Here is a 72,089-nt window from a genome sequence, read left to right as displayed (position 1 = left end):
CCATGAGCAGTAGATTTTCCCTTGGGACAATCCTTTTTGCCATGACCGCTTCCTAAACATTGAAAACATAATTTCTCTTTCTTAGCTTTATCAAAGTCCTCAGGAGAGAGAGGACCTCTGGACCCCTTGGGTTTTTTAGATGCTTCTGAATTGGCTACTATAAATTTCCTTTTATTGTGCCCATACTGTGTGCCTGTATTACCATGTGTATTAGCAGGCACGTGATTATGATGTGATTTCTTTTCATTTGGATCATTGTGAATATGTGCTTTCACTATGGCTTCCTCAAGTGTTTTAGGGTCTTGGGTCTTGACGTGCTTCTTAAGCTCTAGTGTCAGACCACGTGTAAACCCCCGTACTTGCTGAAAGGTAACTAAGCCTTCCAACTTGAGGATAACATCCCGATAGTGAGATATATATTCAAGTAATGATGGGTATTGGCGCATGGAACACGTCCCAAGCCGTCCAATTCCGATCTGCCTCATTTATAGGCAAGAATTCTTTGCAAAACATAGTTTCAAAAGCTGCCCAACTCTATGGTATGATATTCTTCTCCTTGAGAGACATCCACCATTTGTAGGCCTTGCAGAGGCCATATATGTTCACTATAATGATAGGTTGATCTACCCACATAACTCTCACACCTAAAGACTCTCCAAGAGGGGTGATTAAGGACTAGTTTGGGCTCCAACTCCTTGTCCACAATAGAGACTGAACTCGTTGTGCAAAATAATTTGGCTGATGCCCAAAAGTGTGGAAAGCAGTGTCGAACGTGCTTACAAATGTATGCCCAAATGTCAAAGGACGTGTGAAGTTCTAGTGCCAATGAAAGAATTTGTGATTTGTATGATTTATATGCCTATGTGGATCAAGGTAGAGGTTCAATGCTTTAAAGAAGGTTTTTCATGTGAAATGTCTCTTAAGACAGGTAAAGCAAGTAGAGAAGTGAAGGCCATGTGGTTAGTGATAAAAAAGAAAGTGGATGTGTGGCTCAATTTTCTTGCATGAGGACAATCAAAAAGTCCTATTTGGTAATTTTTTTACAAAACTCATTTTTTTCAAAATATAGCCCTCACATCTTAGATAATCGTCGTTTCAAACGTTTTTGCATCTCATGCACGTAAGCTAATTCAGCACGTTTGGTTGTACATTTGTCTCATTGGAATGAACATTCAAGTTTCCACAATTAAAAATAAGAAACAAAGTGTCATAAATTTCATGTGACCTTACATTACTATCTTTGGTAAATGATAACAAAGTCTCAATAGAATGTTCCACAAATACATCATCTTAGGAAGCCAAGATAGATCTTCTTTGCAGATGGTATAACCTATAACATTTGCTTTCATGACTGTAACCAGCAAAAGTGCACTTGACAACCTTATCATCCAAATTTTTGTGTTGCTTTCATGGTACCAAGGCATAAGCTAAGCAACCAAAGATGCACGTGTGATTAAAAGATGGCTTCTTATTATGCCATGCTTCATATGGAGTCTTGAACTACAAGACTTTGGTGGGACACTTGTTAAGTACAAAAATAGCACGCATTATAGCCTCAAGCCAAAATGAATGTGGTGAAGCTTGAATCTTGACCTATTTTTGCTTTTAGCAACACCATTTTTCTGCTGCGTATACAACATTGTACATTGGTGTTTCATCCCATGACTAGCCAAAAATGCATTAAACTCATGAGACATATACCCAACCCCCCCCCCCCCCCCCCCCCCCCCCCCCCCCCCCCCCCCGAAATTTGAAAAAAGGGTGCCCATAGTACATTAAGAGACATTTTCAACCATAGCCAAAAATTTCTTAAAGCGCATGGACAGGTTGGATTTAGCTGTAAACGGATACACCCATGGATGCCTGGGGTAATCATCAATGAGAGTTGCAAAGTACAAGTAATTATCTAAGGGTGGAGTTTGCATATATTAGGAAATTTTAGAGGTCTTTTGAAGGGCACGGCCGTAATGCAAAAACCCTTTTTTAGGGGTTTTTTGGCCTTTTCTCCCTCTTCGGGTGTCAGAAAAGGGCAAATAGACAATCGTTTTTTTGGGTTTTTGGACGTACTGGATGCATTGGCAGTGTCAAAATCTTCAAATTCTAACACTAGATAATAGCTTTGTGATTTTTTGCATTTGAGTGATGACGAAAGCCATATTGAATGAGCGGCGCCTATCGTGGAAAAGGTATACGTATTTAATGAAAGGTGACCGTTTTCAAGGATAGTCAAAAAGTAAGGCTCACTTTTCAGAGTATCTAGTTGTCCTTTTAGACGTACTTAATAAGTCCAAGTGCATTTTAAGATGTGCGAGCATGGAAAAGTTGGTTTCTTGCAACTCTGGCTATGGCTGAAAATGTCTCTAAATGTACTATGAACACACTCCATTATACACCTCAACAAGATGATGTTGCAGAAAGGAAAAATAGGGTGCTTACAGCGAAGATGGCATGATGTATGGTCAAGAGACACGCTTTGCCACATTCGTTTTGGGTTGAGGCTATCATGTGTGCTACTTGTGTACTTAAGATGTTAATATAACATTTCATTTCATTTCTCTCTCTCTCTCTCTCTCTCTCTCTCTCTCTCTCTCTCTCTCTCTAGGTGTCCTACAAAATCTTTTCATTCTATGACTCCTTATGAAGCATGGCATGATAAAAAGCCATCTATTGATCACATGCGCGTTTTTTGGTTGTTTAGCTTAGGCTTTGGTGCCACAAACGTAGTGCAAAAAATTGCATGATAATGCTATTAAATGCATTTTTGTTGGTTACAATACTGAAAGCAAAGGTTACAGGTTATACCATCCACAAACAAAATGTATCTTGGTTGCACGAGATGTGTTTGTGAAAGATTTTGTTTAGCATTTGTTGTCATGTACTAGAGATAGTAATGTAAGTTCACATGACATTTATAATAGCTTGTTGCTTCTTTTTAATGGTGGAAACTTGAATGTAAACTCTAATGAGGCAAATGTACAGCCTATGGGGGTTTCAAAAAATGCTATGGGTCAGCCTATTACTGATGTTAATGTGCTTGATGTGGAAAGGGCTGAGAATGAAGAGGCTAGAGGTATGCCAAAATGACTAGTGCATACTTTGCATGACAGTAAATTGGATGCACCTTTTTCTAGTCGTACTCATTCAAGTTCTTGCCATGTATCTTATGCATCATATTGTTATGCTTTGGTTGTTTCTAGTTTATGTGATGTGGAGGAACCTCTATCTTTTAATGAAGCACAAAATTCAAAAAATTGGATGGTTGCATGCAATTAGAATATGATGCACTTATAGAAAATGACACATGGACTTTATGTAATTTGCCTCCTGGAAAATTGGTACGAGGTGGGTTTACAAGTTGAAATGTAAGCCCGATGGTGAGATTGATCGTTATAAGGCTCAACTTGTTTCAAAAGGCTATGCACAGCAGAAAGACATAGACTATGAAGAGACTTTTGCTCCCACTTTTCATATGACTACTGTCCATTTTCTATGTGCATTGGCAACTCATTTTGAATGGGATTTACATCAATCAGACAATGTTATTTCTTTCTTGAATGGTGATATATTTGAGGAAGTTTATGTAACGCAGCCTTGCAGTTTTGTCATCAAGGACAAGAAGATAAAGTGTGCAAATGTAAAAAAGATTTGTATGGCTTGAAGCAATCTCTTCGTTCTTGGTATGAGAAAGTTGATACTCATTTGGTTAGCCTAATAACAGTCCAAGAAGCACTTTGTATGTAAAGCATGAGGGTGATGTACTTCTCATCATCATTCTTTATGTTGATGATTTGCTGATCACTGGATCGAATGAGACATATATTGTTGAATTTAAGGCTGATTTGAATGCTACTTTCAAGATGAAAGATTTGGGGCTGTTGCATCATTACTTGAGCATATAGATTAAGCAATGTGATTATGGTATTGCCTTGTGTCAAACAAGCTACATAGAGATATTACTATGTGTTGACGCAGGGTGGTCAACAGCATGAGATAACTCAACAAAGCCTTATTTTCTGAGAGTTATGGAATGCTAAGGATTATGGTTATAAACATCATTTGTAATAAGTAGGTAGTCATTAGAATCATGGTGACATAATCTACGCATAGGTACTCATAGATTTCGATTTCGAGCACTTCCAAAATCCGACTCTGTCTGTATACGTGTTTTCTGTAGATGGGTTTAGAGCTAGGGTTTTTGAGTGTAGAGGCTTAGGGACAAGTGTATCCTAGTGAGGGGATGGTGTTCCTTGAGTTTCGTACGATTCTGGCATGATTTGATGGGTTTCCTTTTGTTGTGTGTATGTTGGTTTTTGGCTAAAGAGATTTACTATGTGTGCCTATCGTGTCATCTATGACCTTGAACATTATGTTGATCTAGGTTGTGTTGCATGCACTTTATGGGTGGTGTGATTCACTCCCACAACACTATGCAAGTTTGGACTTGAGGATTGTAAACCTATTTCCCATTGAAATAGGTTTAAAATTGAGTCTTCATGATGCTAGTGATCCTGCCAATGTCACTCTTTATCATATTGTTGTTGGATGCCTTATTTATGTATGCAGTACAAGGCTAGATATTCAATTTTCAGTCTCACAGGTTAGAATATTTATGCATAGCCCAGGGTCTAAGCATTCAAAGGTTGTTAAGAGGATTTTTCACTATTTGAGTTGGCACTTTACATCTTGGCTTGTTTGATCCCAAGGGGGGAATCATTGCCGCCAGATTTACATGCTTTTTTGAACTCGAATTTGACTGGTTGTTATGACACATGAGTGTCATGAGGATGTGTACAAGGCAGTCTTCACAGCTACGGTTGACTAGTATGGCTCAAATGCCTTATGGATGATTTGGGTGTTGGACAAGGAACATCATCTACATTGACAATCAGAGCACATTGGTAGTTGCGAGGAACCCAATTTTTCATGCTTACACAAAGCACATTGAGGTGCATTATCACGATGTTAGAGAGAGACTCTCAGTAGGAGAGATCAACTTGGCTTATGTTACTCCCCTTTGTGGATTGATCATGTCCTCAGGGCATGGCACTTCCCTACACACTATGTGCCATCTCTTGTTCATTGCATCACTCCCAGGGGGGTTTGTTATCATTTACATGTGGTAGTGATGGACCCCTAGGGAATTTTTTCCCTCACTAGCACATTGTATATATGCCCATCATTCTAGAGCTAATTTATCTTTCATTTGTGCACTAAGAAATATACTCTTTGTTGTGTGCCTTGAGCTTCTTCATCTTCTCCAAGCTATGTGTGTTTCCTTGTTTCCCTATTTTCAATATTGAGCATGCTACACATCAAGTCCAATAACTATTACAAGTATTCTATTGAAAATAACATGATTTTTCACTTTTGTTTTGAGAATGAAAACTATTCTCCAAGGGAGACTAGCATGAAGAAAAGGGTCTTAGATAGGGTCTTAGGCAAGGGCCAATGAGCTTGTATGGCATTGGCAAGGAGACTTCATATGGCAATATTATATAAGTATTGGTTGAGTGGAGAAGTACATGCCATTACCTTTGTCCTCTCATAGAATTTTTGGACTATTTTTTCTTATATACATCGAGCATAGAACAATCAACATGTTTCTTTTACTTCTTCTTCTTCATCTCAATCCCCATCTCCATGTTGTTGAGAGCTTGTGCTTCAAGGTGGGTGGGTGTGTGTGCGCGCGCAGGTGCACAGAGAGAGGGGGGGGGGGGGGGGGGGGGGGGGGGAGTGCTTTGGTTTGTTAGTGTGTGTACTTCAAGCAAAGTGAGTAAATTTTTGTTGCCAATGGGAGGTGAATGAACTCAAGTTGGATCTTATGCATATATTGGGTTATAGAGAGGCAAGTTTTTATGTGTTGGGGCTGGTGTTCTTCTTATCCCTCTCCTATTGGAATTAGTGTTGCATGAAAACACACACATCTTGGAGAAGACAAAAGAAGCTCAAGGCACACAACTGCGAGTGTGTTACTTAGTGTGCAATGGAAAGATAGGTAGCCCTAGAATGAATGGGCATATATACAATGGGCGGGGGGGAAAAACTGGCGGTCCTAGTGTGTTCACACACATCACTACCACATGTATATGGTAACAAATCCCCCCTCGAGTGATGTGGTGAACGAGAGCTGGCAGAGCAAAGGGAAGTGCCATGCCCTGAGGACATGATCAGTCCACAAAGGGGAGTAAGCCCAAAGCTTTGCAAAAAGCTTCGAGCTTCTCACAAGACAATGCCTTTATGAAAAGATCTGCAAGGTTGTCCTGTGTTGGCACATGAGCCAAGCTGATCTCTCATGCTGAGAGCCTCTCCCTGACATAGTGGTAATGCACCTCAATCTGCTTTGTGCGAGCATGAAAAACTTGGTTCCTCGCAACTGCCAATGTGCTCTGACTGTCAATGTAGATAGTGTTGGAAGTGTCCTAATCGACACCCAAATCAGCCATAAGACGTCTGAGCCATACACACTCAACCGTACCTATGAAGACTGCCATGTACTCAGCCTCACAACTCAAAGTGGCCACAGTAGGTTGCTTCTTGCTCAACCATGATATACATGAATTGCCAAGCATGAAATAAAAACCAATTGTGGACACTCGCCTGTCAAATCAACCAACCCAATCTAAGTCCGAAAAAGCATGTAATTTTGTTGGCAATGATCCCCCCTTGGGATAAAACAAGCCAAGATGTAAAGTGCCACTAAGGAGGCGGAAAATCCTCTTGACAGCCTACCAATGCTTAGACCCTGGGCTATGCATAAATATGCTGATATGACTGCAAATTGAATATCTGGCCTCGTGATACATACATAAATGAGGCAGCCAACAACAGTTTGGTAAAGAGTGACATCAGCAGGATCACCAGCATCATGAAGACTCAATTTTAACCTCTTTCCATGAGAGTGGCAATAGTTTTGCAATCCTCAAGTCCAAACTTACATAGCAATGTCTCTATTTAACTTTTCTAACACGATGAAATACCACGATCACACTACTTAAACTGTATGCCCAAATAATGATGCAACAGTCCCAAATCTTTTACCTGGAAAGTAGCATTCAAATCACCCTTAAATTCTGCAATATGTCTTTCATTTGGTCCAGTGATCAGCAAATCATCTACATAAAGAACCACAATGAGAAGTACATCACCCCCACGCTTTACATACAATGTGCTTTTGGTTGGACTGTTACAAAAGCCTTGTTTGACCAAATGAGTGTGAGCTTTCTCATAGCAAGCACGAGGAGATTGCTTCAATCCATACAAAGCCTTCTTACATCTGCACGCTTTGTCCTCTTGTCCTTTCTTGACAAAACCGCGAGGCTGCGTTACATAAACTTCCTCAAATATGTCACCATTCAAGAAAGCAGTAACAATGTCTGATTGATGTACATCCCAACCAAAATGAGCTGCCAATGCACATAGACAATGCACAATAGTCATACAACAAGTGGGAGCAAAAGTTTCTTCGTAATCTATGCCTTTTTGTTGTGCATAACCCTTTGCAACAAGTCGAGCCTTATGGCAATCGATCTCACCATCCAGCTTGCGTTTCAACTCGTAAACCCACTTTGTCTCAATGGCCTTTTTGCCAGGAGGCAAATCAGATAAAGTCCATGTGTAATTTTCTATAAGTGCATCATATTCTGATTGCATGGCAACCATCCAATTTTTTGAATTCTGTGCTTCATCAAAAGAGAGAGGTTCCTCAACATCATGTAAGCTAGACACAGCCAAAGCATAACAATCTGATGCATAAGATGCATGGCAAGAGCTTGAATGAGTACGACTAGACAAAGATGCATCCAATTTACTGTCACACAATGTATGCACCAGCCATTTTGGCATACCTCTAGCGTGCTCATTTTCAGTCCTTTCCTCATCAAGTACATCATGTATATCTGCATCAGTAATAGGCTGATCTATAACATTTTTGGAAACCCCCATAGGCTGTACATTTGCTTCATTGGAATTTACATTCAAACTTCCACCATTGAAAAGAGGCAACAAAGTGTCATAAATGTCTTGTGAGCTTACATTATTATCTCTAGTACATGACAACAAGGGCTGAACAGAATCTTCCACAAACACTACATCCCGTGAAACCAAAATACGCTTTGTTTGCAAATGATACAACCTGTAACCTTTGCTTTCAGCACTATAACCAACAGCCAAAAACACGCATGTGCTCAATAGAAGGCTTTCTATCATGCCATGCTTCATATGGAGTAGTAGACTACAAAGCTTTTGTAGGACACCTGTTAAGTACATAAGTGGCACACATGATGGCCTCAAGCCAAAAAGAATGCGGCAAAGCTTGACTTTTGACCATACATCATGCCATTTCCATAAGTGACCTGTTTTTCCTCTCAGCTACACCATTTTGCTCAGGCGTATAAGGCACTGTACATTGGTGTTTTATCCTACGACTAGCCAGAAATGCATTAAATTCATGAGACATATACTACCCCCCTCGATCTGAACGGAGAGTGCCCATAGTACATTTCAAGACATTTTCAGCCATAGCTAGAAATTGTTTGAAGCACATAAAAACTTTGGGCTTTGATTTAAGCGTAAATACCCATGCATGCCTAGAGTAATCATCAATGAAAGTCATGAAGTAAAGGTAATTGCCCAAGGACAGAGTTTGCATGGGCCCACAAACATCACTATGCACAAGCTGCAACCTGCATGTGGCCCTAACTGAACCATCCTTTGGAAACTTAGAACGCTGCATTTTACGCAAAATATAGCCTTCACAAACATGTTTGACAGGTGCTTCAAGAGGCAGCAAAGAAGCAACCATATCAGATTTCTACAAACGCAGTAAACTGGCACAATTCAGATGCCCAAAACGTGCATGCCACAGTTTTGCATCTAAAACATCCCTTGAATCTGCAACTGCATTTGCAAAAAAATTTCCACACTTGTCATACAAAGTGAGCTTATACAGCCCACAGCACAAAAGGCAAGATACAACAATTTCATCACCAAAACTAAGATCATGAATTGTACATCTGTCATCCACAAATTTGACTACAAGTCCAAGCCTAGCAAGTGCACATACAGACAAAAGATTCTTCTTGATCCCGGGTACATAAAGTGCATCAACAAGTGTGAAAGAACTGCCATTTGCAGCAATAAGCACATCTTTCCAACTCCCTAAACAGGATAAGAGGCATTGTTGGCACAAGTGACTGAATTCCCATGAGGGACAGACTTGAGAGAGGTGAAAAATTCACGATTTGAGGTAATGTGCTTTGTAGCACCACTATCAAAATACCACACATGTGAATCTACAGCACCTGACATCATGGAAAATAGCATTGTAAGTGCACTCTGCACTAAAAGCACATTCTGCATCAACATTAGGCATCACAGTCTCCTTTCACATAAGACTATGGCTGCATTTGTAGTGGAACCAGCATTTGCAGTGGAACCACCCTCTTTCTTCTTAGCCTCTTTGGCCTTCAACTTAGGAAACTGCTTGATCAAGTGATCATTAGCTTTACAATAATGGCAACGCATCTTCTTTTTTCCCTTATCACTAGAACTTCCAGACGAATTGTTGCCAGCAGAAGCATTAGGAATATAATTTTTGCCACTCGCAGCAGAACCATAAGAAGTGGCTGCATTGTTGTTGCTACCCTTTCTTTGAAGAAGCAATAAAATCCTGTTCAACTGCACATTGTCTAGTCCTGTTTTTTCTAGAAAGTGACTCTTGCAACAACAGAAATGTGCACAATGCATCAAACTTGAAAACTTCAGGATTTCCTTGGGTCATAAGTCTCCAAGTACTAGCAAAAGTCTGGTAAGAATCTGGTAAGAATCTGGTAAGACATCAAGAACAGTCTGCACAAGGGAACTGTCTGAAATGACCACCTGCAGAAATAAGTTGCTCATTGATATCCTTGACACCAGCAAGGAAAGTGTCTATATCATCTTCCTCATGCATAATCTTCGATTCCAGCTCTTTACGCTAAAAAGCAATTTTAGCCTCATTGCGGCTTGCATAAAGACCTGCTAGAATATCCCAAGCCTGATTTGCAGATTTCGCTGAACGAATGTGAGGAGTAATGGTGCGCTTCACAGGCAGTGCAATCAATGCATGGGCCTGCGCATCCTTTACATCCCAACGAACTTGTTCTGCTGTAGGTAGAACATCAAAACAACTCTAATAGAAGCAATCCTTGCAGCAAGACCTGCAACATCGCCTACATCCTCAGAACCAGGACGTACATCAATGCCCTACACAATATTCTAGACGCCCTTTGACACAAGAACATGTTGCATCATATAAGCCCACATAGGGTAATTGTCCCCATCCAACCTATCCTCAGCAGCAGCAAACATCTTGAACATATCTGTGTTGTTGTCAGCCATGGAAAATATCTGCACCTGATGTGAAAACTGCCCGAAATGAGGAGAAATTGAGTGAGACTAGCACGTGCTATATAGAACAACCCGCAGTAGATTGTATAGGACCTTATTTGCAGTAATTTGCCTTTGACAAAAATTCTGCACAAAATGACGAAATGCCTGCACAGACCTGGCTGTAGTGGAAACAGAGGTCCAAATGAGCCCGCATTAAACATCTGAGCAGACTAAGCTCTATGAGCTTGACCGAAATTTTCATCGACCTGCGAATGCTCGCTAAAGCTCACTAAAATCGGAGAAATTGAGCAGGCGTGTGCTGGAGTTGCTGGTGACTAAGCCTGGGAGGACGCAACCTGCTCTGATACCAATTGTTGGAATTAGGGTTGCAAGAAAACACACACAGCTTGGAGAAGACAAAGGAAGTTCAAGGCACACAACTGAGAGTGTGTTACTTAGTGTGCAATGAAAAGATAGATAGCCCTAGAATGAATGGGCGTATATACAATGCACGAGGGAAAAAACCTCCTAAAGAGGGAAAAAATGCCCCGGCAGTCCTAGTGTGTTCACACACATCACTACCACATGTATATGGTAACATCTCCAACATTGTAGTAATGAAGATGTGGAAATATTTGACAATTCATCAATGACCATATAGAAAGAAAAATTTATAGACTAATAGTAGTGGTAAGCTAACTCTGCTTTAGAGGCCACAGTAAGATATGTGCATTCATAGAACAAGATAAGATACTTGTTGAATAATGAGTGTAGGAATTGGTGGAGTAAAGGAACTCTATGTGTCGCACTTTTGTGAGGGGAGATGGAGGGAGTGGGCAGGGAGGCCCTAGCTATAGGGGAGTGCCCAAGGGGGAAGATACAACATGGTCTAGGAACTCACGGAGTTTGGTTTAGCCAATGTGGAGCAAGGCTAATGAGGGTCCCTCTCACTCCTGTCATAGAGTGTTTGCAGTTACCTCCACGCACAAGTACATCTCGTACTTGAAGGATGTTATTTTTTTTAGACACCCTTACATGAGACATATTCCACATGTGGAGAATATGAGTCTCTAAGACTAACACGGGCACCCAAAGCACCATTGATTTTGGATCTATCCAACCGACAGAAGATCAAGGGAAATTTAACAATACCGGATTCCAGGCGTAGTTAGCAAGGCTAATTATCGGCATCTGTGGTGCATACTATGGCTACGAGGTTCTTGAATCAAGACATCATCTCTTGTCTATTTCAATTAGGCACGGCCAATCATCATATTGTTAAGGTACTTCTTTCTTATCGTATCATGGACCCCATGTTTGATTCTCTGGATATGGACTTACCTGAGAATCATCGTTTTGATTTTGAACTTTCCCCGAGGGAATCAACTCCTTCTCCCCAAAGTGTATTGGAAATTTTGGAGGATACTAGAAATTTACTTGAAGCAAAAGAGTACGTCACGTGACGTGATCTCCAAAAGTTTGATGATCAATTTTGAAAATTAGCCATTCAAGTTCATCTGCTTGCTACTTAGGTCGAGCAACTTACAGAATTGGTTTCCTCATATATCTCACAAGATGCCATCGCTACCCAAGGGGACAATGTCAAAAAAGTCTCAGTCAACGTGGCCAAAAGGAGACTTTCATATCAAGAGTTTAATCGACCATATTTACAAAGATTATGATTTTGTTGCATGGGACAACATTTTAAAAAAAAAGTGTCCCTATGCAATTAAATGGTTATCTATTTGCTCTATTTTTTGTATAGGATACAATAAAATGTATAGGTATAGCCTTTATAGTTTAGGATAGGCAAAGGTTTCTTTTTGCTCTAAGAAAGGTTGAACGCTTTGTGCACATGGTGATTCTCCTTATTCAATTACATTTAGGTGAATATTTGTCCACACAAAACATAGTTACAAGCATAATCATTTCTAGAAAATACGTATTTGAAAGCAAGGCATTAAGGAGCACAGCTCCATGCATTGGATGCATTATCACTTCAAAGCCATTGTAGCTTGCCAGGGAGCAGGCAACATAACTACACGAAGCACAATGGAAAACACATTGACATCCACCGCTATGAGATGAATCCAATGTTGACCACCACACATACGGGATGCTATGACTTTCGATGCCAAGGGAAATCGGTAAGTATGTTAACTTTAAGTTTCAATTTTGAACTTATTCACTTATGCAGGAATTTTCACAATGCCACCTTGACAAGCAAATGTTGCTTTGATCAAGCAGTGTTTGGCAATAGATGACACTTAATAACTAAGTTGTAGATGCTATCTCTATCACTATTGGGAAATCTCATGATTCTCAATAAGCTACACGATTCGGCAAGGCAAATTCTTTATGAAATTTTGACAAGGTTGATTCTTTTCTACTTGGACTCATGTGTGTCAACAAGAGCACCTATTAGCTATGAGCACTCAGGATGCATTCTGTCTCATCTTTTGATGAATTCATGCAAAGCAAGGCTTCATTTCATGACATTTTGCATAGAAGTTTCCAAAGTTTGAAATATGCTATTAGCATACGAACTTCAGAAAACTTGGCACAATGTCTATCCGATTTTCTTTTGGAGGTCGGTATGACCCAAGCCACGATGGCATGTGGGGTATATCCAATATCTCTGAATTTCTTAGCATATACGGCTATGAGCTAGCTATAAGCGATGGCCACTCATCTCAGAGGGGCGACAAGGTAAGTAAATTTTAAGTTATGCTTGTTTTTTTTGTGTGCAATTTAACCTTCCATTTAAAATATTTCTCTACTATGCAAGGCAAAGTGCTTCGCCAGACTGTGAAGCAAGGCTTCTCTTATGTGCTGAGGAAGTATCACTTGACTTTAGATCAAGGATAATGACACACATATTTCGTATTAAGTGGATATAAGCTCACAATTGAGTCTGGCAATGACGGACTATGATGTATCCATGCCAATGTAATCGTGCAAGGCACGTATAGGAGTAGCTCATGGTTGAGACTATTATTGATGCCAGGGGCTTACCAATCCATTTTTTTGATATGCATGCATGGTATACAAATGTGATGGTAGTCCCAACCACCCCATCATTGTATATGCTTCCGCAATACCATCAGCTACTCTGCCTAAAACGATTTGAGATTGGTAGATAGGCTTACGATTGTTGTATATGTATACAATGGTGAACACTTTACATCGTTGGCTCTATGAACAAGGTGCAACCAATGCCATTGAAGGTTTTTATGGGTAGCAAGTAGGCATGGCCTAGCTATCAAACAACTGATTCATGGGAAGACATGAATACATTAAGAGAGCCTCCATGCTGGCAGTCTCTTCTGTAAACACATGAGAAAATCTAGTGTGACTATTTTTCTTTGGGGGTATTTGACATCTTTCTTCTCGATTCATAGAGGAAGAAGATGTTCTCATGACTTAGTTGTGAACAAGATTCCAATTGCAAAAGATCTGTTGCTTAATTGCAACATTGATTATTTCTAGGAGTGGTATATTAAGGGGTATCATTGCTTTAATACACAATCACTCCATAGGTGTTGAGAGTCATGATTTGAGCTGAGCATAGTTGTACTTTCAAGGAAACAATTCTGCAATCTACTGAGGGGTAGTGGACAAATTCAAAACTTTTAGTTGATTCCAAACACTTCCAACCACTGTGGACTATGTTCGTCACCGTCGGTCGGCTACTAGAGTGAGCAATTTCCATGCAAAGTCTAACCAAGTGGTTTGACATTGCCAAAGCTAACCAAGGGGTTTGGATTGCAAAGGCAACCCCCAAGGTTATTAGTTCCTATTGTTTGTTTTTCACTAATCTTTCCTTTAGTCTTTAACAAGTCATTGATAACTACATCTTCAAAGCTGGTTTTATGGTAAGGCACCTTTCCAATTGTATGTTTTAGGTTTGCAATGTGAGCGTAACTACGGGTAAATGAACTTCATGTTCAACCTCCAGGTACGCATCTGATTTGGTTTATTTCCATTTTTGAATATTCTTTCCTTGACTTTTTCAAGTCGGATGAATAAGATTGAATGCTTTCATCCATTTTTGCTCTTCGGAGAGATGACAACGTCATGTAAGAGCCAAGAATTTTGGGCCGTAGTGTCCGAGATACATTTTTGCATTACACAGTTATGGACCCACTTGTAGGGTTTGATTTGGCACATGTCACATGGGATACAACATGGTCTAGGAACTCAGGGAGTTCAGTTTAGCCAGTGTGGAGTAAGGTTAATGAGGGTCTATCTCACTCACGTAACGGAGTGTTTGCAGTTATCTCCACACACAAGTACATCTTGTACTTGAAGGATGTTCTTTTTTCAGACATCCTTACCTGAGATATATTCCACGTGTCGAGAATATGAGTCTCTGGGACTGACATTGGTATCCTTTAATTATGTGTCGCGAGGACAAGGTCCCTAGGTGCTGGTTAAATCCATTTATAAGACCATTTATGCACGTTGTATCAGGCACAACTTCAGTGGCCAGGAATTGTCGGATACCTAGTTAGACTTGTTAAGGTACAATGTTGTTAAACAACTTTAACGGATAGTTGTTTATACATGTAGCAAGGCTCTGTTCTGTTTATGAACATGTTTCATTGGTACCTAGGTGTGATTGATCTCACATTCCATTACGGTCCAATGTCATGCCAAGGGCCAGGACGGGACGGACATAAATATGCAGGTTCGGATCTGTTTTTGTTAAATGCATGCACACTAGGTGTTATGGGCCCTAGTGTTTAACAAAAGCTATTTTGGAACGGCATGCACATTCATGACATAGTTCTAACAATCACCAATAGAGGTCATGGCTCAATTTGAGTGCTTGTGGATCTTTCAAGTTAACCAAGATGGTTATCCAAAACATTGCTAATTCTCAGCAATGTTGTAAGGAATGGTGATCCTTATTTATCACTCATTTTAGAAGACTGTCTGTAAACCATGAGGAAACACACCTCAGTCTCAATACTGTCAGTATCCAAGGAGATAGACAGATTACAAAGTGTAATCTTGTGCTAAAGGATATGCGAAGTGCGTGTGTTAACATCAAGCAATCCAATTAGCACAAATTTATTGCTCTAGTTGGAGTTTGTTTACCATAAGGTAAAGCATGTTTGTGACTAGGTTTAGTCTCTTCATGTTTAAGTCAGGTTCTCAACCTTGAACACTGGTTATGGTGGGGTTGTTGATACGATAATATAACAAGTCAAGGACATATACCTCTTTTCTAAATACATTTTTGAGTGGAAGGATCTCCCAAGATTCCTCCCAAGTAATGCATTTCCCAAATCAAGGTCACCAATGGGTTCATTTTTAAAAAAATGGTGTACTTACTGCGAAGATTCTCCTTGTATCTTTGGAGTCTAAGGTTCTCTGCACCTATGTGCCTCCCTTCTCCCCCTCCCCCTCCCACATGACATCTTCCTTAAGCATCCCTTGTCTAGTATTTCCTCTGTGCCTCTCCTCACCCAAAAGAGCCGTTTTCTTGCAATCACTTCCAAGAGCCCTTGTCTTGCAAAATGAAGCAAATCTTCCCAGATTCTCTTCATTTTGCATTTTTCAAAATTATGACCACCTACTAGATAATAATAATAAAAAGAAATAGTGCGAAGATTCCTCTCCCCAGGAAACTCCTTTATCTCCCCTATCCCAAATAGCACCTTCTGCACCCCCTCTTTTCGACTTCCTCTTCCTTCATTCTTTAGCTTTGACATATCTCCACCTCTTACTTAGCCCATGTCAGTGCAGTCCCCCCCATCACCACCTCTACATATTTCTATCTTGCCTCCCTTTCCTCCCACTTAGAGCTATTACCACCTCACACCTGCCTGTAGACAATGTCCTCACCTATAGATAGTGTCCTCATTTTGCTACAAACGGAAGGCGTGGTAGCCCTGCAAAATACCAAAAAATTGCATGTGGCAAGCCATAAAATTGACAAATCTACATACCTAAGGAGTCCCATAGCACATAATCCAAGCTATACATAAACAGAGAGAGACAGAGAGCGAGAGAGAGTAAGAGAGCACGTGCAGACGCACCTCCTAGAGCAGAGTGCTATGTCGGCAAGGCAAGAAAGAAGATAGTAGAGGACCTCGTGTAGCCTTAGCTTTTTCCATCTGTCAGCTACAATAAATAAACAATAATCAATTTCCATTGCATACCTCTCCATTAGAAAGCAAATGTCCTCAGTTGTTGCGAAGATAGGAATCTGCAAAGTGAACTTGTAAAAAACAATGGTTAGTATTCTGTGTCAAAAAATATCACACATTGAAAAAAAAATCATAAACTTAAATAACACTGTTTATGCCTACCATCATCCACATACTACCTATTCTAGTGTCCCATACCACTAAATAAGCAACATATGTCATACCCTGATAAATCAGGATATCATTGGTCACTCATTTAGTAAAACAATTCTTATAAATCTCAAGTCCAATTTTATATACCAATTTCAAAACCAATTCCAAATCCAAAAGATAAATCCAAATCCTAATATCTTGTATTTTATATACCCGTGTAGGAAAATTATATCAGATACAGTGGTGGCCAACCATTGTAGCATGATTTTGTGGTTGGTGCTGCCTAAATTGGTGAATCTGCACTAATGTTGCCTAGACCGACGGATTTGCTACAAATGGAAGGCACGGTGGCCCTTCAAAATACCAAAAAAATGCATATTGCAAGCCATAAAACCGACAAATTTGCATACCTGACGAGTCCCGTACCACATAATCCAAGCTATATGCAAACAAAGAGAGACAAAGAATAAGAGAGCATGTGCAAACGCACTTCCTAGAGCGGAGTGCCACACCGGCACGGCGAGAGAGAAGAGAGTAGAGGAGAGAAGAATGGACACAAGCCTAGGTACAATCTCCCCCCGTGCAAGAGTGAGCATTTTCCTCTTGCACGTATTTATTTATAGATTTTTCAATGCTAAAAAATAAATACACATTGGCCGGCCGAGCATAAATGGCCAAAGCTCATAAAGAGCACTTGAATAAAAAATGTACATAAAGTATGATATCCTCACCTAGCCTTAGCTTTTGCCATTTGTCAGCTTGCAATAAATAAACAATAATCAATTTCCATTACACATCTACGGTGTGTCCTAGGGTCATTGCATCGTGCCCTCGATCCTACACCTCCAACATGCATTGTCAACATCCCACCATCACACTCCACTGCATTTGCAAGCTAGTTCAAACGCCAGAGCCCTACCTACGCTCGCAACACACACACACACACACTATCTATCTTAACTCTCTCTAGCTATGGCCACTACCGGGACCTTTACACCTACTCTTACACTACCTACCTTAAAACTAGATTCCTAAACCCCCTAGCATGGGGCACACACACACACACACACACACACACACACACACACACACACACACACAATACCTATGAAGGCCGCTAGCTATTCAAAAACCTACATTACTCTTGACATTTATTCCTACACACTCGTACACTTACTCTAATACTACCTACCTTTAAACTGGATTATTAAACTCTCTTGCATGGGGCACTACCCTTATCTCCTAATATTGGGGGGCATATGGCCATTACACTTAATGCCCTCCCCCAAATCGAGCCGGCCTACGATCTCTGTTCTGTCTCCCCACTCTACACGGCGCACTCATTCCCTCACTCCTGCACTCTGTCGCGCGGGTTCCTATACGCTCTGCGCGCTCTGCTCACTCAGAACGCCACCGAAGGCATTAACCTCGGGGATCGTCCGTATGGATCTCTCCCACTCCTCCAGCTGTTGCGCGAGTTGTATATAAAGGTGAGCTCTCTTGGAGCTCACTTAGTGTTGTGCACTTGTTCATTTCGTTGTGTGTTTGCAAATACCACTTAGTAGTCGCACTATCTCTTGTTGGGGAAAAGCTTTGAGTGATGGTTAAAGGGAAAGATAAATTGGCAGTTGTGGAGCTGGCTGCTCCAACTCAAACACAGGTATTACTGTTGGACATGGGCTTTCAAATACTTGATCTCTTGTTTAATTTTTGTGGTAAAAAGCTGGCTTGCGGTTTGGAAGCAGTCTAAATAGTTTTTTTCTCTCCTTTACTTAACTCAATGTAGTTGGTTGTTTCCGTTATAATCCGACTGTAAGTTGCCTACAACGTTTTCATATCGTTGTTTTGGTTATCTACCCATGACTAAATGAGTAGGAAAATCTCATTGGATTGGTTGTTTTCTGCTGGCCGGAGATTTTGGGGATGGTGCTGTAATGAGAAAACTCTGATCTGGAAAATTCTGAGGTTAAAATATCACCCAGGTTCTGTCTCTATTTTGTACTAGTAAAGGATATCCAGATTTTGTCGATTATTCTATGAACTTCTGTCTAGGCTTGCTTGCTTTGGAGACCGGACTGTTTTTAAAGGGCTCTTGTGCTTAGCCAAGCAACTTATGTTCTATGGTTATAACTAAGTAGTGGGATTTTGGTCTTTTGGCGTGAATACCATGCCTGAATTAAGGATACTCGCAGAACTCGGTTGATTGAATGCTTATGCCTGCATTTATATTGAGCTTTATTTAGGTTCAGCTTCATGTGGTTTTGTAGCTGCTTTTCTCCATTCTGATAGGCCATGTGTGGCATTACAACAATATAACATACATATTATGACTGGTGATTTTGGTGGAACTTGGCCTAGTGGAGCTTCTCTAGGTCTGCCTATGGTATATGAATGGTTCTCTATTTGGGAGATGTGTTACGGTTCTGTTTGGGGTTGAGCTACATCTATATGGCTCCATGAAAGTCTGGCCATTTCACCGCTTTTCATAAGGGGGCAACTAATTGTGACTGAATTCACTTTTGCACTATTGGCATGAACTTTATTTATTTGTTTGGAAAGCCGTATCGGTTATATTCTGCAATCAATTTACCTATACAACTATGAGGTGGATACCTTGCTTTTTAAGCTTCATGTGTTGTTGCTGCTCTTCTTTATTTTAATAGGACTTATATGGCTTATGGTCTGGTTCTTATGGTCTTTTTTCCTACATCTCATGACAGCATTATGGCTTGTTTGATATAGCCGATGGTTTTGATAGAACTTGGCATGCTGGAACTCCACTAAGGTTGACTGTGGGTTTGGGAATATTTGAGTTTTGGAGCTCTGGTTGGGAGCTTGGCCGCTTCTCTGTTTGGGGCTGAGGTGCATCAGTATAACTCTATGAAAATCTGGTCAATGTGTTGGATAATGGAGTGGCTAATCATGGCTGCAGTCTCTTTTGTTTTGTTACTAACTTGAACTTTTTGCTTATGCAACTACATAGTTGGCTTGTGACTTAATGCAACTATGCTATTTTGTGGTATTGGCTGTCTCTTTGTTGATTGAATGCTTATACTTGCATTTGAATTGAGCATCATTCTTGTACAGCTTTTTGTGTTTTTTTTGGTTGCTATGGTGTCTAAGAACACAACTTTGGCAACATTCGGATACCGGATTCTTGGTTTTTTGTCTAGATAGCTTGCGGATCTGGAAGCGGTCTAAATGGTTTTGTGTCTCTCTTTTACTTCACACAATATAGTTGGTTTGTGTCCTTTAGGCCTGGATGTTTCAACAGCATGTGGCCTACGATGGTTTCGTATCTTGGCTATAGTTTTCTATCCATGGTTAAATAGGTAGAAGCATCTCATTGGGTTGGTTTGTTTTTTGCTGGCCAGAGATTTTGGGAATGTTGCTATAGTGGAAAACTTTGATCATGCTGATCTGGAAAAATTCTGAGAATAATTTTCTTAAAAAGTTATCCAGGTTTTTTGTATTAAAGGGTATCTCATGGCCCTTTTTCACTGGGTGCTGATTGATTTTCTGTACTAGATTTTGGGCTGGGTCTTGCTTATTTTGGATGTTTTGCCATAACCAAATATGGCGCTCATAAGTTGGCTGCTGGCTAACGGTTATCGGTTAGAACTTACTTTTCTTCCGTACATCAGGTTATGTAAATACTTATTGCTTAGTAGATGATGATAACATCCATATACTGCCGTAATAACTAGTTTCTACTCAGTACTGAGCTGCCCTTGTAAATAATGAGTGCTGACACCTGTTACACTAGGTCTTATGTGTTTATGTTATGGTTTCCTTGAACCTCCAAGATGGGGAAGAGGATACCTTTGTTTCTTTTTGAGCTGGGATCTACTGGATCAATGCTTAAAAAACACGATCCTGGTTTTGAAAAAAATCTAGCAGTTGTCATCACTTTGGTGGTTGCTGTTTAAAAGCCTAAATAAAGCTTGGGAGTGGTTTTCCTTTGGTTGATTACTTTAAATATCTTTTTTTCTAACAATAGCTCTGCTCTGTAACACATTTTTAATATATTTTATTGATTTGCAGTTTCTTGACAGACTGGTCCCTCTTTTTATTTGCTATTTATTGACTTTTTTTGGGGATCTTTGAAACTTGGTAGGATCTCCTCGGGAGTATGTTACCAGGACTGAGCTGAGTCTTCTTGGTATTTTAAGTCTTATAAATCTCAGACAGATGTTTTTTAGGCCAACTCCACTTGGCTGTAACTGGTTTTTACACTTTGCTTGTTTTTCTAAAAGCTTATTACATGTACCAGCTGACTGTGTCATCTCTTTTTACATGCTAAAAGAGGGCTTATACTTCTTATGGCTCTTTTTTGAAACTTTGTGATATGTTTCTTGTAATTGATAATTCTGGCAGGGCCGTCACCTAGTAAGAGTATTGATATTTACCTTTGTGTCATCTCTTTTGCTCTCTGAAGACCGGAATGAACCTAGCTATTGGGCTGTTGAGAGTTTCTTTCTGCTAAAACCTTAATAGCAGCAACTTTTTTTGGGATATGACTAAGATGACCCGTAGATGGGATGATGTAAACCTAAAAGGTAGTAACTAATTCAAGTTATTATTATTTACCTAGGGAGCTAATACTTGTATATTTACAGGAAACACCAAAATATACATTAACGGCACGCATGAGCACAATTTCAGAACCTAAAAAATTGCGGCAATAAATGCCAAACTCCGCCAAGTGGAGAGACGGGCGTACGTAGTCCACTTCGGGGCAAAGATAGCCTCCAAAGCTCGCCTCCGACCTTTCCTTTTTAGAGCTTATAAAATTAAAAAGAGCTCCACTTAGAATTCCTAAATCTAAGTTTGTTTTGGTTAGACAAATCTGTTTTGATATCAGGAATCCTGCTGAATTTTTTTTTATAAAAAAAACTACATTTTGTCCCCATACAGCTTGGTTTTTTATGATTGTTAAACTGATAGAGTTGTATGGTCTTTGATATCGTGAAACACATAAGTCTAAAACATTTTTTCCCATCGCACTGGTTAAAAGTTTTCATCTCTTTACTTTAATTGATAGCAATTTTAAAGTTGGGTGACATCGATAACAAGTGGGATACCTATGCATCACTTGCAGTCAGTGCCAATACTAACTAAATGTTATATTGTCTCTATGGATGCAGGTGAGAGTTACCTTCTCAACTCTAAGCTATCAAATTTTTGCTGGTCTGGAGATTTGCAGGACTTGTATCTCTTCATCCTTACTAGGGAAGCTTTTTAAATTGCCCCACTTGTGTATAAGACCATTTTTTGACATGATAATGGAATTATACAGCCCTCTTTCCTGACATAGTTTCTAGTGTCTTTTGAATTTGGTCAAATTCTTTGGTGTCTATGTATTAATATTATTGAAACACACACACACGCACACACACACACACACACACACACACACACACACAGAAAGAGAATTTTCATCCCTAAATGCTTGTAATCACATACTATACAGTTTCCTCTAGTAGAGAACTAGCGGTTTCATTAGCAATCTGCGGCCATCAAACAAAAAAATTGCGATCAATCGAGAGAGAGAGAGAGAGAGAGAGAGAGAGAGAGAGAGAGAGAGAGAGAGTCTCCCTACATTCTTTTGTATTTAAAAATTTTCAAATTGTAGAGATCTACAAAATTGTGCCCACCTACTTGGCCAAAGAGGTGTCCACGTGAAAGAAATTTTGACCATATTAAAGTAATACATGGCTCAAGCTACGAATTCTCTAAGCTTTGAAAGGCAAACATTGGTGTGCATGACGATGTATCTTGGCTAGAACTTCTGACAAATGCAACAAGAGCTACCAATCTAGAGGAAGGAACGAAAGACAATTGTAACCTAGGTAGAAGAGGAGAAGAAATCCCCCCCCCCCCCCCCCCCCCCCCCCCCCCCCCCCCCCCCCCCCCCCCCCCCCGCGTGTGGCTCTCCTTTGTACCTAACTCTCTTCCCATACCTTCCTCCAACAATGCTTGAGTAACAATCTCATCGTGAATTCAGAGAGAGAGAGAGAGAGAGAGAGAGAGAGAGAGAGAGAGAGAGAGAGAGAGAGCTGTGCGACCCCTCTCATGCCTTGCAATGTTCACGACACCTTTCTGTGACAACCCCTACCCTTCTCGCAATGTTGACAACACGAGGCCCTCTCCAAAATCAAGTATTTGAGAGAGAGAGAGAGAGAGAGAGAGAGAGAGAGAGAGAGTCTCCAACGATGCCCCCTTGTGTGCCTAAAAATATTGCCGATTGCCAACATATTGGTGAAAATGGTAGACAAACTGGTAGGTTCTCTAAAATAATAACCTGTACAGGGGAATATTCGCCTCCTCACCTGTCTCTCTCTCTCTCTCTCCGAGATCAAGAATTTGCTAAAAATTCTCACTAACGGACATTTTATATAATCGTGCAGGAAAAACATTGCACCCGTTCACCGTTCAACATAATAGTTTGGTGAACACCGGTCACAGAGTGACAAGTGCTAACGAACGGTGAACTCGCGAGTCGTGACCACTGACTTGTGACTTTATGGTTACAATTGAACTTTTCCAACGGAGAAATAAGAGAGAAGGTCAACAGAACCGGGTGACGGCTTTTTGACGCAGGGACATTTGTTCCTGCGTGTGCGCACGTGTGCACGGAGTGTGTGTGTGAGAGAGAAAGAGTGTAGAGAGAGAAAATCTCCAGAGAAAAATAGAGCGAGCGAGTCCTGGTTTTGCATACACATTTTCTCAGGTTTGGTGCTGTAGGATCTCAAGCCGACAAAGCCATTGCGGCTCTTTTGCAGGAACTGCCAGCCCTCCGTCAAGCTCTGAGGTTTCTTCGCGGAAGAAAGCAGGCCGCCTGTAAGCAGCTCATCAAGCACTGAAGCTCATGCTCTAAAGAGCAGGGCTCCCACCTTGATCTAGCAGCTCACAGGGGATTAGCGCCACCGCCCAAGAACAAGCTAGCCATTTTGTCTCCTTTACATGCTCTCTTTGTATCAGGAACACAGGTTTTTACTGCCAGGGACGCAACACTGGAAGTAAAGACCTCAGGCTTTTATCCTCAAGGACGCAACACTGGGGGAAAATACCTCATCACATTTAGCAGCTATCAAATGCACAGGTTTTCAGCCCTCTTCCACAAGCGCGTGAAAGACGGCAAGCATAGTGATACAGACGATGACTTATCCTCATATGCTCATGAGGATTCCAGTGATGGGAGCAGATCATTCCGAAGTCCACCCAGGTTGATGAGGTCTCCTGGTATTCGAGGTTTGCGGACTACAGAGGATGTTGATCAATCCAGATTCTCCCTCAGTAATGCCGCTGATCATTCCTCAGAGTCTGCCTCTATGTTGACTTCAAATGTACGCTCTACGTCCAACTTGTCATCTATGTACCCAAGCAACTCCCAATTGGGTTCACCGCTTCCATCGCCTCCTAGATCGCCTGTCCTTGCAACACAAGCACCAAGCCTATGGCCACTTCCCTCGCCAAGACAGCTTCCCAAGAGACATGAAGACTCTGAAAGGCATTTGAATGGATTTCCTTTGGAACACTCAGACACTGGCAATACATATGTGATTGAAGGAGAGACATATAAGTCCTTACAGTCTACACCAAGTATAGAGTAAGAGCCTTGATCTCTCTCTACTTTCAAGTTGTGCTTTTTGGCAGTGCTTGTCACAAAATTGTCCTATTTCCGTTCTGGAAAGAAATCTTGGTTGTCTGAAAGGCTTTTTAGTGAAAGATTTGCTTGGAAAGTATCATAAGTTAAAATCTCCTGATACTACATGTCTTAAATAAAGAGGCGACTTGAGCTATTGGGCATACTTGGGGGACAATGGATGTGTACCCATCTTGAAATATTAATGGGGTTGTGTTTTGGGGTGTGTCGTGTATGTTGAATTCAAGGACACTTGTTTCGACGGGCTGCATTAGATTTCTTTTTGTGTGTGCGTGCGCGTGCGCATGCTCGAGTGCGGGCGTGCATGTGTAGACATTTGGAACTCATGAACACTTGCCTTTCCCTATCTAGGACAAGAAGGCCTTTGCTGACTATTCATGGTGTGTCTGTTTCTGTACAGTGTAGTGTGAAAGACAATTCTGCATAATCTGCAACAACTGCAGTAGATCTTGCAGGCAATGTAAAGAAAATGACAAGCCTCTGTTTGAACTTGGATCCGCATATGACGAACATGCGAGCTCTTCCACCTCTCCCCCCCCTCATGGGCTCGTGATGGCCGCCGACCTCCATCCTGGCCAACTGTTTTTTAATTGACACTTCGCCTTCTTACTTTTCCCTTTTTAAATCTTTTAGAGCTGGCTCACATGAGGCCATGGCCCCTTAGCTCGCGGTGTAGCATGTGCATGCCCCTAACGATAGGATACGTCACATTCCTTATCCCTTAAGAATTCTCGTCCTCGAAAATTTCATTCACAGGAATAATCCTAAAGTTGGGGAACCTTTTTTGAATAATGCTTACTCGCTCCCATGTTGAACTCTTTTTTATACAATCCTTCCACTTAACAAAACACTCTTTATAGATTGTATTTCTAGTTCTTTTTTCTCTAGTGTCTACTACTTTCTCTGTTTCATGTGGAAGAGATTGAGTGTCTACGAGTTTTACTACCTGATCATCTTGAATAAGATTATCAGATTGACCCAACTTCTTTTTGAGTTTACTAACATTGTCGGGGGATATGGGTTCGAAATGTGAGCCGGGTAGGCGCGGGGCAAGAGGTGTGAGAGAGAATAAGAACAATAGGTGCAAAAGGCTATGGAGTCAAGCTTTGAGTACAATGTAATCGGTAGCCAAGGCGGGCTGTTAGCAGCACCAACACTTGGATTAATTGGTAAATAGTAGTACAAGCTCCCTTTGCAAGATTAACTGGGCCGTTAACGACACCGGGGTTTAATAAGATGATTAATTAATCATCGGACTGATGATGGTGAAGGAAATTTTCGCCCGTCCCTTACCTGCTTCAACTGCCCTTGGATTCTGCAAACTTTAATTCTGCTCATTGCCTTAATCTTCATGCTTCAATTATTGTCAAATGTTCTGCAGCTTCTTGCTCTTAATTGCCGCTCACAAGCTTTGACTTTCTCCTCTAATCGACTTACTCCGATTGCCTTCAAGCTCTGTATGCCCTTGGTGATTTCTCTTACCGAGTTCGATAGAGTGAGCTTACTTGCTCCTTATGGGATGAGAGAGCTGGAGTCCTTTTCCTTAAGATTTCAGAGAGAGAGAGAGAGCGCCTTCTTAAGTTGCTCAAGTCCCTTGCTCGGTCGTTAACCCTTGCTTGGCCGCTACACTTCTCATGTACGGAAGAGAGAGAGAGAGAGCGGCTCCTTGCATCGAGAGCTTCCTCAGCCACAATCTTGCCTTGGTTGTTTCTTCCAAATTCGTCCCTTTCCTGTTGATTATGCCCAAGAGAGAGAGTCTTACTACTTGCTCCTCCACGAGAGAGAGAACCTTGAGTCTTCCTCTTCCGAGCTTTCTTACACCTTGGCTTCGAGAGCCTCGGGTTCTTCCTCACCAAACTTCTCAACTCCTCTTCTTCAAATACCCTCTCCTCCTCTTCGTCACTTCTTGTTGTTTTTTTGCATGCCATACCTTCCTCCTTGCTGTACCCTCTAAAAAATCCCTAAAATTTGCCCCTCCATGGCAGTCACGGCGTCGTGAATGACTGACGTGGCAGGCAGGGTTGTCGAGCTAAATGAAAACAGATGAAATCGGATCCGAATAGGGGCGCCATCGGGATCTCGGCAGCTTTTACTTCATTCTCACCACGGTCCGAGCCTTGCAACGGCCAGCGCGAGCTTCTTTACCCACTCTGCGCTGCTGCTTGCTGCTCACGCTCCATCTCTTCCTTTTTCTCCCCCCTTTTCACACATTATGTGCTTTCTTTTTAATTCAATGGGCAGCCATTTGGCCTTGGGCGAGTTTGTAAGCCATATCTCCAACTCTCTTTAGTATTGTGAAAGGTCCACAATACCTCAACGATAGTCTTGGACATGGTCCTATCTTCATGGTTTCAGACTTTTCAAGCACTTTTAAATACACTTGCTCCCCTTCCTCAAAGGTAAGAGGCCTTCTGTGTAAGTCAGTGAATGTCCTTGCTCTATCTTGAGCCTTTTTAATATTGTCTTTAGCAAGTTTAAGCATTTCACTCATATCTTTTAAAGAGTCTTTAACTGCTTGAACCTTTTTCTTTTGCAATCCCACTGCATAAGGAGCTCTTGGTTGAAACCCATACATTAACATGAATGGACTGCAGCCTGTGGAAGAGTGTTTGGCACTATTATATGCAAACTCTACTATAGGTAATTACTCTTTCCAATTAGTTTTCCGTTTACTTACATATGCTCATAGCATATCTTCTAGGATTTGATTAACCCTTTCAGTTTGACCATCCGTTTTAAGGATGCTCAGTTGTGCTCATGCTCAGTTTAGTGTCCAACCTCCTAAACACCCCTCTCCAAAAATTGTTGGTAAACGTCCAGTCTCTATCTGACACGTCGTCTGTTGGTAAACCATATAATCGATAGAGATTTTCTACAAATAATCTAGCCATTGCGGGAGTTTTAACATCAGATTTGGTTGGAATAAACCTAGCCACTTAGGTTGATCTATTCTTTGTTACCCAGACAGAGGCGTGCCCCCTCTGTGTTCTAGGTAATCCAACTATAGAATCCATGTGTAGCAAGCCTCAAAGTAGTGAGCAAGTGTAGCAGGCCACACACACCCCCGAGCTCTTCCACCTCTCTCCCCCTCATGGGATGGCTGCCGACTGGCCAACTCCTTTTAATTGACACTTAGCCATCTTACTTTTACCTTTTTAAATCTTTTAGAGCCAGCTCACACGAGGCCATGATCCCTTAGCTTACATGACATCTAATCTCTATAGTGCTCAATGCATGTCTATATGCCTAGGAAAATATACCAATTGGAAAATGCAACCCTAGTCAATCAATCCAATGCATGTCTATATGCTTAGGAAAATATACCAACATGAACCTAGTCAATCCATCCTATGGCAATGGGTGGGTGTAATATTGCATACGTGGAAGAGCCCTTTGTGAAGACTCGGATGATTTCTGCAGGGTGAGCTGTCCGTGCTTGCTACCTCTCTTGAAGATGTTGCTGGTGCCTAGCTCGGTTTTCCTGGATTTTCCTTTTATGTCGGTGTGAGAGTCCAGTGGAACTAGGAGCTCTTGATCGTCGATGTGCTCCAATCTCCTTTGCTCTTGACTGACTCCTTGATGATATTTTATCTGCGTAGGCCGAAAGAACTCTGCGAGGATGGTCTGCCTGATACGGTCCCCCCCACTCCTGGGTCTAGCATACTCTCTTGATGCTGACCCATATAAAGGAAGATGTATCATGTGGCACAATAGTCTTTGATTTGGAGTCATCAACTAGAGGAAAGCTTTGTTTTACCAAACAAATGTCAAAGAGGGTAGTGGGCTTGTATATTCTTATAACATGCACTTCGCCATGCAATATGAGTATCTCCTCTCTGAGTATTGTGCATATCCTGGCCCCTCTCAATCTCTAGGGGGTGTGAGGAGAGCCTGATTTGGACACGCTGCCACAAGCTATAGGGTAAGAATAGATACTTGCAGTGACTCGGGAGGATGCTGAACGAAGCTGTCATGCGTCAACATAAGAATCTTATCTCTGTAGCTGGCCATCTTGGTGGGCAGAGGCTGTGCTGGTGTCACCCGTGTCCTCTCTGGTTGAGCTCCTGTCTCACTACATTTGTGAACCTTTCCCACCTTATCTTACTCATTTTCGTTTGCTTTATACGATTTGCTCACATTTTCTAGTATGTGAGAGCATGGTTTAGGAGTTATTAGTACTTCATAAAGCCATCAAGTGCCAGTATTTGAGTCATGAATTCATCACATGCTTTCAAGGTACTTTCATAAAGGTCAAGTGCATTGTTTTAAAGGTTTTTTGAATTGTTTGGATAGGAACAAGGGGGTTGAGAGTTGTAAGAATCCTTTCCTTTATAGTCTCATGAAGTCAATAAACAAAAAGCTGTATATAACTGAATGGCTAAAGGTAGATTTTGTGATGTCTTCCTACCGCCTTTCTTAAGAATAATGTAGTCCAATTTGGGTGCTCTGTACTTCCAGAAATCTTCAGCGATATTCCACACCTCTAGGACCGGCTATTTCTTCTCCAAGGGTTACAGGCAAGGGGCGTGGAAGTTCTGGTACGGCAGCCCGGTATGCCATGGAACCTAGTAAACCAAATGAGCGGTTTTTAAAGCCTGCACAAAGCCAACAAGAATTGAGAATCCAGAAGGACCCCTGGCATCGGACACCAGAACAGGCATTTTACGGGGACACAACAACAGAGGATGAGTTTTTAGTTGGAGAGTATAGCCACACTTCAAGATATTCTTTCCAGAATGGAGCAGCTTCTAAGAATATTGGATATTCACCACGCGACTCTCAAGCTATAGGCTCACCAACCATGCCTTCTCCCCCTTTGTCACCCTCTGCTATTCGAAATTTGAGTCCAGGGGGTTGGATAAAAGGGCATTTGCTGGGAAGTGGCGCATTTGGTAAAGTGTATAAAGGGATACACAGGTATTTACGCTCTTCTAGTGTGTACATGCATTCTTTTTCTGATTTGCATATCTTTAAAAGCGTGTGTGTTTTGGCAGTGAAACGGGGGAGTTTTGTGCCATAAAAGAAGTGGAGTTTGTTCAAAGTGATCACAGGTCGAGAGAGTCTGCAGAGCAGTTAAAAAAGGTTTCATAATATTTTGTGGTTTGCTTGTTACCATGAAGATTGTAGTGTTTGTTTTGGCAACTGCTTTTTTGCTTCTGTGTCAACATTCTCAAGAATTTCTGTTGCCGGACCTGCTTGCTCTGAGATTACTAGTATATGTCCACTTCTTTCTTCCTTTTTGTGGAATTTCATAATAGAGATCTCTGTATAAAAAGATGCGGCTTTATTTACCTCTTTTTTTTTTTTTTTTGTTGATTTGCACAAGCACTATGCCTGTTAAAGTCTTTGCTTGTATCTTAGAATGGACAGGGGTGCCAGCTTTATTTTTTGTTGATTGAACGAGGGATGGGGGAGCTGCTTACCAACATGGTTGAGAATATAGTGTTCTAGTTTTTATACTAAGGAAGCAAAATAATTATCTCCAGGCTTGCAGGAAGATTGTATTAGCCAAAAAGCTTACAGCATTTTTCTACTGTCAAACTGTAGGAGATAGCCTCCTTGAGCAGCTTGCAGCACCCGAATATTGTCCAGTATAAAGGAAGTGAGTTGGTATGACTACTGTCTGAAACATCATTTGTGACTTGTGTAAGACCAACTCAGGTAATGACTCTTTAGGTGCTGGTGCATTGCAGGTGGGTGATAGTTTGTATATTTATCTAGAGCTTATATCTGGAGGTTCTTTGTACAAGCTTTATCAAGAGTTCAAGAAACTTGAAGAGCCTGTTATTCGACGATATACAAGACAGATTCTACTTGGGCTCTGCTATTTACATGGCAGGAAATTTGTGCACAGGTATATTTAGGTCAGGTGCGTTGGTTTCATGATGGTGAGGTGCAACTGAGGAATCTGAGCTGTGAAATGTTGTTTAAGTTATTAACAGTCCTGAATCCTGAAATAATTTTTAAATCAATTTTGTGGAAATTTGTGAGGTTAATTTTGGAAACCAGTTAAAAGTGAAGGCCTCCAAGAGGACATACTTACACGAGGTGCTGGGCCTGCGGTGTCAGCAGAGGAGTGTCCCTGTTGGACCTATGTTTTTGGCATTAGAAGAGTGGTGATTCACTGGCTCTGCAAAGGGTTCACTGTACCGCGTTCAGAGCCTTGGACGGCTGCGACCACCTTGGACAGCCCTTGCTACCTGTGCGTGAAGCCAGAAGAGAAAAAGGAAGAGAAGTTTAAGGTCATAGGAACAATCCCAAGAGGCCTCAAAGATCTATCCCCGGCGAGTCTTTAACTCAAGACCTATTATTCATGAGGGAACTGGGGTGTACTGTTTGATCTTTGATAAGGTGGAGGTTGGATCTGCCAATCCAAGGTTACCTCCCGGAGACTCACAATGCTAGGTTTTCTGGAGTCTATGGAGAAGAAGATCCGAGTGCTACGTACCTTTCTGCAGGAACAGAAGCTGGATGGAACTGGCTGTAGCATGTGGAAAGTCGTGGTAGAAGCTATCTTGGAGACTTATGAGCTAACCGAGATAGTGTGAAGATTTAGAGATAGTAAGTGATACAGCTTTGATGGATCATGCGGAGAAGACCAAGATTGTGACAGCAATGCAGGTGTGAAATCAAATGAATGTGGGTCTTCTCAACTTGTATTGGGAATGTTGATTGGGCACGCTATGATGAATACTAAGAAGATCTGGCTCCTATTGGAGCAGACATAAAATTGGATGACCTGGATGAAGAGGCACAACCTGAGGTTTAAATGAGGAGCCTTGAGCCATGGAAACGGACAATGATAAAAAATCACATGAAGTTGTGAACCATGCAACGGGAGATGCTTCAGGCATTAAGAGGATCACAGTAGAGGACCTGACGTTATTCCAGTAGTTATGGCGACTATCTAAATATGGACCAGTCTATTCTTCATTGATTACCATGGCAGATTATTGATGTTACATGAAAGAGGCCTGAGGGATCTTATTCCCATGGTCAGGAAAACTGGCTCTAGAGTCTGATGCCTAGCGGGGGACTTGGCATCATTGATTGGAGAAATTTCCAAGACTGCAGCAAGACAAGTCGAACCATAGGAAGCCTTGATGGTGGTGAGGCATGCCACTCCTTAATTCCAAGGAATCATCTAATACTCAAACTGTTGCACATGGCACATTTTTTGTGCATTTGGGCATGCTTGAGAGTGAGGGACCTTTTCGATAAGACAATCCTCACAACACCTGTCTCGCACGAGTCGATTGTAAATAGTAATGCGGCACCATTGAGTGAAATCTTTTGGATTTCAGGCCCTGGAATGGGAGCGCCTTCTATGGGGACATGGCATCCATTCCTCTTCATAGCATCGAGAACCTCCGCCTTATTCTGATGGTGTGTGAAAAGACCCATTCACATCAAAGGTCCTTATTTTCACTTCTTTTAGTGGAAAGATTTACAAGTAGGATCTTTTAGTGGAGTTTGATGAGGAGAGCTTCAGAATATGGAATAAACAGAGTAGGAATGTGACTTGAATGGGATCTTAAGAGTTTGGGTTTTACAAGCTCCTACAGGTGTTGTTCATTTTTCTTCACCTTTGATGGCTCATGTGTCATAGGGATTTAGAGGGTGGTTGAAGACTTTCCTGGACAAGATTGTGATGTATGATTTACATGGTTGCAGATTCAGGTGGTAGTAGATCATCCTGCCTTGGGAGAGTCAGAAGAGACTCTAATGATTTTACACTCGTGGAGAGAGCACTAATGGAGGCTGTAGCTGCTAGATTAGAAGTTAGCCTTTGAGGGTGTTATGACAAGTTTCTATGCATCATTCTTTGAAGATAATTTACCTTTGATGAGGTTGCGTGCAGGCAAGCATTAATATGCACACTTATACCGTGGGGCATGCTTTTGAATCCTATAAATAGAGCTTGTGTGGAAGACGCTGGACTATGAAAGGTTGGACACGTTTTGGGTGTTATGTTTTAGCTTTCTAGAAGATTTTCATGGGCGAGGGTAGCAAGAGAGGGTCATTGCTGAACTGAGTAGTTTCACCTTGAATTAATCGATCAACGAGGTTGTGGGGAAGAAGTTTAATCTGATGCTTCAAGACAGAAGGTCAAGTAACAATCACCGGCAGAGAGAGTTTAAAGAAGAAATGTATCCAAGGCAATTTCTTGAGAATTATGAGCTGGAAATTACCTGTCCCTGTACATTTTGTTTGGTAATATCTGTTGACAAGTTTCTGTTTGAAACACATTATCTTGTATTTTTGCCTTCGAGCGTGTAGCCTTGGGTGTCCCTGTAATAGAACGATTTTCTTACTGGGAAAAAAGGCAAGCAAGCATGCACACTCTAGTTTACTGGTTGTGCATGTGTTTTATAAGGCATTGAATGAGTTCTTAGATATGACTATCAAATTTAAAGGTGAACACACTAGATTGACATTTTCTTGTTCTCTTTGGGTGCTTCATGGTTCACGAGAAGAAATAACATGTCATATATTGTCTCAATGACATCTAGCAACACTTGTTGTGGTTTAGGGATATCAAATGTGCGAACATTCTTGTGGATCAGGATGGAACAATAAAACTGGCAGATTTTGGGGTCTCCAAATATGTAAGTTTTCTTCCCTTTCTTTTGTTTAAAAGAATTCTTGAAAAATATTACATGTAGTGTGCTGATAGTGAAGTTAATGTAATAATCTTGAGACTCACTTTCGTGAGTAGTTAGTGCAGTTTATTTTGCACTCTATACTTATAGCACATATTTGAAAAAGGAGTTAATTTTGTTTCTTGAAAGGTTAATGATGGCTTTGAACTCTTACAAATGCGACAAATTGCCCTTAGAGGTGATTGCTTTTCTAATAATTTGATTGGTGCTCTAGCATTTGTATTGTTTGGTGCAGTGGAGCATAAGTGGCACAGATTCAGTTATCAGACTAACATAAACACGGCTTCTTGCTCAGTTGTTGTCCTACTTTAGTTTTGTGGGTTTTTTCCTTGACCTTTGGAGAGAGATTGAGAGAAAGAGGTGAAGATTATTGTTGGGAGAGATAGTGAGACAAGTGTCAAAGTCGATGATGCAAAAGCGTAGAGATCAAGGAAAAGAGAGAGAGAGAGAGAGAGAGAGAGAGAGAGAGAGAGAGAGAGAGAGAGAGAGAGAGAGAGAGAGAGAGAGAGAGATGAAATGAAATGTTATATTAACGTCTTCAAAAGGCCATAGTTCTGATACAAAGTCAGAGTAACAAAATAACAACAGTACAAAACAAAGATATATACTATGGGATCCTAGACTGGTCGATGTGAACTAAGCAAAAATGGGCGGCTTGCTGGGATAGCTGAATCACAGGAGATCTAGCATCGGTCGTTGGCGGATCTCATCAATCTCCTCCATGGTTAGTAGTCTGACCGGGCGTCGTGCATGCCTGGCCAGAGTGCTCCGAATCTTCTGACGTAGCCTACGTCGATGCATTGTAGTCCTCTGCAATCGTGGGCGCCTGGATTTCCCCAGTTCAGTCGCTCGGTCGATCAGTGTGCCTCTGATGTGAGACAAAGGGGGGCTCTGCTGTGGGAGTGGCTCTTGCGGCTGTCCCGTGTCTGCTTTGAAGAAGTCTGTGATCCGTCTTTGAGACTGGCTAGCCTTGCCACTCATCAGGCTATCTCTGTGTTTGCGCAGCTCGAGCAAGAACAAACCCAGGCATCTCTGATCCTCGTATCCCATGACTCTTGAGAGTGGTCCAAAACCCTCTCTGAACAAGCAATGGAAGCGGCCTCGTATCTCGTTGTAGACGGGACAGCGGCATGTATAATGCAGCTCTGTCTCAGGCTCCATGCCACACAAGGGGCATGTGCTGGCCTCTACTGGGAGGAGAGAGAGAGAGAGAGAGAGAGAGAGAGAGAGAGAGAGAGAGAGAGAGAGAGAGTCTCATGAACCAATCAACCTTGGCAATGAATAACTGAATGTGTATACAATGGAGGCAAGGGGTTGCTTATGTAGCAACCTCAATAAATTGCCCTACCCAGACTTTGACAAATAAGTAAAATAAATACCTAAAAGCCAAACTAAATAATGGGATCACATTGGGCAGTTCACTTGAGATGCCAAAACTCTAACACCCTACCCTCTCTGCAACTCATAGTGGACATAAATAGTGAGACCAAGTCGATGAAGAAGCTACCATGGACACCCCAGAAAGTGGCCACCAACTGGATACACCTCGGTGTTGCTCCCCTCAACTTTGTACCTGAGAATAATGCCATCTTAAGCATCGGTTGCCTTTGTAGAAAATTTGAACTGTAGACCACACTACGTCCCATTAATCCCCATTCGTGAACATATCACGTCCAAAATATAAAACTCCAAGATAATGAAGTGTGGAACACATCCTGTCCATGATCCGACCAACAACAATGAATTGGCAAGGAACCAATTAGACATCTAAAACACTATTGAACTCCGACCTACGGATCCAAACACAGATAACTTGAACTCCAACACAAGGGTCCAAATTAATTATAGGGAGCACTGCTTGCCCCTCTCTGCCACTCACAAGCCTCTCTCTGGCTGAAGCTAGTGGTGACACTGATCTCCATGTGACTAGAAGGCGGGAGTCCGTGCCAGTGTAGTCACCACCACACCGCTGTCCTTCCTTGCGTCACTATCACTACTTTCATCCTGTTGCTTTCTTTTAACTTTGTTCTTTGTAGAATCTTTGTCTTTGCCTTTGGATCTGCAATCCTTGGCCAAATGACCGCGCTTTCCACAATTGTAACAACGGTACTTCGTCCTCTTTTTGGAATCTGAAGTAGCAGGTGCTTCACCATGTGCTTCCCCATCTGTCTCAGAAATCTGAATTTTGCCCTTAGTTATCAACACGACTTCCTTTTCAATGAGAAAAGAGCTAAGATCATCAAACTCCAACTTTTCCTTCGTGACTTGTAGCTGAAGTGTTCTAGCCACCGTTTCATACTCTTTAGGAAACTTCGGGAGAACCAAAGGAGCTAATTGAGTACTCATCAATGCACTCTTCATAGCTGATAGTTGATCATGAATAACTTTAGTCTTCATAAGAAATGATTGCATGGAACTTCCTTGTGGAAAGTGGATGGCAAATAACTGTCCAAGAAGGGTGACTGCTCGCATCGTAGAATCCTGATTAAACATCCCTACGAGCTTGAACCACATTTCGTTGGCAGTCTTCAAAGTCTGAATAGCTAGAGAAAGGTCCTTTGTAAGAGATTCGGAAATGGTTGACATTGCCTTCGCATTAGCCGCATCCCAATCGACACACGATTTGAGATATTCGTCATCTTGAAGGCGGGTGTACCTGTTGCAGGAATCCCTCGTGGGACGGGGCTCCAAGCCGTCGACAACATTCCATAAGCCTTTCTATGAGAACGAGAGTTGCATAATCAAATTCCAATGAGTGTAGTTATTGCTGTTCAATTTGTCGCTGGCGCTCGAGTAAGTGGGGGTGCCATGATGAAGTTGCAAAATCTGGTAATTTGGTACCCTCTTGCACTCCAAGGTGGCTGCACGAACCAAGCCTCAAAATCTCCAAGCCGATCCCAAGTTGATTGTGTCCTCCTCTCCGTCTCAAAAGCTTGAGCTTCGAAGTGCTCCACACAAAGTACTTTGAGGTCCCTCTCTTAAGATCCGATCTCCCTCGCCTCCAAGTTACTCCTCACGGCACTTGACACAGACCTTGCTAGATCTCCAAGCCTCTCTAGGTGCTGGCCCACTGTCTGTGTTTTAAAAACACTTAGTAGGCACTTGTGAGAGTGCACGTGTGCGGAAGCATGAGAGAGAGAGAGAGAGAGAGAGAGAGAGAGAGAGAGAGAGAGAGAAATGAAATGATATATTAACGTCTTCAAAAGGCCAAAATGACCTATGAGACCATCAGATACAAAGTGGTGAATCTAATACAATGCCTGAAGTACAAGTACAAAAAAGTATTGAATGTAAAATGTGAAAATGAAAATGAAGTGAAATGTGAGAGAGAGAGAGAGAGAGAGAGAGAGAGAGAGAGAGAGAGAGAGAGAGAGAGAGAGAGAGAACACAAAACACTGTTGTAGGGGAAGAGGGGGCGATCAGCCCCCCTGACTACCTGAGCATGAGACCTGTACAATGCTAGATGATGTGTGACTGAGAAGTGGGTACCCCCCCGGCCTCACATATATAGATGCCCAAGGGGAGGTCGGGCAATGCAAGAGAAAACCCCACGACCTAGCACAAAAATGAGGATATAGGGCGCCTGGACAAAAGAGAGGCGGCCAGCCCAAAAGTGGGCGGCCAGACAATGCAGTGGGTGGCCAGCCCGGAGACATACTAGCCGTACATGTATGCCCTAACCCGAGTGAAGTAGCAGAGTGGTGTAAATCTAACACCCCCTCTCAACACCGGATGTTGAACAAACCGCATAAAGCCGAAGATGTGAGGCAAAGGATGAAGATGTCTGTTGCGATAGCTGCAACAGTCTGGGGTGTCCTAACCTCCGAGAGGTCTCCATGGTAAGTGTTGTCACGAGCAGTGTAGTAAACTGCTGTACTCCGTCGATACATGTTGAAAATACTGCGTGAAGGTCCGGAATTGAGTGTGAAAACAACAACTTGTCGTGAAAGGAGTGCCAATAGACCTGCAAGTGTCCTGCCCAATAGGATCTGTAGTCAAACTGTCTGGAGAAAATGGGGAAGCCTAGGAACCGTCATGAGAATGAACGGAAGTGTGTCAATGCATGAACCTGTAACCCAAGGTAGCTAGTTGGCTAAGCTGTGTAAAACTCCAGGAAGGCCAGATGTAGCAATGTGCGCCGTAAACGTCCTCTGAAACAAGGAAAGCCAGACTAAGCAGTCTGCACTGTAGAAGCTACCGTAAGCTGCAGTAGTCACCGGTATACCGCACGGACCACCACCAGATGGTGTCTTGTCAGTAGGTAGGGTAATCCAAGATGAGGGCGAAGCCAGACTCAACAATTTTCTCTTTGAAGGGCCTCTGAGAAGAGGTGGTCAGACCAAGCTGTCTGCACCGTAATCATCCTCTGTGAAGAAGGGAAGCCAGACCGAGCAGTGTGCGCTGTGAATAATCTCTGAGAAGAGGAAAGGCCAGACCAATCTGTCTACGCCCTCTTGCCTATATCTCTTGCCTCCAATCCTCCTATGTCAACCAAAACAAAATCCACGCCAACGCCACCAAACCGCGACTCGGTGTGGCTCTCAATGTGAATGAACTGGGAGTGGCCTGTTGCCCAGGTCGGGGGATAAGTCTGTTTTAAGGTTACTGAGGGTGAGTGTAAGAAACTCTGAAGGTAGCAATCCAAATGATCAGGAGTGTAGAAGAGCAACCGCACTACCATCCAAGCCAAGCTCCAGGTGACTCCAGATGTAGTTGCATAGTGATGCCTAATCTCCCGCATCTCCTGGGTAAACTCTTCAAGAGATTCCAAAGCACCGAAGTCCCACTCCAGTCTGTAGATCCAAGCAATGAACCTGTTCATGAAGAGATCCAAGATCCTCTCCCTAAGTCCATGTAGATGCTCGCTCTCCCTAAGTCCATGTAGATGCTCGTGTGTAAGCAAGTGATCTGGCGTGTCGAGGTCATGTGAAGTGTCTGTCCACCCAAGATGGTGGTGTCTTCTCTGGGAATGTCGGAATCCCATATGCCATGAGCATGGCCATATCTCGTGTGAAATCCTCTGATGAATGCATAGGTGTGTCCATAGCAAACCACAAGTCACCATCCCCTCTGGAGTGTGCAACCGTCGAATGATGGCTGGAATGAATGGATCTCCCAAGGATCGTACGCCCGTAGATGATTAAGCCAATGCGAAGATATGGTGTACTGCAGCAGTCACTGAGAGACCGCATGGACCACCATTGGATGGTGTCTTGGTAGGAGGTAACTTCATCCTCAGTGAAAAAACTCAAACCATGTGGCTGCTGTCCACTCAAGAACACAACTGCGAGGTGATGAAAACGCTGCTGTCCAGCGATTTCAGCGTGCTTGTACGCTCCTGGCATGGTCCAGAGCGGTGCAGAGGGTCTGGGGAGGGTGGGGAATCAATGTCACAACCCCAAGTGGGCTGAAAACAGAGAAAACAGCAGGTGTTTATGGCTGAAAACTGTAGCAGATGAAGAGGAATCACGCCGGCAAGGCACCGGATGCCAAGCCGGGTAGGAAGGCAAGATCTGTAGAGGGCCAAGGCTAGCGCTGCCCCCCTCTGCTGAAAATACTGCTGTTTGCCAAAAACGCAGATCTGGCTGAAAACGCAGGTTGTAGGGAGGGGTTTTCCAGCGACGAAAATGCCCAAAAGAGCCAGCGCTGGCTGCCAAAAGGTGATCGCTAGGTGTGGGAGCAACAACGCAGGTGGAGGTGGGGTCCTTTGCGACAGAAAAACGCCAAATTCCTCTCGTGCCTGGTTTTTGCAAAACGCTGGCAGATCTGCAGAAAACGCTGGCTGATCTGATCTTCTTCTTGGGAGGGAGGACCTTATGCGGAAATATGTGCCTTGGACATGAAGAGCCTGTGCTTTGATACCGTGTAAGAGTGCGCGTGTGCGTGTGCGTGTGCGTGTGCGAGAGGTGGTCTACTGAGGGTCCCCATACCTGAACTCCATAGAGCATAGCTGGAGTCACTAGAGCGTCAAAAAGCCAGAGCTTTGTTCGCGGTTCCCGAAACTGAACCCGCGAACACATCCTCTCCAGTCCTCCCAAAGCTGCATATGCTCTTGTCAGTCTAGTCTTTGATGCTCTCCTTAGTAAAAACACCGGTCCCCCGAAGACTACCCCAAGATAAGCATATGCATCTGTGTACTCCACAGTCTCCTGGCCATACGTAAATGTGGGTGCCGACCCCCTAACCCACTGTGGTGTAGTGTTGAACACCATAACCTTGGTTTTCCCCAGATTGACAGACAATTTACTGTCACGAGCAAATGTATGCAAAGCATCCAAATGACGCTGCATCCCCTCTGGAGAGTCAGAAATCAACACAATATCATCAGCATACAGAAAGTTGAAACAACGGAATCCATGTCCTTGCTAGGTGAGCCTCCCTGTCTCCCTAAGGCTCTACATAGTTCGAAAACTCGTCCACATACATCCCCAAAAGAGTTGAGGATAGGGGGCATCCCTGCTTTACTCCAAAGTGGAGTGGACCATGTCAGACATACCCTCAGTGGTGCGTACCCGCCCCATCATTGTCTTGTATAGAGCCAGAATACCCCATATCTGTCCTGTAGTCTGCGTATAAGTCTGGCTCTCGGCACTGTGTCAAAAGCAACCCTCCCTGTCTCTCACACGAACAGAGGTCACCAGACTCACACGCTAGGATCTGATTCAGCTAGATACCAGGAACACATGGATACAGCCGACACAAGAGTTGGGCACGAAGATGGCCTTCTACAGAGAGCATCTATAACCGGCCCGTACAACGTAGAGGGCGGTACTATTTCAATTACCTGTTAACTTTACACAGAGCACTGAGAAGGGAAGAGAACACAGTTGCGTCCAGCGACTAGAATGTCACTGCGCACACGAGACCGACACCCTGTAGGCCCCAAAGACTGGCGCCCCTTTCGGTATTTCTTTATTCAAATTAAGGTAGACGATCCAACCACTTAGCACAAGCTTTCACAAAGCTGTCCAAACCTGGCGAGGGCTGAAAATGTAGGTTTTCGACCGGATTTCGACAGCATAACGGCGCAAAAACCCCTGTAGGTCAAAAACACCTGTCTAGGACGGATTCCCTCGATATCTGGAAGCTTTCTGGTGAGCTGTCACAGAAATTCAGCAGGCTGTAATTCTCTGTTTTTCACTGCCGGGAGCCCAAAAGCCTGTACACGCATTCCAAGGCTCTCACGAGGCTCCCCCGATGTTCCCTTGCAGTTTAGGTGCGAAACCCTAAACCTGCAGAAAAACACAGCAGGCTGTAATTCCCTGTTTCGGATCGTTTTTAGCGGAGCGAACACGCCTACGCGTGTCCCAAGGGCTTCCGCACGCAATGGGACAGTTCCCCTGTGAATTGGACGAGTTTTCACGCGAGAAAACTCTCCAAACTCGCAATCTTTCGTGATGGAACTGTGCGTACCTGTGGGGGATTAGCAATTAGCTAATCCGGTTCGTGTTCAGAAGGCTCTTGCCTTGGCAAATGCGCATAAACCCCCAGAACTGTACATAGGTCAAATGAGAAGCCCACTAGTGGGGCATAACGTACTGTACGTAGGGGAGAAAGAGAGCAGTATGTAGCGTGCGGGGCATCACTCCCGTCACCATATTGTGCATAGAGGGCAAGGTAAGCATTCCATAGCTTCTGTACCTGCTACAATCCACCTGAGGCTGAAAATGGCGCCCCCTTTGTTGATATGCAGCTCGTTTTTGCCTCCCAGAGTGGCAGAATCGCTCACAGGCTGACACGTTGCCCAGTTTTCGAGTTTGGGCTTTCCTTGCTAAAAATATCTCAACTGGTGCGTCAGTTGACTTGGCAGCAGAGCAATAGAATGTTCCCCTTGTCATTCTAGAGCTAATGACGCGAACACATTTTCTGGTCAAAAATAGCAGTTCCCTAAATTTTAGGAGATGCTTCCATGGCGTCCCTATCGGTCTCCTGACCATCATTGAAGACTACCATTTGACCACCATCTACAATGTGGGTTAATTTACTGGCCCCTTTCAACTTATAAAGTTGCAGTGACTTGACGAGTGGCCCAAATTCCAGTTTGGCGCACACGAGCTTCCATACTCATCAGAATTCAGTGCTAACTGGCCCGGGCAGTCCCTGTCTGACCGACCTAGATCCCCGATGTGAGAAACCCATTTGGCTGCAGCCGTTTCACACTAGCCATGCAATGTCCACTTGCACCTTTTCAAGGGTTTTGGGACAAACAAGTAAAAATAAAATAAATATATCTAATACTTATTTACGGAAGGCAACAGGAAAAATACACCTCCTGGTGACACACCCCACCCTTGAAATACTGCAAGCGACCTCGCTTGCATGCCAATAATACATGCAGATATCTCCTGATATCACATATATTCTATGATGGGAATCCAAGATATACATGCTTCCGGAAATGTAGCGTTGGACGATTAAACAATCCCACCAACCTGGCTACGACACATATATCAAGCATAGACGTCTTCTAGTGTACTCTTGAGCACAAACTTCTCTAGCTAAATTCTGTATGGAAAGAGTAGATACAATTGCTTAACTACTCTCTTGAGCATCATGAACCATGCTCTTGCCTTGCTCCAAAAAGGCTGCATCAAGTCACTGTGGGTTCCATTTGAAAGGCTTCAAGATACAATTGCAATAGTTGAGGTGAATCAAGCAATTCAAACTCTTCCATCCATTTGGCATCTAATGATGGATAGTTCTTGAACTTCACCAAATAGCGTCTTGCAACCTTTCCTCTAACCTTTCTTTCTTTATGTGCCAATATCTGTTCAGGAACAAGGATTTCATCCAATTCTTCCACTTCAGGTTGTTCCTCATCAAGCATATTCTCTGGCACATCACCAACAAAGGGCCTTAGAAGGCTGACATGAAAAGCATTATGTATTTTCCAACCTTCTGGTAGCTTTAACCTGTAAGCTACATCACTGATCTTTTCTGAAATCTGAAAAGGACCATAATATCGCATACTGAGCTTAGGAAACAAGCGTTCCTTGCCTTTCCTTTTCCTTAACCTGGCCTTTTCAAAGCGCAAAAGTACCCAATCACCATGTGAAAATACAAGTTTACGACGGTGACGATCAGCAGCTTTCTTTTGCTTAGCCTGAGTCTTCTCAAGAGCAATCTTTATCTTCCTGTATGTTTCATCCATATCTTGCACATGCTTGTCTCCCTCAAATATCTTGTCCTTAGTCTGCAAAATGGGCGGGACTTTCTTCCCTCCTTCCACTATCTCAAATGGTGCCTTACCTGTTGATGTATGCACAGTGTTATTGTAAGCATATTCAACCAATGGGAGATGGTGTTCCCAAGTTGCCTTGTGCTCTGAGACATAACATTTGAGTAGGTCCAAGACAGTAGAATTTGCCTCTTCTGACTGTCCATCAGTTTGCGGATGAAACGAAGAAGAGAACTTGAGCGTAGTGCCCATGTTCTCAAACAATGGCTTCCAAAAAAGACTCGTCATACGTGGATCCCTGTCACTGACAATTGACTGAGGCATCCCATGATATTTAAAGATATTGCTCATGAATATCTTGACCATGTGTTCTGGCTTTATCTTCTTCCTAACAGGAATGAAATGGGCCTGCTTACTGAACCTACAAATGATAGTCCAAATCCCATCATTTCCTGTTTGCGTCCTTGGAAGATCAAAGATAAAGTCCATTGCTATACTTTCCCATGGCCTATCAGGGATCGGCAATGGCTGCAACAATCCCGGTTGCTTTTGTCTGTCAAATTTGACTTTTTGGCATACTAAGCATGATCTTACAAATGTGTCAACATCTTGACGCAAAGCTGGCCAATAGAAGAATGCCTCAACCCCTTTCACTGTCGCATCAATTCCACGATGCCCAGCATAAGGTGGAGCATGACTTTCCATCAAAATCTTTGGCCGTAACTGTTTAGTAACGCATAACTTTCCATGCATCATGAGAAAGTCATTCTTAAGCATATAGTGCTCATGATGTTGCCCATCAACAAGCTGGTCATAGATCCTTGCAAAATCTGAATCTTCAGCATATTGTGTCTTCATTTCGTCTAGTTCACAATGGTACGGAATTGACACTACTGAAATTTGGGGCTTTCGTGACAACGCATCAGCCACCACGTTCTTTTTCCCTTGCACATGCACAATCTGAAAATGGAACATTGACAAGATGTTTGCCCATCGCATGTGCTTCTCAGACATTTCGTCTGTGTAAGAAAATATCGCAAGGTTTGATGATCCGTTTGGACAACAAAATCAGCCCCTAGCAAATAGTGTTTCCAACTAGTGAGAGCATGAATTATTGCCAGCAATTCTTTCTCATAGACTTGCAAGTTCCTTTCAGTCTTCAAAAGAATTCTGCTCTCATATGCGACTACTCGGCCATTCTGCATCAGAACTGCACCAAGACTATGGCCACACGCATCACATTGAACCACAAAAGGTTTAGAAAGATCTGGCAAAATAATTACCGGATCTGAAGTCAGCTTCTCTTTCAAGTGTTTGAACGCTAAAATTTCCTTGGCTGTCCACTTGAAAGTAACTCCTTTTCCTTGCAGTGCATGGAGTGGAGAAGCAATCTCAGCAAAATTTCGGATGAACCTCCTGTAATAGGAACATAAGCCTAGAAAGCTTCGAATGTCATGTACGGACTTCAAGTCTGGCCATGACCTAATTGCTTCCACTTTAGCGGGATCCATGCATACCCCATCCTTTGAAACAATGTGCCCAAGGAAGTGAATTTCTTGCAAAAATAACTCACTTTTCTTCGCATTGATGAGTAGCCTATTCTTACGTAGCTCATTGAAAACTGCGGTCAAGTGATCCCTATGCTCCTCTTCAGACTTTGAGTAGACAATCATGTCATCAAAGAAGGTACCCACGAAGTTTCTATGTGGTCTAAAAATTCTGTCCATCATTCTATTAAATGTGGCAGGAGCATTTGTGAGACCAAATGGCATGACAAGAAACTCATAGAGACCAAATGTTGTCCTGAACGTAGTCTTATGGACATCTTCTGGTCTAATGCGTATCTGATGATACCCGCTCTTTAGGTCTATTCTTGTAAACAATGACGCTCCCTCAAGCCGATCAAGAATGTCATCTATCCTCGGTATGGGGAACCTGTTCTTGATAGTATTCTTATTCAAGGCGCGATAGTCAATGCACATGCACCATGAACCATCCTTCTTCTGCACTAAGAGTACAGGCGAACAAAAAGGGGATGAACTGGGCTGAATCAGCCCCTTCTCTAAAAGCTCGTTGACCTGACCCATAATCTCTTTCTGCTGGGCTGCACTAACCCTGTATGGTGGTCTATTCGGTGGACTAGAACCTGGCACAAGATCTATTAGTATGATCCTCAGGTCTCTCAGGAGGTAACTCCCCTGGGAAAGAGTCCGAAAAACAATCACTGAAACCACTCAAAAAAGTTGACCTGTCTTTATCTAAGGTAGACAAATTAGATACAACTTGAGGTACTTCTTTTGCAAAGATCAAGTACGCAGAAAGATGATTCTTTATTACAGATGAAATAGCAGAAGTAGAAACAACTGGAACAGACTCGCCTTTAAGCTTTACATCAAGGACATGAGTCTTTCCTCTTATGTACAAGGGTAATCTTTTTGTTGTAAGTATCCACCATAGCATGCAACCTGTAACACCATGGGATACCCAATAACACATCACAGCCCTCAAGCGGCATAATATGAAATTCTTCCGCATCCACATAACTCTGAATGTGCAGACGAAGCTTTCCCAGAATGGGAGTAACAGGCTTTGAATGTCCTGGGCATGCCAAACCTGCTTCGCCTGTCATACCCATCTCCTCTGCACGAATGCCCAACTTTGATGCCAATTCTGGTGATATGAAATTTGCACGGGCTCCTGGATCAAAGAAAACGAGCACTGTCTGGTCTCTAACTTTGCCCCAAGCTCTGCACAGCTCCGTGGCATGTGTGTTTGGCTGATCTCCAACCAAATCTGGAACAAGTCCTGCACTCGGCTTTGGCTTCTTCCCTTTATGGTCTGACTTGTCATCCTTATCCTGTGACTTCTTCTGTGGGCACTCATTTGCAAAGTGTCCTTGTTCACAAATGTAGCATTTCTTGGCCTCCCTAAGAGCTTTCCTTTCTTGAAAAGTTTTGCCAAAAAAATGCCTTTTTTGTCCTTGTCCTCGTTCCGAAGAAGATTTAGACTGCTTCTTGGACGTATCAGCTTCTTCAGTGGAGGGCTTCTTTGCAAGAGATTCAGAAGGCTTTGCTGCAACATTGCCCTTGGCTGAAAACTGTTTGCCTTGGGCCCCTTTCTTGTGGCTATTAAATCCATCGGAATCTCCCTTCGACAGATTGTTGGCCACTCTTGCATTCTCTATCAATTGAAACATATTCATGACAGTAGTCTTTGTGCAATAGTTCCTGATTTTCTTGGGCAATCCGCAACAGTACTTCTCAATGTGTTCTGACAAAGGCACAAACCTGTAAGAGGTGACTGGCAACACTGCGGCTCAAAACTGTTTATTTTACTCTTCCAAATTCGCACACTGTTTAGCATTCAACTCGTGCCATTCTGTCATCACATCCACTTCAAAAGTGTTTGTCAACCATGCAAGCGCAAAAAGTTGTTTGAATTGGACCCATGTTGTTGGGGCTTGACCTTGGTTCAACAATGCGGTCCACCATTGAAGCGCATTCCCTTTCAAGAAAGTGGCAGTCTTGCGTATCTTTGAAGATTCCGTGAAGTTGCCTCCAGCATAAGCTGCATCGAACTGCTGTATGAAGGTCAAAGCCTTTAATTGGTCCTCAGTTCCTCTGAAAGTTTCAAACTTCACTCCCTGCCCAGCTTCCTTGTAATCCTTAGGCTGACTCAAAGGAGCCACATTATCATAAATAGGTGCCTGTAACAGTGGTGCTCCATGAGTGTTCATTCCAGCACTCGCATCAACTGTTTTCCCTGTCATATCTGCATTTTGTACGTATGGCTGCGAAAAACCAGCCATACCAAATTGTGTTCCAGGCACTCGAAACTGGCCATAGGCACCTTGAAAACCAGGTTAGACACCCATGTTCGCGTACATAGGGTTACCCATGCCTGTTTGCATTGTCCCGAACACATTCCCTGGCATATAACCTGTGGAAGGTCCAGCCATAGCTTGAAACACTGAACCACCTCCAAAATAACCAGGATAAGTATTAGGTAATGGAAGGGTCTGATGCATAGCCTGTTCATTGCTCCCTTGACCATTCACAAACGGTTCCTGTCCAGCTAAAGCAAGTTGCTTTGGATCATTGGACACCGCTAGTTGCTCAACCACATGGGCTTTCCCTCGAGCATCATGAGTCCTGTGCGCATTGGAAATCTCCTTTTCCTGCAACGGCTCAGTCATGCCCTGTGTAGGAGGCTGAAAACCCTGTGTCGGAGCCTGTAAGAATTCCTGCATCCTTGGGTTGTTAGCCAACTGCTGAAACATGTCCATGCAACAACGCAGTTGAGTTCTAAACAACCTGTCCTCTTCTTGAAGAGTTGAAAAAATTTTCTCTGTGGCATGTGAGGAAGATCCCTCTTCATCAGGTACTTGGTCTCTCTTCTCTGCCATATCGACAAGCTCTGTGTTGCTTTCACCCACAACAATCCACGCTGCACTTTTTGAAGAAAAAGTGACTATCCCGTCGATGGAACCATATAACCGGCCCGTACAACATAGAGGGCGGTACTATTTCAATTACCTGTTAACTTTACACAGAGCACTGAGAAGGGAAGAGAACACAGTTGCGTCCAGCGACTAGAATGTCACTGCGCACACGAGACCGACACCCTGTAGGCCCCAAAGACTGGCGCCCCGTTCGGTATTTCTTTATTCAAATTAAGGTAGACGATCCGACCACTTAGCACAAGCTTTCACAAAGCTGTCCAAACCTGGCGAGGGCTGAAAACGCAGGTTTTCGACCGGATTTCGACAGCATAACGGCGCAAAAACCCCTGTAGGTCAAAAACACCTGTCTAGGACGGATTCCCTCGATATCTGGAAGCTTTCTGGTGAGCTGTCACAGAAATTCAGCAGGCTATAATTCTCTGTTTTTCACTGCCGGGAGCCCAAAAGCCTGTACACGCATCCCAAGGCTCTCACGAGGCTCCCCCGATGTTCCCTTGCAGTTTAGGTGCGAAACCCTAAACCTGCAGAAAAACACAACAGGCTGTAATTCCCTGTTTCGGATCGTTTTTAGCGGAGCGAACACGCCTACGCGTGTCCCAAGGGCTTCCGCACGCAATGGGACAGTTCCCCTGTGAATTGGATGAGTTTTCACGCGAGAAAACTCTCCAAACTCTCAATCTTTCGTGATGGAACTGTGCGTACCTATGGGGGATTAGCAATTAGCTAATCTGGTTCCTGTTCAGAAGGCTCTTGCCTTGGCAAACGCGCATAAACCCCCAGAACTGTACATAGGTCAAATGAGAAGCCCACTAGTGGGGCATAACGTACTGTACGTAGGGGAGAAAGAGAGCAGTATGTAGCATGCGGGGCATCACTCCCGTCACCATACTGTGCATAGAGGGCAAGGTAAGCATTCCATAGCTTCTGTACGTGCTACAATCCACCTGAGGCTGAAAATGGCGCCCCCTTTGTTGATATGCAGCTCGTTTTTGCCTCCCAGAGTGGCAGAATCGCTCACAGGCTGACACGTTGCCCAGTTTCCGAGTTTGGGCTTTCCCTGCTAAAAATATCTCAATTGGTGCGTCAGTTGACTTGGCAGCAGAGCAATAGAATGTTCCCCTTGTCATTCTAGAGCTAATGACGCGAACACATTTTCTGGTCAAAAATAGCAGTTCCCTAAATTTTAGGAAATGCTTCCATGGCGTCCCTATTGGTCTCCTGACCATCATTGAAGACTACCATTTGACCACCATCTACAATGTGGGTTAATTTACTGGCCCCTTTCAACTTATAAAGTTGCAGTGACGTGACGAGTGGCCCAAATTCCAGTTTGGCGCACACGAGCTTCCATACTCATCAGAATTCAGTGTTAACTGGCCCGGGTAGTCCTTGTCTGACCGACCTAGATCCGCGATGTGAGAAACCCATTTGGCTGCAGCCGTTTCACATTGGCCATGCAATGTCCACTTGCACCTTTTCAAGGGTTTTGGGACAAACAAGTAAAAATAAAATAAATATATCTAATACTTATTTACGGAAGGCAACAGGAAAAATACACCTCCTGGTGACAGCATCTTCTCCAACTCACGGAGGATGGCTTTGTGACTAGGCCTGCATACATGGATACACACTTATCTCATGGGATAAGATGTGCTATTAAGCAGATACGCACATCCTCACATCAACTCCAGATCGAGACTGGCCGTTTTCGAGGGGTGCTAGCAAGGGCCAGGATATGTCACCTATGTAACTTAGAGCCGGAGACAGAGCTGCGCTACACATGTCACTGCCCGGCGTACTATGAGATACGTGGCCGCTTCCACTGCCTGTTCAGAGAAGGTTTCGGACCTTTTTCTAGAATCACGAGATACAAGGATCAAAGATGTCTCGGATTGCTCGTGCTAGAGCTGCGCAGACTTAGGGAGAGCTTGCTGAGGACATCAGGGGAAAGAAAGTCTTAGAGACGAAACACAGATTACTTTACGCCAGCCAAGGAGAGCCAATAGAGCAGTCATTATAGTAGATCTTAGAGCCTAATGATACTAGAGGTACGTTGCTTGACTGAGCCACTGAGCTTGGCAGATCCAGACGCCCACGATCTCGGGGGGTCTCCCACTACCGACGAAGGCTGCAACAGAAGATACAGATCACTTTAGCTCGACATGCAAGACGTCCAACCAAAGTACTAACCATGGAGGAGGTCGATGAGATCCAATAGTGACCGATGAGAGATTTCATTTGAACCCCCCCCCCCCCCCCCCCCCCCACACACACACACACCCCTCTCCTATTCCTTTGTCCTTAGTGTTTTAGTGTCAGTTCTTTGTAACTCTGTAATTTCCGTACTCAGACATGGTATCAGATTCACCAGTTGTAACTTTTTGGTCTCATAGGTGATTTTGGCCTCTTGAAGACATTAATATAACATTTCATTTCATTTCATTTCTCTCTCTCTCCATGTGTGTGTGTTTGTATTCAGACCTCATCTCTTTGACTCTCTCAAGTATCTAAAAGGAAGCATCAATAACACAAAGTTATATTCATTAACACAAGCAAAGAAAAAAGGATTATGAAAGTGTGATTGCTCGATTCTACTTTTTCTTTCAATTCTATCGCATATGGCATTGGTATCAGAGCTTTGATTTTGCACTAATCATTTGATCATTGAGATTTCTTTTCTCTCTTGTTTGAGTGTGTTTGAAAATTTCGCCCAAGGACATTTCTCTCACCCAGGGATTTGCAAGAGTTGCCATTGGGCATAGATAGGGTCGTGCACCTTGAGCATAGGAAACACAAACACTGTAAACTGGGGTTTGCAGTTGTGTTGTGCTTGTGAGAGGGTAGTTGCCTGATGGGAGCACTAGTTTATCTTTACATATTGAGGTCTTGCATGATTATTTGCAATGATAACTTCTTGAGCATGATAGGATCATATGGTTGTAGATATGCATTGGAAACATGAAGACGTTGATTGCAAGAATCAGGTTTTGTTAGTAGTAGCCTATGACGACAAAGAAAGGCAACATCAAAGTCAGTGCATCCACTTTGAAGTCTTAGCACTGTTTGGACAACCATCTCTCCCATCCTTGGAGACATCCATCTATTTAGTAGAGGCATTGGATCATCATTGATCTTTATGCACCATTTGTAACACATTGGATCCACACCATGTGCATCTTCTTAACAATTGGGAGCCATCAATCCGGAGCCAAGGGGTTCAAGAATTTGAGGCAACCACTGTGGCAGTTCACAGGCATCGTGAACCTACATACGCAGTCACACCTGTTGTAGAAACAAGGATTTATCTAGAGCTTCGATCATCCGACAATCGAAGGCCCAAGATGAGCCTCTATCTTTGAAGAGTTTAACTTGGCGGTTTCAGAGACATTACAGGTAAGCCAAAGGAGGTGTCCATCTTCGTCATCTATTGGGCATTGCTCATACCTCCCAAGCTGAGAGGTTCTGCCAGCTTTGCACAAAGAGGGTGACTGAGGACGAGAAGCACTTCGTCTACAGACGAAAAGCATATGAGAGTATCAAAGACAGATATGGGCTCTTTTTACAGGACAATCCACCCTACGACAGATCATGGAGTCCAGAGATCAGCACGAGTTTGGTTGTTTTCTAGTGGAGATACATACACACATTGAAACTGTTGGCACCTGTAGTGACATTGGAGGATGGTTGACAGTCACAGCTTGCAGACTTCTTCCAGAGGACCACAATCCTACTGCCACCCGTCACACAAAGGCTGAGATGGTCAGAACTAGGAGACTCCATCGCATACAGCTCCAGGAGATCTAAACTCGCCACCACAAGGCAGCCCAAGAGAGATTTGCACAGATGATGGCAGACCCCACGTAACCCTTGCACCAAACCCACCCATTGTAGACAGAAAAGCTTTGCAGCCTGAGCATCTGTTAGAAAGTGGAGTTTGGTGTTTATTACCTTGTTAATGAGGACATAAATATCTTTAGCTGTATAAGTCGACGTGCAAGTCAGAAAGGGGGACTGGAGGGGTCCTAGTAGCCTACTCAATTAAGGACATAAATATCTTTAGCTGCATGTCTCATTGTCCAGGCGAGTACTAAGAATAGTCAATGAGTATGTCGAAGGGGTCCTAGTAGCCTACTCACTTAAGAAAGGGGGCTGGAGGGGTCCTAGTAGCCTACTTAATTAAGAAAGGGGGCTGGAGGGGTCCTAGATACATGAACCTCCAGCTTGAAGTCAAAGATGTAGCTTGAGAGCCTGGTCTGTCAGAAGGTTATTTGAAGTGGTGGGCTGACGGGTTCTTTGCTTTTGGATGGCTATTTGATGGGCTGCTTGTAGTACTGTGAGCCATTTTTGTTTGTGTCTGCAGGTTTCTATGCTTAAATGAGTGTAGTATCTATCCATGCCCGACCTCAAAACCAAATCCTTGCCTGCAAAACTGGATCAATACTATTATCAACTTAACAAAATTGAATCCTTTGCCTGAAACAGCTATTTTTAATTCTCATTTTAAACTTCTAATACTATGGTTTTGATTGAAAATGGTGAAAATTGCAATTGATGCAGATAAAGGAGCAAGGGGTACCTTTTTCGCTAAAGGGCAGCCCACATTGGATGGCTCCTGAGGTAAACATAAAACAGAGCACTCAAAGATCATCTCTTATTTTTATCCACAGATTGCATCCATGGATATTAAAATTGTACAATCTCGTTGTACTAAACTCTCTAACAATTTTTTATTTCGAGAAACCCCTGCCCCATCCTGTGCCATTCCCTCCGGAGCCTTGACCTTGAAAAGTTTATTTTTGTTGCTTCGATGCAATGTGCTATAGTCTCCAATATCTCTCTGGTGATGCAATGAATGTGGGGTTTAAGCTTCCCTTGTTTTTTCTTTGTGCTTTCATTACTATATGTATATGAATGTGATTCATCATGCAGGATGGAATATGCCTTAAATACCTTCACTTTTTTTTCCTGGAAGAAAATCGATTACTATCTGCTCAAAAGCTGCAAACCTTTCTTTGTTTGATATGATTCAAGAAAGGGAATTTCACCCCAGACTCAAATGACACAGGCTAGATCACACAATAAGGGCACAGAAAGTAAAGCAGGCTGCTGGTAGTGCAGTTGGATGTTTGGCTAGTCCCTGGCTTTATTACTGCATGACGTATCATGGTACTGTATCACAAGGAAAATTTTCGTGCTGATTATCAAACATTAGCTATACCCTTGCAAATGTCCTCTGGTCTCCCAGAAGGCAAATAAATAATCATTTCTCGGTGCCAAAAGGTATTTCATTGCTGAATCTCAAGATTAGTAGGACCTCCTTCATATGCTCTTAATCAGACAGTTTTGTCTTTGCATAGCTGCATTCTCCCATCAAGTTGAACCAGTACTTAAAGCTGAAATCACACAGGCAATCGTTTAGTTAAAGCCGTTGGGTAGGGTTCTCTGGTTGATGTGCTACCTGGACTTCAGCTTGCAATGGCACGATGCCTACCTCTACGCCCACCCTTGAGCTTAATGGGAATGCTATAGTACTTTGTCAGTAAACATAGTTTACCCACTGAGTGGCAGAAAAAAGAGAGGACTTTAGAACATGGGTAATGGAGTCTCACATCATGTGCTGCTACCCCAAGCTCTGCCTGAAAAACAAGGCCTCTGACAAGTTCGTTTTGATTAGAGGATCAAAATGTTTTTGTAGCAAATTTCAATGCCACCTGCGAAGGGTGACCCTCAAAAGAGATGCTACTCTAGTCATAATGGGAAACGCCTGATGCATATGTTATGGAACTGTGTTGATGAATGGGAATTCCCTTGAAGGTGGTGAGGCATCATGCAGAGTGCAGTTGACCAGGCGTAGGGTTCTGCTGCAGTTTCTGGGGTGTCAACATGAGCTTTTGAGAGGCAGAGGTATGGTGCCAGGGTACTTCTGTGCAGGATTCTCACCTTGGGAGAGATTTCCTTGCGTCATTGTGGCCAATATTGTGTGTGGTCTATCTGTCCATTGTATCTTCCAAGTTTTATCCAATTTGTCGACCTGACTAATGGTTCTAGGATGCAGCAAGCTCAAATGCGTTGTGTGTGCTAATCTTTTGTATCTCTTGCTGCCAGAAAGGAGATCAATGTAGATGTGCGTACTATTTTGAATACTTTTCACAATGCTAGGCTTTAGTATCCCGTGGAAGACCCTGGACGGGCTTTGTCCAGTATGCTACTGAGAAAAGAGGAGAGAGAGTTGAGCAGAATCGAGGCTATTAGGGCACTACTGTCAGTAGCTCCTTGGAGAACCGTATTTTAAACTATGTGGAGTCAAATCATGTTTCTAATCAAATATTGTGAAAGGTTCAGGCATCATTCTGTGAGGCAAAGCCAGGTAGAATACATTGAAGGCCTGTGATATATTTTTCTTAACATTGTAGAATATTGCAGGTTATAATGGCAACAAATACGGGCTATGAATATGCTGTAGACATTTGGAGCCTTGGCTGCACAGTCATAGAGATGGTCACAGGGAGGCCTCCTTGGTGTGATCTTGAAGCTGTGAGTTTGTTTATGATTGAATATAATTTGAGATTTTTTTGGTGTTTGCCCACCATTTCGTCTAAACACATGACTTTTTACTGAATCAGGCAGCAGCTATGTTCAAGGTTACCAAAGTAGGTGCACCTCCCATCCCTGAGAGTTTATCTGCTGAGGGGAAGTCTTTCCTCAGGCTTTGTTTGCAAAGAAATCCTGCAGATCGTCCTACAGCAAGTGCTCTGTTGGAACATCCATTTGTCAAGATTCAAAGTGACTCCCATCATAATGCAGTACATGCATTTGATGTAGTGAACAGTATGGTAAGTAAAGAAGACATGACGGCTTACAAATCTTAGCCATAGAACTCATATTGTCAAATATGATGTGAATATGTCTAGTTCTTTCTCTATCAAACAGTAGGAATATGGAGAAGTTCGTGCTGCCTCATCCACGTTGTCTTCTGTTGGTTTGCAGGCCTCTTTAAGTGCCCCATCTTCACCACGGTCATCATACAGACCTGCGTATGAGCTAAAAAGTGCCCAACCAGGTCCTCAAAGAGGTCCTCCTGTCGGAAATGTAGAACACAGCAATTATCCTGCAAATTTTCCTGTATCACCCCATAGAAGGTCTGGCAAGCCGAAGGCAAAGATCCCGCCTGCCAGCCCAAGGCGAAGTAATGAATTTTCTCAAACCCAAGCTCGGCCTTCTTTGAGTGCTCCTGTCTCACCGAAGTCACGGCATGGATATGGGGATTTGTATCCAACTCGTTCTGCCGATATCCTGGCTGGATACCCAACACCTTTTTCTGCTAGCAGGGGAACTTAAAGCATACATATCTAGAAAACCTCTTCACTTTATGTATGAGTAAAATAGGCAAGCTACCCTTAAAAGGAGGCGAATTGGCAGGTCAAAATCTTTGTGCGAATCAGAGCGAGAAACGTACAAAAGAGCTGGAGAATTCTTCTGCAGATTATGGTGAGTTTGAGGTTCTGATTTGGGATGCATGAAAATTGGCAAATTAATGCAGTTCAAGGCCAGGAATCAATCATCAAGGGGCCCGCTGGCCGACATGCGACTATATAATATGAAGCTTAAAGTGGCAGTCTACAAGTCGTAGAGTCTGCTGTGAGATCGATGTTGCACTCATCAATAGTGCTTTTCAAATTGCAAAAGCACACTCTCCTGTTGCTGATCTCCAAGCAAATGTATGGATGTTGCAGCTACAGACGTCTCCTGATGAAATCCTCTTCATAATGTACTACTGCCCAAGAAGCTTATATTAGCGAGGCTTTCCACCAATTTGCAGTTCAAGTTAAGGGAGATCAGAAGAAAGACACGACCTCAAAGACGAAGTATTTCGGAGGCTTCTTGTGGTTATGCATAGGCAGCATCATCTTTGCCATTGGCAGCAGCATCATTTTACTTCAATGTTGTTGTAAAGACCAAAAGGTCAGGTGTGAATTTACAGTTACTGTCTATTGTCAATCTGAACAAATAGTAAGCCAGTAATTTGGTGTTGTATAGTGGGAATATATTTTTTCTTACAAATAGCAAAATTCTCATGGATTATTTAATACCCAACCTACGCATTTCAATCAAATTGACAATCAAAGGTTAACCTTGGGAATAGTCATTTGTTGGTTCCCATGTCTATTGCGCCCTTGTGTATGTTTTTTGCAAGACGGCAGCAATTGCCAGTATGCAAACAAAAAGTTTTGGAACCATGGCTAGTTGAGCTTTTATTGAAACTATCAAGCTTGGTAGCAAAATTGGCACCAGGAATGAAAAGTCTCCAAGTTAAAAGGCTCTGTGGTTTCTATATTTAACTTCGTATTTTTTTTATAAAAAGGGGCCGGAGCACGACCGTGCTTCTTTTCTTTTTATTTTCCTACTCTTTTCTTTTTATTAGAGTTTCATTGCTCTATGGATGTATTGAATTTAGCTCTTTTAGAAGCCATCAGGAGAGTATAGTTAAATGTTCACTCTATGGAAAGGTAAGCAATAGACATCATTACTTAAGAAACAAATTTTCAAGTGGGAAAAGGGACTAGTGAGAGTGCACATTTGTACCGTGATAGATGGCTTGCTTTACAAAATATGTGAGACTTTAACTTTGGCCTTCCCTTAAGGTAATGTTATGCACCCTTGAAAGTAAGCCCACTTCGCTCCTTATTTTGTTGAAAGGATTTTTGTTTATTTGAAAATTGTGAGCACTTACTGCCTAGAGATACATCACTATGGAGCTTACATTTCTTATATTTTGATTACTGAGGAGTATGCCATTGGGAAGCAAATTTGGTCATTCCACATCCACACAATCACTCAATCCATTGGACTACATGTTTTGGGGAGACAATCAACATAAAATTGATCATGGGTAGAGCTATATGTTTGTCCAAGATGAAGCAAGGGTGTATTCTTTTTACCACATCATTTGTGGCGCTCATCAATAAGAAAGAGGCCTGTTTTTTAATAAGAAACACTATGGTATCCTTATTTACCTATGTGTTCTCTTGCATAGTCAAAGTGTGGACGATGATAAAGAGCTTTTACAAACGATATTGTCAACTCTTCACTCTTGATTTAACCCCTATTAAAGTCCTCGCTCTTCATCGACTCCTCGAAGCTTAACATGTCTTTTAAGACTCTCTCATGCGAATGGAAATGTACACATGAAGGCATAAGGCTAGATATAGGGAACATCAGTCGATTTTGACCCAACAGAAGTCAGCAATTTGGATGCCAAAAACACATTGCAAAGGGGACATGTCTTACTTTCTTTAATACAAACAAGTAGACAACCAAAGGTAAACTTTTAGTAATGGTGAATAAAGGACTGTTTAGATAACACCAAAGTCTTTCAGGCATTGATTCATGCTAGTGAAGTGTAGAATTTATTCTTGTTAATAGAGCACCATTGTTATGATGCTCTCTTGGTCATTTGCTGCAAACATTTTGTTCCTCACCATGACATTGTGAAACTAGGGCTTGCTTCACAATCCATGAAAATTTGAAGCCCTTGTCAAAAGTTTTAGCTTCATCACATTACCCTTAGGGCATGGGAGGCATCCTAGAGGCTATTCCCAACAATTGATACACAATCTCTCAATCCATGCAAGCATATGATGACAAGATGTGATCTACCTTTACAACACATGGAGAAGTAGTACACCACCTTTGCTCACAAAGGTCCAAAAGTGGGGGGAATTTCCTATCGTATCGGGTCTTAGTGTTAGGAGGATAAGTAACACTAGCATTCATGGTGTGTGTGTGTGTGTGTGTGTGTGTGTGTGTGTGCAATTGAGAAGATAGAGAGACACAATATAGATTCAAACTATATTAGTTGATTTTGCATTCTAGTAATCTTGAATATGAGATTACAAGGGCTTCTTTTATAGGCATAGACACATGGTTGTCACCTCTTATTTACACACTACTCTTGCTTGCATAATGGCTCATCATTGCATTCTCACATACTGCTCATGCCTAGAGCTTACATGGAATCATATTCATCATCCTACTTGTCATCCTAAAGTGCTCATTCATTCATCTCATGCTTTTTCATACCACCTAGAGGAGGGTTCACAAAGAAGGTTAGGGTCGTCGACGAAAGCCAACCTAGTTGTTAAGAAAATTTCATATTTTTTAGATGGAATTTATTGCAAGATTCTTTGCATTCCAACTATATTACATTGATTAGTGTTATCTAGTTGAGACAATTCGCTTCCACATTGTAACCTAATTGGTCATACACTACATGTGAACACGATGACCATAGTATAAAGGTCAATGCAATGCTATTTTTCTCAATCTAGAGCATCTAGCTGCAAGTTTTGTCAAGGGTATTTTGATCCACTTGTCTTAATCTACTTATCGATGCCCAAAATTGGTTGATTTTTTATTGACTTGCGAAATTCGTTGAGAGTCTACCTGTGGTGATTAGATTTCACCTGTTAGTTTTCATCTATACATCCATATTACTTCTAGGCAGGATACTAGTAGAGATGTGTGACGCTTGAGGTAGCTAGAGATATGGAATACATTTTTAGGGATTCTTTTAAACAGTTAAGTTGTGGTTCCTTGTGTTTGCTTTAAATTTGAGTGAGTTAGACTTCAATTTAAACAGCTTTGGACGCCTTATTTCACCTATCAAACCATTATGGATTAGGAAATTTTTGCTCATTTGGATTAGCATATATAGGAGTAGGGTAAGTAGATAAAAATCTTGACCAAGAGTGTATGGTCTCATAAAAATCCTTATAGTGCTTCAATTTAACTTTTGGCCATTGGAGAAGGTCAAAGGGCTTAAATTGGCTTCCATGTGATTCTTGTTAGTTGTTTGAACATGAAAAAAATTGAAAACGTGAAATCTCCAGCAAGATTGGGAGCACCCAAAAATAAAAAAATTTGGGGCTCCATAACAAGCTCACTTTCCATACCCATTCATCCCCCAAGGTATTCGGGTACTATCCCCAACGTAGTGAGACATTTGTACCATAAAAATACATCAAATCCCGATTTGGTTTTTTAAACTTGATTTTTCCAATTCCATCATATATAGATCTTGGGTGAAGTTTTGCAATATGCTTATAATTCACCACAAACTTGGCTTTTGCACTAACTTTTTAGGAAATCGCCTATGGATTTTGGCAATCATTGGTTAAAATTTATCCAAGGAGCTTTATCATGAAGGGTACAATGAGTTGAGTCAGGATAAAATATACATGTTTTTGGAGCCCAAAAGTCACGTGTTTTTGGAGCCCCAAAAATCATGATTTTTGGGCTCCTTGAGAGCGGCCTGTTTTAATCCTACCATTGTCAAATGCCAAGGAAAATAAACCTTTTTTGGGTATACCTAGAAGTACTAAAATAGCTAACCAGGGTCCCTTGCAAAAGAAAGTGTGTGACCTGAAAGGGAATGGCGTTGTTGCGTGCATTTCAGACAACCCATTTTTTTGTAAATTTGTACATATGGACATGACACCCGATGTCAAAAGGGTGTGTGGGCTTTCTTTCTGTGGGTTTTGTAGCTTGCTTTAGCAAGCATATATACATACATTGCAAAGTCCTGAGTGTAGCGCCAACTGTTGGGTTATTGTAAGTGCCCGTTAGTGTTCTGAAGCGAGACTTGTATATAACTAAAACTCATGTAAAAACTTAAAAAAGTTCAGCCAAAGTTGATAAAGTTGTAGGTTTTGGGTCGTTGTGCCTCCTTGATGCTTTTGGATGCAGTTGTTTGCCCTCACCTTCTTGCCGTCTCTACGTGGTCATACCGAGATAGCTCTCTTTTCGCGTCAATTTTTCACATAGCGGCATATAGAATCAATTTCAATAATCTTTAACTTTCTTGTCAGTCTAGAGTTATGCTCTTCAGGTACGTTTAGTTCTCTGCATGTTTTGGCTATGACAACCTAGTGGTAAATTATGTACATACAAATTGGGAGGGCATGTATCTATGAATTGTGGAATTGATGTTGAAATTGTGGGTTTGTGATGTTCAATGGTGAAAGGGGAGTCCCTTTTCTTCTTAGGCATTGGTTGGCGTGTGCTATAAATCCGTGCTTTGACAAGGTTTTGCTCATATGTGCTATGGTCCTTTGGGTGGGCGTGTGCTTGTAGATTCCCAAGGGAGCATAGATCTTTTGGTTAGGATTTACTAAGAGTTGTTTTGGTATACAAGTTTGAACGCTCTTGGACTGTAAAACTATAGAGACGTGTCACTTTTTCTTTTGCCCAATAGTGTTTTGGTGCCCACTAGATCAAGGAGTTACTTGAAGCGACCTTCAATTTACAGGTTTCATTGACGTAATGACATATTTTCCAAAGTTTTATGGTCATGTAGATGAAGATATTGAGGACTTCATTGAGAAATTTGAGTTTGCTTGTTTGATTGCAAATAAGGAAGATCCAATGCTTATGCTGAAAATTTTTCTCTTTGCTTGAAAGAGGATGCAATGACATGGTATGATGAGTATGAGTCTTCGTTAAAATTATCACAACCTCCACAAATGATTACTTATGATGCAGTAAAGAAGGCTTTTCTTGAGAACTTCAAGAAGGTAGAGGACCCAACTGATGTATGGCACTCCATTGAAGAACTTATACAGGGTGATGACCAAAGTGTAGATGCCTTTCTGAAGCAGTCTACAATTTGTGGAAGAGATGGTGTGTTGCTTTGGGCAATGAGGTTCCTCCTCGTATGCTTAAATTGAGCATGTTTATGAAAAGCTTGAAAGCTGATTTGACGCCATGAATGACGTTATGGCTGATTTGACCTCTTTTCCCCCAATTTTTGGCCTGGATTTAGAAATACACTAAAAAGTAAAAAAACAAATCAAATTTTAAATTTTTCCTCCTTAAAAGGCTCCCAAATCTTTTTCATGGTCAAAAAAGCAATTTTGACCTTCAAAAGTAAAAAAATATGCACTAAAGAACAAAAAATTCTGTTTTTTTTTCAAAAAAATTGAAACATCGTTTTGCACCCTCCAAAGTTTTTCTAAATCTATTCAATAGCTAAAAAGTGATTTTCTCTTGAAAACGATTTTCTCTCTCTACAAACCCTTTTCCAAAATCTCCATTGCTCCAACAACCACATGCACCACCTATAGTCCAACATTATCTCTCTTCTAGCTTTCTCCACCTCCATTGTAGCACCAAGCAAGCTCCTCCCCCATCTCTTCCCCTTGCCCACCACGTATTTTCACACCAAGCTAGCTCCTCTCCCTTCTCTCACCTTTATTACAACATGAAACAAGATTGTCCTCTTACTTTCATTCACTCACACTACAAAGGTGGCAAAAGTATGAGCTCACATGACTTGCATATGACAACAATAGGAGGTGTGAATGGTGAGTGGGCATTGCAAGGGTTCACCTCCAACATAAAGATAGAATGGTAAGAAAACTACCCTTGTAGCTTAATTTAAATCTTAACATCATCTCTATCTTTAAGTTTATCATGCTGGAGACAACCAACATCTTTATGGCTTTCGATGTCTAGAGGCTTCACACCTAATAACATTGGGGTGTGCTATTTTGTTGATGGCTTTGATGGACCATCTAGGGTTATGTAGCATTTGATTGAGTCTCACAATGCAAGTAAGTTATGTTATCTATGAAGACTTATCAAAGATTCTCCTTCTAATTTCTTCTTTGTATAGTTGTCACTAGATTATTAGAATGTGTACTTTATAACTTTGTGCTCACAAAATATGGTGTTTACTTACATAGTCTACTTGTTTTGAGAGCACTTGGGTAAGCAACCATGTGCAAAGATGGAAAACAATGTATTATTGGTCCCCGAGGAACCTGCTACCAAAGATGGAAAACACTGTATTATTGGTCCCCGAGGAACCTGCTACCATGTTAAATGATTCTGATAAGAGTAGTTAGATTTGTGTAGAATCTTGAAGCAGTAGTTCAAAATTATGGTCAACAAGTTCTCGAAGTCGCAAACTACATTGGTCAAGGATTTGCAGTTACCTTGGATCATTCGAATCGTTTACCCATAACTGTTCAATATCCATATGAAAAAAAATTACCATCCGAACGATTTCGTGGACGTATCCATTTCGAATTTGATAAATGTATTGCCTGCGAAGTACGCGTTCGCGTATGCCTGATCAATCTCCCAGTTGTCGATTGGATATTCGTGAAAATGTGAAAAAGAAAAAATTGTAAAACTATAGCATTGATTTTGGAGTCTGCATATTTTGTGGGAACTGCGTTGAGTACTGCCCAACAAATTGTCTGTCGATGACCGAAGAGTATGAACTTTTCAGTTACAATCGTCATGAACTCAATTTTGATCAAACAACTTTGGGGCGTTTACCTCCTCCCGCCTCTGAAGATGTTTCAATTCAATTAGTTTTGAATTCAAGAAATTCTTTTGGGAGATAAATTTTGGGAGCAAGAAAACTTGGCACCCAAGTCATAATTTGCCACACAAATTACCTGCTCAAAGAACTTTTTGGATAATCTGTCTGCTCAAAAACTGTTGAATAAAGAAAAAAATAAAATAAAAAAATTAAGTATTCACTATGAAAAAATTTAGCTGAAACACTTAAGTAATTGTGTCTAACGAATATCTCAGAATTAATTCACGATTTTGTTTTAGCACTGGTAGAATTGGGTATCCTGCTGGGAAGTTTAGGCGCAGTATCACTTGTCAATACAATTAATTTCGCTTTTTCTCCGGGGTCGGTTTTCACTTGTATATCTTTATTATACTTTGTTTTGAATGCAGATTTCGTAGCTGCTGCGCAGTTGCCAGTTTATGTAGGAGCCATAAATGTTTTAACCGTATTTGCCGTCACGATTACTGATGAACCGGCAGGTTCTGAGACTACTGCCCGTGGCATAGGCTATATCATTACTGCAGGGACTTGCACAATCCTTTTTTCAACATTATCTTTTGTGATTCACAATACTAAATGGTTTGACTCAAGTCTCATTCCTCAATCGGGAATTTCTACATCAGGCACACTAGGAAGTAATGTCCAACAACTTGGATATAAATTAATGGGAGAATTTGTAATACCATTCGAAATTCTCTCGATACTTCTCCTAGCTGCTTTAGTGGGAGCAATTAATCTAGCACCCAATGAAGATGCATTTATTGTCAATAAGAAATCAGCTACTTCAGCACCCAACAAAAATTCTACATTTTTCTAACCGACGGAGAATTATTTAAATATAAATCTATATCGAAGCCCCGGAAAAAAAAAGATAGATTGACTCATCAAATCAAAATGTTCGAGGAGAATTTTAATAGATCACGTTTGAACAAGGACTAATTCTGAGTGCTTATCTTTTATGTGTAGGTTTTTTCGGTCTAATTACGAGTAGAAATATGGTTAGGGCACTCATGAGTCTAGAGCTAATATTTAACGCGATTACTTCAAATTTCATTACACTTTCAAATCTTTTTGACAACCGAGAGACTGGGGAAATATTTACAGTATTTGTAATAGCCGTTGCAGCTGCTGAAGCTGCTACCGGGTTAGCTATTGCCCTTTCTATACATCGAAACAGGAGATCTACTCGTATCGATCAATCGAATTTGTTAAAATGGTGATTGATTGATAGGTTATACAATTTTAAACACCTAGTTGTTGAATTTTCCCTCGACGGAAATATTTTCAACTCAACAAATTAGTTTGATACTTTCTTCCAATTATATTTGCTAACTAACACCTTTTTTTGTTTACCATAACTTCAATATATAGCTTATCCCCTGGGTAGAAAAAAAAAAGAGAAATTTTTACAAAATAAAACTTAATTGGATAGATTTTGAAAGTGATGAGAAGAGCTTATCGGGAGTATTCGGGTAGGGGGGGGGGGGGGGGAAGAAATTTTCTTTTTTTCAAGTAACTACTAGGAATTCACCATATTGATTTAAGAGGAGTAAACAGACTCAATGGCACATTCAGTGAAAATCTATGATACATGTATTGGTTGTACCCAGTGTGTAAGAGCATGCCCTACAGATGTGCTAGAAATGATACCGTGGGATGGATGCAAGGCAAATCAAATAGCTTCTGCTCCCAGAACAGAAGATTGTGTGGGATGTAAGAGATGTGAATCTGCCTGTCCAACAGATTTTCTGAGTGTACGTGTCTACTTGGGGGCTGAAACTACCCGTAGTATGGGTCTAGCTTATTAATTGGTAGGACTGAAAAGTTAATCCCTAAATCATTCATTTCAACTCATACCCAAAACTTCCGACTTCCAAAGTTGGGTATGAGTCATCTCATTTGGCTTACACAGTCTCTATTAAAAATTATTTCTTTTTTAATTCATGATTAGTAATGTACCTCGGTTAACGATAATCGTTTCCCTCCCAATTTTCGCTGGTCTGATGATTCCAATCCTGCCTCGTAATGGAAACAGAGTCACTCGATGGTATACTTTGGGTATACATACTCTTTAGGAGCTCTTAGAAAAGTCCTCCATAAATTATTACTATCTACCCTAGTGGCATAGACACACAAATACTCAAGTGTAAATGAATCTCTCGATGAGGAAGACAACCACCTGTAAGAGGAGCCTGACAACAACATTGTCTCCCTTTGATTGTAATTTTTTTCATGAGGTTGGATTCCTTGATAAATTATTTTGTATTTATACTCATTTTGGTGCAATGTAAATATGTTTTTTTGTTAAATGGTGTTATATTTAGTGAGAGTATTTAATTTAGATTACTATAGTTTCATACAGATTTGAGAAACATTGTTGATTTGCCTCTAAGATGTTTCAAGCCTCAAGTCTTAACCACTCCACCATGAAGAAATTCAAGCAATATTTTGATTTCAATTTAATCATTAATGGTTATTCTTAGTAAAGTGGATCATAACTTGTCAAGATGTCCTCATTTGGGTATGTTGAATATATCTTGCTTCATTAGCAACGTTTCACAAGTTGAGAAAGCCAAATTCTTGCTTTCCAACATGCTATTGTCTCCATACTAGTATGCCTATGCCAAGCTTGACTTATAGAAAGAATAACTTCAGATGGTGTTGTTGATGTATAGCGGTGATTGATAGGTAAACAATTAACTTATTATTGATTCATGTTTGAGCATACACATATTGTAGAGCCTTTGAGTTTCCACCTTTTTTGAGTAGTGTTGACAAGCGTTTGGTATCAAATCTTCTTAAATATCCCTATTCATTGGCTATTGGTAGCTATTTATTTGGTATTGCTAAAGATGATACCAATAGCTATCACCTTGTGAACTTAACTATTAAATTGTGGATTTGACTTCTACTATGTAGCTCATTTGATAGAGAAAGTGTAAACATAAATTATAGATGCATACATTATTAACATAGAAAATATGTACCACTCGTGCCTATGTATACTAATCAATAAACCTTCGGTTAACATAAATTATAGACGCATACATTGTTAACAAAGAAAATATGTACCACTTGTGCCTATGTAAAATGCTAATCAATGAACGTTTGGTTGGATACTATAAAAGTAGAGGTCACATGTAGTTTCAAATACCAAAGAAATACCTTTACCAAAACATTCCCAAGAACAGGGGATGGACACAAGGAAATAAAAATTGGCTCCTTGTTTGGTCAATTTCTAATGCTTAATGTTAAGTGCACAGAATTTGTGAGGCCTTTGACCTGCCTGAACATAGAGTAAAATGGGGGGGGGGGGGGGGGAGGGGGGGGGGGGGTTTGAGTACATCAAACACTACACCTCTATCTCATGGCCATGCATTAAAAAAAGGCCATGTTTTCCATTTTAAGGCCCCAGAGACTCTCAATAAGAGGGGTCACAAGGGCGTGCAAAATGGCGAAATAGGGGTCCCTAGAATGAAGGAAAACAATCATAATGAAGTCCTAGACTGTGTACAAACTTTAAAACAACCAAAACTTCATATTGCTAAAATTCAAAAATAGGTCCCCCCTTGGACTCCCCACAACGATAGAAATCAAAGGGTTCAAGGAGAGATATGGTGTCACAAGTGCATAGTAGGAATCTCACCGAGGGTTATTCCTTAAAGATCTCTTTTACTTTATCATGTCTTCTCATGTATAATCTTACCAAACAAAAGCAAATTTACACGTTAAATGAAAACGAATCCTATTTAACTTATTAAACAATCTCAGAATATGCTATACCTAGAGTGCTCTTATATATCAACAAACAAAAAAGTCAAAATTTCTTCTCATTGACTTTGATAAACATACAATCATGAATAGCTTACAAGGGGTAGTGCAATCATAGTTCTTGCATCCATTCCATGACATGGTATGCTTATGGGGTGACCTATCACATAAAAATATATTTGGCGGGGGTACTGTCATTTTAGGAAAGGGTGTGTTGCTGATGGAAAGCTATTGTATTGTCCTACTAGGGATCTCTCCATGTTAGCATAATGATTCTTAGTGTAGTGGGAGCCACTTTTCTTGAGGAGATCTTTGTGCCACCGTGAAGATTCATGTTATGACAGTTCCTTGAGCCATTGTTGCAAACACCACCACTCAACTAGCATAGTAAGAGGTCAACTTGTATCATGACGCGTTACAGACCTACTTTTCAAACAAAAACATGTATGAATTAAACATTTGCAAGTTGTATAACAAAGATACTTGTTAAGTTTATGTTGTACAAATTTGCAAGTATTTTTATCCAAATGGGAATAAACAATCCTAAAATATACATTATGATGAGATTATCCACCTCTTAATAAGCATAGATTTGAAGCACCTACCTTGCAAGATATAACAAAGAAGATTTTTTTAGAGAAAAAATGGTGACACTTAACCTCTCTAACCTTCCACCTTTCACTATTTGACACTCATCGATTTTAGCACAAAAGTAACCTTTGTGCCAAGCACTGCAAAACAAGGAGAGGAAAGATCTTAGACTTCAAAGTCTATGATAAGAATAACATAACCAAAAGTAAGAAGTATATTGTTGCCTTGCACCAAGGGGTGTTTCTTTCAAATATGTGATGGTGTTGGCAAATGACAAGTGCAAAGCGCGACACGGTCCCCGATGGCCTCAAAACGCCAGGAGCCGATGCATGCCGAGCCGGCCATGATGAAGTGAATAGGGGCACCACCTAGCTTTGAGCGGCTAGGACGCGGACAACAGTGATTGGAAATAACACAAACTCTACACACTTAGAGAGAGAGAGAGAGAGAGAGAGAGAGAGAGAGAGAGAGAGAGAGAGAGAGAGATGCAGGTGATGAAAACCCTCGGGGTGTGAGGGAGAACGATTTTCATGCAATATTTATAGCAACCTTATTTCGGCGAGGTGGCAAGCATGGTGATAGAGAGATAGAGGGAGAGATAGTGAGCCTAATGGTGCATTCTCTATAGGTGACTCATAGACACGGAGGATTTGCTAGCGTGAGTGTGTGTGTGGCGACCATTGGAGTCAAGGTGATATGGCTTCTTCACATAGTGCTTATTCCCAAAATGTTACACTCAATCCCCTCTCTCGTGATGCAAGTGTTGCCAATCCTTCCCACCAAGATGCTACCAAGTGCTGACGTCCCCGTGAAATTGCCGCAGCCCCCCTTGATAGTGACCTCTCAGTGCCCTTTTATAGGTGCTGACTGCTTTAGTTTTAGGACAGTCTGATTAGGTTAGGTCCCTAATCAGGGGAGACAAAGCAAGGCGGTGGGTCCTAGATGGTTGACCCTTGATTTGTCTTGGGGATTTTAAAAATGAAAAATCCTAGGTGGGCCTTTGTGGCCATCACCTAGAGAGAGGCGATAATTTACAGATTGGGATTTTTACAAGATTTGGTTTGAAACTGGGGAAAAATGATGACAAACCTACGGATTTCACTGAAGAGGGCATCGTGGACGAGATGCCAGTGAACGGCAGGCCTCGTTGGTGCGTCTATGTAGCGCCTTTGTCATTTTCAGGGCCGCCGACCGAGGCATGCCTTCGGTGTCTTTTCTTGTTTCGGTGTCGGCGGTGCGCGACTTGGCCTCTTCTTCTTTTTGTTGATGACGTCGATTCCTTTGGGTTTCTTTTTCTTGTGTGCGCGTATATGCGTGCGTGTTCGGTGTATTTATTTTTGTGTGTGTAAGCGTGTCCGTGTATGTATGGGTTTATGTGTTGTGTGTGCGTGCATATATGTATGGGTGTGTACGTATGTGGGGGTTATGTGAGTGTGTGTGGGTGTGTGTAAACAAAAGTGCGTGCGTGGGAACGAGGGAGAGGGTGTAATTTTATTACATATATAATATATATATGTTTTTTTTTAAAGACGTCCTGGCGATGACGACACAGACGCGAGGAGGGGGGGTGAGAGTGTGTGCGTGAGGGTGTGAGAGGGGGTGGAGGGGCATGCGGTATGTGAGTGTGGGTGTGTGTGTGAGTGAATGTGTGTGTGTGTGTGTGTGTTTTACGAGAAAGAGAGAGAGATGCGTTTATTGCGCGGCCTGCGGGCTTCTCGACACATAGAGAGCAAGGGAGAGACAGGGCGGGGGTGAGATGGCGAGGGAGGGAGAAGGTGTGTGGGTGTGGATAAGAGAGAGGGGGTGGCTTCGGTGCTGCACGCCTTCAGGTTGACATAAGAGCGTGAGAGAGAGTATGACGCGACCTGCGGGCTTGTTTTATGCGTCCCTTTGGGCTAGGTGACACAGGAGCAAAGATAAGAGAGAGAGATGGTGGAGCTGAGCAAGAGAGAGAGAGACCTCTGTCTTCTGGTGATAATGGAGGGAAGTGTGGCCAAACTGGTGGTGGCCTACTGCCTGCAAGGTGAATGTAAAAAATGGGTTTTCATTGTTTCCTCGTATTGTGCTTCTCGCCGATTGGGGTTGGTTCTTGGGGCCGGGGCTGCGAAAGCCGGGGTTAATGATGGATAGTGACGGGCCATGGCCAGGGGTGCCACCAGAGCTGGGCTGCATGGGCCATGGCGGGGACAAGGAAGAGAGAGAGAGAATTTATGGCTCACTGATTGACCGGGGAATTGTCGAGCCCTTCGGTGGTGTTGCCGTGCTTTAAACATTTTTTCTTTTTTTCTTGAAAATTGGCTATCATTAGCCCTCCCCTTTTGGCTAGAGGAATTCATGTCTCTAGCCCTGACTTTGATTCTTCTTCAGCTGATCTGTAGGAGCCGATATCAAGTTGCCTTCTGAACTATCCATTTGGCCATTGGTGAGATTTCTGGAATATTCATGAATCTGCAACAGGTCCAGATGAGAGCTTGTTTCTTGTAATAGTGTGGGATGAATAAATGGGAAGCCCATGGCTTCTAGAACTTTGTGCCAGTGTCCTCCTGGATCCCAAGTGAAGAATAGGATCATTATCTGCAATGTCTGAACAATAAAATTTGCATGCCAAATAGGACTCAATTTGTAACCATAAGCAGCGAGAGGAGAAATGAGCATCTTGACTCCTGTAAAGGTAGAACTAAAAATTATGATTGCCAAGAGTGTGGCAAGAATCCACCATATATGGCTGCCTTGTTGGTGTGGTGAGCTTCGGTTGTCTTCAAAATCTTTCTTACTGCCGCGACTGGAAAAGCCAGAAAGCATATCATGCTCCTCTTGGGTGTGCTCAAACATGTCAGCTGTCTTTTCTAATGTTGATAATAAGCCACCTACCTTGCGGCTTAAATACAAGCGTAATCCACTTACCTCTCTCCAAAGAGAGGATGCACTATTTGAAAAAAAAAGCACCAAATTGGGAATGAGGCCTTCATTCTTGCATTCTATCAGCCTTTTTTCTATCCATGGCTCCTTAACTTTTATCTCCATGTTGATCTTACCTCTATATGTTCTAGCGGTTAACCATAACCATAGGTCTGATGCATCCCATGCAAACACAATGCTGCGTTGTGGAGGAGTCTGGAACATTCTTAAAAGGCTGGAAACATGTTGATCATCAAACTTACTCTGAACACCCTCACATAAAGTGGAGGCATTACCCATCTCCAAGTTTATAACACCTTTCAGTAGACTAGAGGCATTACCCATCTCTAAGTCTATGACACTACACAATAAAGTCTTGCTTGGCTACCAAGCCCTTGGAGCAATATCAAACTCCAAACCTTCATTCATACTTACCTCTTTGTCATGGTCCTCTGGTGAAACTACCTTGATGCAGGATTCCTTTAGCTTGATACAATGTTCTTGGTCCATGCTGGTGCACAGGCTTCTGTTTTTAAAGCCCTCCCCTTTGCTTGATATGTTGTCCATCTTCTGCAAAGCCTTGCTAGTAGGCTGGTCTTTCTCTTCTCTTGTATCTTTTTTCCATGCTCTTTGCATTCCTCTTACTCTGACGAGGCTTGATCAACACTTTACACCTTCTTACCATTACTGCCCAATGCTGGCAATTGATCGCTTTGGTGCCTACTTCATCCAGGGTTAGAGATGTTCTCACATTTGTAACACAATTTTCTTGACTTACCTCCTTCACTGGGGTAGAATCTTTTGATTCTTTAACCTCTTGTTCCACCGCTTCAGTCCCTTGAACAAACTTCTCGCTTGATCCTTCTTCTGTTATCTTCATCTTGACCTCTTTTGCAAGAACAATGACACTTGGTGTGCGGGTACCAATTGGTGGTGGGCGTAGGATGAGTGTAAGTGGTGATTGTGGCGGTGGTTGCATTGGTGGCTGTAGGACTTGGACTGGTGGGGCTAGCAGTGGTTCCATGGCTGGTGGTGGGATTTGAACATGTGAAATTTGTTTGCCTGGGCGGCGGTGGTCTCGCCCTTGGTGGAGAAATATGATACTGCCTTCCTCCTCTATTGAAGTTCTACCTTCTTGGATGTGGGCAGTAATACATGCCATGGCCGTCTTCCCTGCAATTGTAGCAATGGTATTCTTGGTTTTTCCTTCGTTGTCTTCTCCCTTGCTCTGAATTTCTGACAGGTGTATGCCCTTGCTGCACCATATGCACGTATAAACTTTCAAGCTGAGTAGTGATGCGACTCAAGAGGTCTTGCTGCTCTTCTGATGCCTCCTCTGGTGGGTTCTATGAACGGCTGTTGCAATCACTGGGGTTAGTCAGACTGACCTCGATTCCTCTGACTCGCTGACTCTTGCTTGCATGTGCAACTTCTTTTCTTTAAGGAGAGCTACTTCCATTGCCAACTCATACGTTGCAGGGAATTTCCCCTTCACCTTCTTTTTAAGCGGCGATCACAGGCTAGCAATGAAACGGTCCTTCTTCAGGAAATTAGGCGCTCCTTCACCTTCCTTGAGTGAGGCAACCCATCGCTCCCACAAATCCTCAAACTTGGATTCATAAGTGGCATACTCTAGCAGACCTCCCTGCTTTAACTCCGTCAGCAGTAGGTGCCATACTTTTTTGAGGTTGTGCCTCCACCAAAAAACTCTTCGCAAAGGCAGCACGTAGTACATCCCATGCATTCTTGGTAGCTTGGGGAAAAGCATTGTACCAAGACTTGGCCGTGAAAAATTCGTAGAGGAAAAATTTGTAGCCGTGAGGCGTCGTCATCCTTGTTGGAAACCACACAAGCGATGTCAAAGTCATCCAGAAAATTGGTGGTGATGTCTTCTCCCTTCTTTCCACTGAATGTGGGAAAAGAAACACTTGCCATGGTAGTAACTCAATGAGCAGGAAATTACAATTTCTAAAAACATAAATGACATTAGCGGCTCATAGTGGCTTTTCACAGGGTTGAATGGATAGATTTAAAACAAGATAAAAATGGATCGCAAAGCTAGAACAAAATAAAGATGCTTACATCAAAAGAGTGGTAGTAATCCAGAAGGGGCAAGATGATGGGACATGGGGATCTAAGGATTTCATCAGGCATTTCTGCTCCGAATAGGAAAACAATCTTTTGCTGGTAGAATATCTTCCTATCAATATATACGTTTACATGCATGTGTTGCAAGAAACGAAAATGAAACACTTCTGGCCTATTGTTATCGCGGGGAGGTCACCTAATAAAAATGTAACCTATCACGTGACTTCAATAGAAGGGTATTTAAAGTTCTTGAAACTTACAGAAATATATATACAAAAGGGCTTTATTTTTTCAAATTTGAAAAAAACTTACAGATTTTAAAAGAAAAGGGTGTATTGTATTCCTAAAAAAATTCACAGATAAGGGGTTTTACAAACATGTCTTGAACGCACGTGATATGGTAGTTTTACACATAGTGAACCCCCCGAGATTATTATTATCCATGTCGGGTGTAGGGCAAGGATTTGACCACTAGAGCTATGTACCTCATGTGTTGACGAGGTGACACCTTCACCACATGCCTCTACCTCTTGTAGAAGTCCGCACAATCCTCCACATTAGGTTCAAAAGAGACTGGGCGAGAAGAGTCTACCTCAATCGGCTTTCCATTCTACATGCGACGGTGGCGCTTAGGTGGTCGAACTTCATTTGAACTCTCTAGGCCTAGAGAGAGCGTAGGCCCACTTGCATCCACCAAATTCTTTAAGCTTTCTGGCTTAGCTTTGTGGTTGATGTAGTTGACGACTCCTCTCGGACCATTAGAGAGAAAACACTTGGTGCTATAGAAAATCTGACTGTCGTGAGAGTGCTGCAGTTTTCAAAAGCAAAACTCACTGTTCTTCCTTCACTTCCTCTGTCGGAACTCATTGATAGAATGCTTTGGTTGACAATAGTGATAACATTTCGTAGCCTTCCCACCTGATGCTCTCAATTTGCAATTAGCACAAGCAATACAAGATGAAGAATTTACCTCTTGGATGTTTACAACGGTGTATTCTGGCAGTAGCACTTTGATGAAAGCGGTCATTGCTTCTCTAGTCTCCTCCTCCTCCGTTCTCCAGTTAGAGAATTCTTTCAACCATTCGTCCATGGTTCATGATGTGCGTTGTCTTCAACATTGTAAACTGGAGGTTTTCAAGAAGCCCTGCTCAGTGGGGGCACCAAATGACGAGCGCAAAGCATGACACGATCCCCAACGGCCTCGAAACGCCAGGAGCCGATGCACGCCGAGCCGGCCACGGTGAAGCGAATAGGGGCACCACCTAGCTTTGAGTGGCTAGGACGCGGACAACAGTGATTGAAAATAACACAAACTCTACACACCTAGAGAGAGAGAGAGAGAGAGAGAGAGAGAGAGAGAGAGAGAGAGAGAGAGAGAGAGAGAGAGAGAGAGAGAGAGAGAGAGAGAGAGAGAATGATGCAAGTGATGAAAACCCTCGAGGTGTGAGGGAGAACTATTTTCATGCAATATTTACAGTGACGTTATTTCCTGCGAGGTGGAAACCATGGTGATAGAGAGATAGAGGGAGAGATAGTGAGCCTAATAGTGCGTTCTCTAGAGGTGACTCATAGACACGGAGGTTTTTGCTAGCGTGAGTGTGTGTGTGGCGACCATTGGAGTCAAGGTGTAGACATGGATTCTTCACATAGTGCTTATTCCCAAAATACTACACTCAATCCCCTCTCTCGTGATGCAAGTGCTGCCAATCCCTCCCACCAAGA

The 72,089-nt window shown here is 42.2% G+C and overlaps 2 protein-coding genes across 3 annotated transcripts; one reads left to right on the top strand and one right to left on the bottom strand.

Moving 5' to 3' along the window:
* The first annotated feature begins 23,546 nt into the window (after positions 1-23,546).
* Positions 23,547-54,972, top strand: LOC147441126 (uncharacterized). Of its 2 annotated transcripts, XM_086482846.1 has the most exons (10): positions 23,547-24,291; positions 28,807-29,265; positions 29,343-29,430; positions 29,896-29,958; positions 30,042-30,202; positions 32,882-32,957; positions 51,209-51,268; positions 53,075-53,185; positions 53,275-53,484; positions 53,639-54,972. In XM_086482846.1, exons 1-10 carry the CDS (start codon positions 23,777-23,779, stop codon positions 53,987-53,989), a joined length of 2,094 nt encoding a protein of 697 aa, XP_086338972.1. In that variant the 5' UTR covers positions 23,547-23,776; the 3' UTR covers positions 53,990-54,972. The 2 variants fall into 2 exon arrangements, with proteins under 2 accessions (XP_086338972.1, XP_086338971.1); XM_086482845.1 differs by lacking the exon at positions 51,209-51,268 and having other exon boundaries at positions 23,638-24,291.
* On the bottom strand, positions 24,652-27,090 carry LOC147441127 (uncharacterized). The gene is made up of 2 exons (XM_086482847.1): positions 26,607-27,090; positions 24,652-25,394 (listed from the first exon to the last, which is right to left on the bottom strand). Exons 1-2 carry the CDS (start codon positions 26,927-26,929, stop codon positions 25,070-25,072), a joined length of 648 nt encoding a protein of 215 aa, XP_086338973.1. The 5' UTR covers positions 26,930-27,090; the 3' UTR covers positions 24,652-25,069.
* Positions 54,973-72,089: the final 17,117 nt, after the last annotated feature.

The sequence above is a fragment of the Adiantum capillus-veneris genome, chromosome 15, assembly GCF_014529385.1.
Source record: "Adiantum capillus-veneris isolate H3 chromosome 15, ASM1452938v2, whole genome shotgun sequence".
Taxonomy (NCBI): domain Eukaryota; kingdom Viridiplantae; phylum Streptophyta; class Polypodiopsida; order Polypodiales; family Pteridaceae; genus Adiantum; species Adiantum capillus-veneris.
Note: the sequence above shows the minus strand (reverse complement) of the source record. Positions and strands in the feature narration are given on the sequence as shown.

Excerpts from the sequence above, each read along its gene's own strand:
- LOC147441126 (XM_086482846.1), top strand. The coding sequence starts at position 23,777 with ATGCACAGGTTTTCAGCCCTCTTCCACAAGCGCGTGAAAGACGGCAAG. Across the intron at positions 29,959-30,041 it reads AGTATAAAGGAAGTGAGTTG|GTGGGTGATAGTTTGTATAT; the intron begins GTATGACTACTG and ends GGTGCATTGCAG. Across the intron at positions 51,269-53,074 it reads CACATTGGATGGCTCCTGAG|GTTATAATGGCAACAAATAC; the intron begins GTAAACATAAAA and ends AGAATATTGCAG.
- LOC147441127 (XM_086482847.1), bottom strand. The coding sequence starts at position 26,929 with ATGTTAATGTATGGGTTTCAACCAAGAGCTCCTTATGCAGTGGGATTG. Across the intron at positions 25,395-26,606 it reads GGAGATATGGCTTACAAACT|GCGCCTACCCGGCTCACATT; the intron begins CGCCCAAGGCCA and ends ACCTCTTGCCCC.